Source organism: Heterodontus francisci, unplaced genomic scaffold (assembly GCF_036365525.1).
Source record: "Heterodontus francisci isolate sHetFra1 unplaced genomic scaffold, sHetFra1.hap1 HAP1_SCAFFOLD_86, whole genome shotgun sequence".
NCBI lineage: Eukaryota > Metazoa > Chordata > Chondrichthyes > Heterodontiformes > Heterodontidae > Heterodontus > Heterodontus francisci.
Genome location: NW_027141093.1, coordinates 3,283,949 through 3,356,037, shown reverse-complemented (window position 1 = coordinate 3,356,037; position 72,089 = coordinate 3,283,949). Strand labels below are relative to the sequence as shown.

The following is a 72,089-nucleotide window of genomic DNA, read 5'->3' as shown; positions in this document are numbered from 1 at the left end:
GCCTTCCTGCTCTTTCTCTGCCTTTTGGTCACCCATTCCCTTTCTCCCTCAGCAATCCGAATCTGCGGTGTGACCAATTCACTAAACGTGCTATCCACGACCTCCTCAGCATCGCGCATGCTCCAAAGTGAGTCCATCCGCAGCTCGAGAGCCGTCATGCGGTCTAACAAGAGGTGCAGCTGGACACACTTCCTGCACGTGAAGGACTCAGGGTCATCAGCCATGTCCCTGAGCTCCCACATTGAGCAAGAGGAGCATGATACGGGTCTGAGATCTCCTGCCATTTTTAATCTTAAGTTTAAACTTTGTTAAATGAAAAAGGAACGTAAAGTTTTTACCAATCACAATAAAACCAGAGAAATCGAAAAAGCCTTACCTTATAAACACCCCACCGAGTCCTTTTTTTTTGGTTGGAGCAGGAGGGCGGGTGGGAGACACTACAAGTGTGGTGTCTCGGGTTCAGAAACCGCCAAAATATATAGTGTTTTACTTACCCAGCAGCCCCCTGGCTTCCGCCGAAAAACAAAAGGAAATTAAATTTACTTTCAAACTGACTTTCCCAGCTGCTCACTCGCTCACACTCTGCTCCCGAAAAAGCTGCTGCACTGAAAGGCTCCTTCTCCGAGACCCTTCTCCTCCTTCTCACTAGACCCTATGTTCCCCAACATTTCTGGGAGATAATTTGTATCCTCCTTTGTGAAGACAGATCCAAAGTATGTATTTAATTGGTCTGCCATTTCTTTGTTCCCCATTATAAATTCCCCCGTTTCTGACTGTAAGGGGCCCACATTTGTCTTCAGTAATCTTTTTCTCTACACATATCTATAGAAGCTTTTACAGTCAGTTTTTATGTTCTCTGCTAGCTTACTGTCATACTCTATTTCCCCCTTCTTAATCAATCCTTTTGTCCTCCTCTGCTAAATTCCAAACTGCTCACAATCTTCAGGTTTGCTGCTTGTTCTGGCCATTTTATATTTCTCCTCCTTGGATCTAATACTTTCCTTAATTACTTTTGTAAGCCACAGTTGAGCCACCCTTCCTGTTTTACTTTTGCACAGACAGGAATGAACAATTGTTGTAATTCATCCATGCGCTCTTTAAATGCTAGCCATTGCCTATCCACTGTCAACCCTTTAAGTAACGTTCCCCAATCTATCATAGCCAACTCCCGCCTCATACCTTCATAGTTTCCTTTGTTTAGATTCAGGACCCGAGTCTCGGAATCAACTCCATCTTAATGAAGAATTTTATCATATTATGGGCGCACTTCCCCAAGAGAACAACAAGATTGTTAACTAATCCTTTCTCATTACACAATACCCAGTCCAGGATGGCCTGTTCTCTGGAGGTGTTATACACCTCTATCAATTCTCCACTCAATCTCCTTTGAGAAAGGCAGAATAATCCTAGCTTTTCCAACCTAACCTTGTAACTAAAATCCCCCATCCCTGGATCCATTCTGGTAAATCGCCTCTGCGTCCTCTCAAGGACCCTCACATTCTTTCTAAAGTCTGCTGAGCAGAACTGGAAGCAACACTCCAATTGGGGCCTAACGAGAGTTTTATAATGGTTCAGCATAACTTCCCTGCTTTTGTACTCAATGCCTCTACTTATAAAGCCCAAGATCCCATATGCTTTGCGAACCACTCTCGCAATATGTCTTGCCTCCTTCAAAGATTGATGCACATGAACCCCAAGTCCCTCTATTCCAGTACACTCTTTAGAACTGTGCCATTAAGTATATATTGCCTCTCCCTATTCCTTATGCCAAAATACATCACCTCACACTTGTCACTATTAAATTCCATCTGCCACCTGTCTGCCCATTCTGCTAGCCTATCACTGTCCTGTTGCAGGCAGTTCATATCATCTTCACTGTTTGCCGCTCCTCCAGGTTTGGTGTCATCGGCATATTTTGAGATTCTACTCTGTATCCCAAGATCCAAGTCACTTACCTTGAGCAAAAAAAGCAGTGGTTCTAGCAGTGACCCTTGGGGAACACCACTGTTGACTGTCCTCCAGTCTGACAAAGAACCATTTAATAAGACTCGCTGTTTTCTGTCCTTAAACCAATTTTCTATCAAATTGGACACTGACCCTCCTATACCATGAACCTCAATTTTGTTAACCGCCCTTTTATGTGGTACCTTGTCAAACGCTTCCTTAAAGTCCATATAAACAACATCCACTGCATTCCCTTCATCAACCTGCTCTGTTAGTTCATCAAAAAATGCAGTTAGATTAGTCAAGCATGAACTCCCATTTATAAATCCATGCTCACTCTCCTTAATTAACTCGAACCTCTCCAAGTGACTGTTGATTTTTTACCCTGATTATTCTTTCTAAAACCTTACCCACCGCTGCTGTTAATCTAACTGGCCTGTAGTTACCCGGACTGTCCTTACACCCTTTCTTGAATAAGGGTGTCGCATTTGCCACTGTTTAATCCTCTGGCACCTCCCCCGTATCCAGGGAAGATTGGAAGATTATGGCAAACTCTTCCATTATCTGCATCCGCATTTCCTTTCGCAACCTGGGATGCCAGCCATCCAGACCAGGTGATTTATCTTCCCTAAGCACAGCCAGCCTTTTTAGTACCTCCCTCTCTCAATTTGTACCCTCTCCATTGACTCTACTCTCTTCACTTCGACTGATATTTTGCCAAATTCCACTTCCTTAGTGATCACTGATACAAAGTACTCATTAAGTAGAATAACATTGCCCTGCACCTCTAAGCTTATATTATCCTTTTTGTCCCTAATAGGCCCGACTCAACCTCTTACTACCCACTTATCATTTACATGCTGCTCGAAGATTTTTGGGTTTCCTTTCATGTTGACTGCCAGTCTATTCTCATAGAAATAGAGAATAAGCAAATATAGAAGATGTAAGTATTTCCCATCCTTGATGAGGTGGAATTTTTTATGTTGTGGGTGGTAATGTCTTGGCCCACGAGTGTGGTGGAAGCAGAGACAATCAATGATTTGAAAAGGCAATTAGATGGATACTTGAAGGAAAGAAACTTGCAGGAGGAAAGGGATCGAGCTGGTGAGTGGAACTGACTAGATTGCTCCGGGGAAAGCCAGCATGGACGTGATAGGCCAAATGACCACCTTATATGTTGCATATGACTCTGTGTTGTTTCTCAAATTCAATCCACTGGTGCTTGGGAAATAATCCCAAAGTAAATTGTGCAACTGGAAAATCAGAACCAAGGCAAGGGACGCATAAGGAAGCAAAATTGCTGAAACCCGGGATTGAACCAGGGACCTATAGATCTTCAGTCTAACGCTCTCCCAACTGAGCTATTTCAGCCCTATATTAACAGCGGCTTGCTGTCCTTGTTTTGGAAGAAAATACATACATTCAAGTTTTCCAAAAAATTAAAGAACACAACATGTGAGTAATATTCCCCATTGCTTTCTCAGTACTGATGGATTGTGAAGCGGGAGACAGCCAGAAGTGCCACTGAGCCGCACAGACCCCGAGCTGAGAATGAAATGAGATCAAATTCAATCTTTCATAGTGAGATGCTGCTGAGAGGTAAGAGTCCTGAATCAAAGCGAGACTTGCTCATTTCAAACACTCCCTGTACTCTCTGCTCATGAAGCCTTACAAAAGGGAAAAACAGAATGGCACTCAAACTCACAACCCTGCCATTAAAAGTCTCATATTCGACTGACAGAACTGTCACTTCTACTCGGTCTCTTATTGGATGGATGCAACTCCAACGCAGGGATGGCATTCAAATCCTCCCATGGGTCCACATGTCAGACTGAGTTCCATGTTGTAGACTCAAGCAAAGGAAATCTGCTCACTTCCAAAACTATCAGCGAATTGAAGCTGATTACAATCAACATCATCAGAAGTCAGAACTACCTGGTGAATGAAGACACCCTGAAGAAGGATCCACAATTATTCAAAGGCATCGACAAAGTGAAAAACAAGAAAATCGATGAGTCAATGCAAGCCAAACAACAGAAACACTGAAGAATTCCATTCCATTCCAGTCCAGAACCCAGTCCTTTTGTTTTTGGAGTCAGGTCACAATTCCAGCAACAACTTTATATTCCAACTTGGCTTTCTGTACATTTAGTTAATTGCAATTTAGTCGACAAGCTCTTTGAATCCAGTTGTCTGGTCCTCATGCCAGCTCTGTTTGGAAGTCAATTCCACCTTCTGCAAAGCTGAAACCAATAGATAACCTTAATCTGAAAATGCCAGCAGGCCAGGGCTCATCTGGGATTAGAACCCTGGATTTCTTACATGTTAATCAACCACATTTCCTAAGCAAGAATCATACCCCTAGACCAACGAGCCACTGATCAGTCAGGTTTCTTTCGCTGCTGTGGAATTTCACTGGAACCCCCCAGCCAATCATCCATTTTTTTTTCAGATCAAAGCAACATCCTGCAAATGCTGAAATAAAAACAGAAAGTGCTGGAAATGTTCAGCAGCTCTGGCAGCATCTGTGCTGTGAGAAACACAGTTAACGTTTCTGGGCACTCACCTTTTGTTTCAGCCATCCTTTCAGACTGCTTCTGTCCATCCAATCTCACTTTCTATTCTATCCACATTCTAACCATTCACTACGTTACTACATTTTTCATGAATTCCTCATTTCTTTTATTAATGACAATTTTGTATTTCTGGCCTTTGCTTCAGACACCACCACAAGTGGAATCATGTCTCCATCTACCCAATCAAACCACTTCGCTGTATCCTCACATTGCAATGTTTCTTTAACCCTGACAGACTGTGGAGTTTCTGCTGCTTGATTGCAGTTCTTGCTTCCCGCCAGTAGATGTCACCTCACTCCAATACAGTGAAGTTTACAAATCTGAGAGAGACACAACAGGAAATAATTGTTCACATTATAGTGAATGTGTGGGATTTAGAAATACTAGGAGTGGAGACGAGTTATAATTGCACTCTGCTATTACATCTTTTATAATGGACTCCAGCATTTTCCCCACGACTGATGTCAGGCTAACCGGTATATATTTCGCTGTTTTCTTTCTGCCTCTTTTTTTAAATAGTGGAGTTACATTAACTACCGTCCAATCCATTGGAACTGTTCCAGAGTCGATAGAATTTTGAAAAAAGACCAGAAATCCATCTGCTATTTCAAGGGCCACCTCCTTAAGTACTCTGGGATGCAGATTATCAGGCCTTGGGGATTTATCGGCCTTCAATCCCATCAATTTCCCAAACATTCCCTACGAATACAGATTTCTTACAGTTCCTCCTTCTCATTAGACCCTATGTTCCCCAACATTTCTGGGAGGTAATTTGTATCGTCCTTTGTGAAGACAGAACCAAAGTATGTATTTAATTGGTCTGCCATTTCTTTGTTCCCCATTATAAATTCCCCCATTTCTGACTGTAAGGGACCCACATTTGTCTTCACTAATCTTTTTCTCGACACATATCTAGAGAAGCTTTTACAGTCAGTTTTTATGTTCTCTGCTAGCTTACTCTCAGACTCTATTTCCCCCTTCTTAATCAATCCTTTTGTCCTCCTCTGCTAAATTCCAAACTGCTCACAATCTTCAGGTTTGCTGCTTGTTCTGGCCATTTTATATTTCTCCTCCTTGGATCTAATACTTTCCTTAATTTCTTTTGTAAGCCACAGTTGAGCCACCCTTCCTGTTTTACTTTTGCACAGACAGGAATGAACAATTGTTGTAATTCATCCATGCGCTCTTTAAATGCTAGCCATTGCCTATCCACTGTCAACCATTTAAGTAACGTTCCCCAATCTATCATAGCCAACTCCCTCCTCATACCTTCATAGTTTCCTCTGTTTAGAATCAGGACCCTAGTCTCGGAATCAACTCTCTCACTCTCCATATTAATGAAGAATATTATCATATTATGGGCGCACTTCCCCAAGGGACCCCACACAACAAGATTGTTAACTAATCCTTTCTCATTACACAATACCCAGTCCAGGATGGCCTGTTCTCTGGAGGTGTTATACACCTCTATCAATTGTCCACTCAATCTCCTTTGAGAAAGGCAGAATAATCCTAGCTTTTCCAACCTAACCTTGTAACTAAAATCCCCCATCCCTGGATCCATTCTGGTAAATCGCCTCTGCGTCCTCTCAAGGACCCTCACATTCTTTCTAAAGTCTGCTGAGCAGAACTGGAAGCAACACTCCAATTGGGGCCTAACCAGAGTTTTATAATGGTTCAGCATAACTTCCCTGCTTTTGTACTCAATGCCTCTATCTATAAAGCCCAAGATCCCATATGCTTTGCTAACCACTCTCGCAATATGTCTTGCCACCTTCAAAGATCGGTGCACATGAACCCCAAGTCCCTCTATTCCGGCACACTCTTTATAACTGTGCCATTAAGTATATATTGCCTCTCCCTATTCCTTATGCCAAAATACATCACCTCACACTTGTCACTATTAAATTCCATCTGCCACCTGTCTGCCCATTCTGCTAGCCTATCACTGTCCTGTTGCAGGCAGTTCATATCATCCTCACTGTTTGCCACTCCTCCAAGTTTGGTGTCATCGGCTTATTTTGAGATTCTACTCTGTATTCCAAGATCCAAGTCACTTACCTTTAGCAAAAAAGCAGTGGTTCTGGCACTGACCCTTGGGGAACACCACTGTCGACTGTCCTCCGGTCTGACCAAGAACCATTTAATATGACTCGCTGTTTTCAGTCTTTAAAACAATTTACTATCCAAATGGACACTGACCCTCCGAATCCATGAACCCCAATTTTGTTAACCACCCTTTTATGTGGTACTTTATAAAATGCTTTCGTAATATCCATATAAACAACATCCACTGCATTCCCTTCATCAGTATTCTCAGATAGTTTATCAACAAATGCAGTTAGATTCGTCAAGCATGAACTCCCATTGATAAATCCATGCCCACTCTCCTGAATTAACTCAAACCTCTCCAAAGGACTTGATTTTTTTCCCTGACCTGTTGATCTCATGCTGATAGCAAGCTCACCATAGAGCATGTTTTTGGCAATGTGACCGTCATCCATTTGGCCCAGTCAACAGAGTCACCGCTGACTCAAGAGGGCAAACATGCTGCGGATCCCTGCACGCTGGTGTACTTCCGCATTCGGCACTCTGTCCTGCCAGGAGATGCCCAGTATCCATCTGAGGCAGTGGAGGTGGAAGCTGTTCAGCCGCTTTTTTTGGCTTGTATAAGTTGTTGATGCTTCTCTACTATAAAGGAGGGTGCTGAGAACACAAGCCTGGTACACGTGGAGCTTTGTATTTTCGGTCAGTTTGCTGTCGGTTCACACTTGTCTTCTCAACTTTGACATGACAGCTGCAGCATTGACAATCCTGGTGCTGATTTCAGCATCAAGGAACAGATTGCTGGTGATTGTTGATTGAAGGTATGTGAAGCTGTTGACAACCTCCAAAGTGAGGTTGTCGATGTTGATGGAAAGTGGAGTCTCTACGTCCTGGCCCGTAACTTTCATCTTCCTGATGCTGATTGTCAGTCCAAACTCTTTGCAGGCCAGGGAGAACCGATCTACAAGCTGCTGTGACTGAACTTAATTATGGGACGTCAGCACAGCATCATCAGCAAATGGCAACTCACAGACTAGGAATTTACCCACTTTGGTCTTGGCGCACAGTCTTGCCAAGTTGAACAGCTTGTCGTCAGCTCTGATGTGCAGGTGAACACCTATATCTGAGTAATTGAAAGTGTACAATAGCAGCATGGAGAAGAATATGCCAATTATAAAGGATGTGATAACTAGACAGTTCGAAAATGATGACATGATTGGGCAGAGTCAACATAGATTTATGAAAAGGAAAACAGGTTTGAAAAACCTGTTGAGATTTTTGAGGATGTTACCTATAGAACAGATAAAGGAGAACCAGTGGATGTGTGGTATTTGTATTTTCCTTTGGTAAGGTCCCACACAGGAGGTGAGTAAACAAAATTAGAGCACATAGGCTTGGGGATAATATACTGATATGGATTGAGAATTGTTAACAGACCGAAAACAGAGAGCAGGAATAACGGGTCCTTCTCAGGATGGCAGGCTGTTACTATTGGGGTACTGCAAGGATCAGTGTTGGAGCCACAGCTGTTAACAACCTCTATAAATGATTTGGATGTGGGGATTAAATGTAATATTTCCAAGTTTGCAGATGACACAAAGCTCGGTGAAGTGTGAGTTGTGAGGAGGATGCAGAGAGGCTTCCAGGGGACCTGGAGAGGCTAAGTGAATGGGCAAGAACATGGAATATAATGTGAATAAGTGTGAAGTTATTCACTTTGGTAGAATAAACAGAAAGACAGAGTATTTCTTAAATGGTGAGAGGTTGGGAAGTGTCGATGTCCAAAGGGACCTGGGTGTCCTTGTTCCTGAGACACTAAAAGCTCTTGTGCAGGTGCAGCAATCAATTAGGAAGGCAAATGGTATGTTGTACCCACACGAGGGGTCATGAGTACAGGAGTAAAGATGTCTTGCTGCAATTGTCTAGAGCCTTGGTGAATCCGCACTGGAGTATTGTGTACAGTTTAGTCTCCTCATCTTTTGAAGGATACACTTGCCATAGAGGGGGTGAAACAGAGGGTCAACAGACTAATCTTTTTTTTGCATTTATTTCATTTCATCTCAGTTTGTTCAGTTTGCTTACCTACTGGTTTTTTTTCAGGTTTGTACTTCCTGCTGTTCAATATTCAGTCCATTAACACCTAATCTGTACTAATGCTTTGTCTTTCAACACACCATTAACATATTGTTTGCCTTTGCTGCATGAACTTTTGGTCAGCTATGTGGCCTTGTCCAATCTACACCTTCTCCTTTGTTATCTCTTGCCCCACCCCCACCCCACTTGCTTATAACCTGTGACTTTTCTAATATATGTCAGTTCCGAAGATGGGTCACTGACCTGAAACGTTAACTCTGCTTCTCTTTTCACAGATGCTGCCAGACCTCCTGAGTGGTTCCAGCATTTCTTGTTTTTATGTCACCAGACGAATCCCTGGGATGGTGGGATTGTCTTATGAGGAAACTGGGCCTGTATTCCTTAAAGTTTCGAAGAATGAGAGGTGATCTGATTGAAACTGACAAAATTCTTACAGGGCGTGACAGTGTGGATGTAGACAGGATGTTTGCCCTGGTTGGTGAGTCTAAAACCAAAGGACATCGTCTCAGAATAAGGAGTAGGCCATTTAAAACTGAGATGGGTGGAATTTCTTCACTCAGACGGTGGTGAATCATTGGAATACTGTGCCCCAGAGGGCTGTGGCAGCTCAATCATTGAGCATGTTCAAGACAGAAATTGATAGAAATCTTGATACTCATGACATCAAGGGATATGGGGATAGCATGGGAAAGGGGCTTTGAGGTAGGTGATCAGCCATGATCGAATTGAATGACAGAGCAGGCTCGACGGGCTGAATAGCTTACTCCTATGTTCCTCTGTTCCTAAGAGAGTTGGCGCCAGAGCGCAGCCCTGCTTTACCCCACTGCTGATCTTGAAAGCGTCTGATGTTGCTCCATTGTAACTGATGGAACTGTGCATGTTCTCGTGGAAAGAAGAGATGATGCCCAAGAGGTCAGGAGGGCAGCCGATGTTCCATTGCCGGTTGAAGAGGCCGTCTCTGCTGACAAGATCAAAGGCCTTAGTGATGTTAATAAAAATGTGTGAGGCTCTGTGGCGCAATGGATAGCGTGTTGGACTTCTAAATAATGATTAAGACGATATTCAAAGGTTGTGGGTTCAAGTCCCACCAGAGTCAGATTTTTGGACCAGAAACAGAGGAGCACAACGGAACAACAAATGAAGAAATGCGCCAAAAGCACAGACTCGGAGACAGAGCGAGAGAGAGGAGCAGAGCAGGGGAAAAAAAAAATCGAGGAGTGACGTCATAATGGAGAGTGAGAGCAGGGAAACAGAGAGCCGCTGGGGTGAGGACACAGGATTTGGTTCTTTCTTCGGTGCAGTGGAAGGAGCTGTTTGGTGAGGATCTGGTAAGCTGTGACATCACAGGCAAGCAGGTAGTTGATTGGTTTGGAAGAACCGACCTGCTTGATGCGCATCTGGTAAGTGATTAAGATCCATTTTAGTCCTAACGTTTAAAATAGTAAACAAACTAGTGGTAAGTTTAATAAAATATGCAATAAAATGAATAATTGAATAAAATATTTAAGTAGTTAATTGAAACACGTTAAGGATGACAGGACAGGTGATGTGTCACAGTTGCAGCATGTGGGAGTTCCTGGATGCCAGTGTGATCCAGGGCAAACACGTCTGCAGTAAGTGTTTGCGGCTCAAAGAGGGAGAAAAAAGGAATGTAGTGGTAGTAGGGGACAGTATAGTAAGGTGGATTGACTCTGTTCTCTGCAGCAAAAGCAAGAGTCCAGACGGCTGTGTTGCCTGCCGGTGCCAGTATTCAGGACATCTGCTCAGGGCTGGAGCGAAACATACAATGGGAGGGGGAGGATCCAGTCGTTGTGGTCCATGTCGGTACCAGCGACATAGGCAGGACAAGGATAGAGGTTCTGCAAAGTCAGTATGAGCAACTAGGCACCAAATTAAGAAGCAGAACCTCAAAGTTAATCATCTCTGGATTATTACCTGAGCCATGTGCAAATTGGCATAGGACAAATAAGATTAGAGAAAGTAATCTGCGGCTGAAAGACTGGTGTGGTAGTAGTGGGTTCTGGTTCATGGGGCATTGGCACCAGTACTGTGGAAAGAGGTGGCTGTACCGTTGGGACGGTCTACACCTGAACCGTGCTGGTGCCGGTGTTCTAGCGAGCCACATAACGAGGGAAGTGGAGACGGTTTTAAACCGAATAGTGGGGGCAAGGGATCAAATTTGGGAAGATATGGTGAATCAAGGAGGAGAGACAAGGCAAGAGAGAAAGGTATAAATATGGGAAATGATAAACAGACTGTGACAGGAAGGGACAGAATGTACAAATCTGAGAGTAAATCGACAGATAAGGCTAGAGGTGACAAAAATAATAAAAGGACAAAACTAAATGCTCTGTATCTGAATGCATGGAGCATTTGAAACAAAACAGATGAACTGGGAGCACAAATAGAATAAATACGTACGATCTGATAGTCATTACAGAGACATGGCTGCAGGGCGACATAGATTGGGATGTGAATATTGGAGGTGACATGGCATTTTGGAAGGACAGGAAGCTAGGAAAAGGTGGCGGGGTAGCTCTGTTAATTAATGATGGTATTAGCGTAATAGAGAGGGATGACCTGAGTTCTGGAGATCAGGATGCAGAAGCAGTTTGGGTACAAATGAGAAATCATAAAGGCAAGAAGTCACTTGTGGGAGTGGTGTACAGGCCACCTAACATTAACCACACTGTCGGATGGGATATAAAGGAAGAATAATGGCAGCTTGTCAGAAAGGCACTGTGATAATTATGGGGGATTTTAATCTACATATAGATTGGAAAATTCAGATGGGCAGAGGTAGCCTAGATGAGGAGTACATAGAATGTTTTGGGGATAATGTCTTGGAACAATACATTCTGGAGCCAACCAGAGAGCAGGCTATACTAGACCTGGCATTGTGCAACGAGATAGGATTAATTAATGACCTCATAGTTAAGGTGCCCCTAGGTAGTAGCGATTATAATATGATTGAATTTTACATTCAGTTTGAGGGAGAGGAGAGTGGGTCCCAGACTAGTATTTTAAATTTAAATAAGGGCAATTATAAGGTCATGAAAGCAGAGCTAGCTAAAGTGAACTGGCAAATTAGGTTAAGGGATAAGTCAATAGAGATGCAGTGGCAGACATTTAAGGGGATATTTCAGAATACACAGAATAGATACATTTCAACGAGAAAGAAAAGTTCCAAAGGTGGGACTCACCATCCATGGTTCACGAAAACAGTTAAAGATACTATCAAACTTAAAGAAAAAGCCTATAATTGTGCAAAGGTGGGAGGCAGGTCAGAAGATTGGACAGAATATAAAAAAAACAGCAAAGAATTACTAAAATATTGATAAGGAAGGTAAAATTAGAGTATGAGAGAAAGCTCGCAAGGAATTTCAAGACAACTAGTAAGAGTTTCGATAGATATTTTAAAAAGAAAAGAGTTAACAAAGCGACTGTTGGTCCAATAGAAAGTGTGTCTGGGGAATTAATAATGGATAATTAAGAGATGGCAGATGAATTGAACAGATACTTTGCATCGGTCTTCACTATTGAGTATACAAATAACATCCCAGTATTAGCCGGCGATCAGGAAATTGAAGGGATGGAGGAACTCAAGAAAATTACAATCACCAGGGAAGTGGTACTAAACAAATTGTTGGAGCTGCGGGTTGACAAGTCGCCAGGTCCTGAATTGGCTAGTGAGATAATTGATGCGCTGGTTTTAATATTCCAAAATTCCCTAGATTCGAGAAGGTTCCGTTAGATTGGAAAAGAGTGAATGTAACTCATTAATTCAAAAAGGGAGGGAGACAGAAAGCAGGAAACGACAGGCCAGTTAGCTTAACATTTGTCTTAGGGAAAATGTTTGGAGCTATTACAGAGGATGTTATAGCAGGGCATTTAGAAAAAATTAAGGTAATCAGGCACAGTCAACATGGTTTTTTGAAAGGGAAATCATGTTCAACCAATTTATTGGAGTTCTTTGAGGGAGTTACATGTGCTGTGGATAAAGGGGAACCAGTGGATGTATTGTATTTCGATTTCCAGAAGGATAAGGTGCCATATCAAAGGTTATTGCAGAAAATAAAAGCTCATGGTGTCGGGGGTAACATATTGGCATGGATAGAAGATTGGCTAGCTGACAGGAAACAGAGAGTAAGCATAAATGGGTCATTTTCTGGTTGGCAAGAAGTAACGAGTGGTGTGCCACAGGGATCTGTGCTGGGGCCTCAACTTTTTACAATTTATATAAATGACTTAGATGAAGGGACCGAAGGTATTGTTGCTAAATTTGCTGATCACAAAGATAGGTAGGAAAGTAGGTTGTGAAGAGGACATAAGGGGGCTACAAAGGGATATAGATAGGTTAAGTGATTGGGCAAAGACCTGGCAAATGGAGTATAATGTGGGAAAGTCGGAAATTGTCCACTATGGCAGGAAGAATAAAAAATCATATTATCTAAATGGTGAGAGATTGCAGAGCTCTGAGATGCAGAGGGATCTGGGTGACCGAGGGCATGAATTGCAAAAGGTTAGTATGCAGGTCCAGCACGTAATTAGGAAAGCTAATAGAATGTTATCATTTATCACCATGGGAATTGAATACAATAGTAGGGAGGTTATGCTTCAGCATTACAGGACATTGGTGAGACCTCTTCTGCAGTACTGAGTACTGTACTGGTCTCCTTATTTGCGGAAGGATGTAAATGCATTGGAGGTAGTACAGAGAAAGTTTACGAGACTAATACATGGAATGGGTGGGCTGTCTTACGAGGAAAGATTGGACAAGCTAGGCTTGTCTCCGCCAGAGTTTAGAAGAGAAAGAGGCGACATGATTTGTTATTTAATTCATTAATTAACAAATTAGCTATCCTCCAGTCTTCCGGTACCTCACCCGTGGCTAACGATGATACAAAAATCTCTGCCAGCGCCCCAGCAATCTCCTCCCTTGCTTCCCATAGCATCCTAGGATACATCTGATCAGGCCCTGGGGATTTATCCACCTTAATGCGCTTCAAAACCTCCAACTCCTCCTCCTTTGTAATGTTGATATGCTGCAGGATATCGCTGTTCCCTCCCTTGAACTCACTAGCTTCCATGACCTTCTCCACGGTAAATACAGACGAGAAATATTCATTTAAGACCTCGCCCATTTCGCGTGGCTTCACACATAGATTGCCACACTGATCCTTAAGGGGACCTACTCTCTCCCTAGCTACCCTTTTACTCTTAATACACTTATAGAATCTTTTAGGATTCTCCTTTATCTTATCTGCCAGGGAAATCTCATGGCCCTTTTCGCCCTCCTAATTTTCTTCTTAAGTATACTCCTATATCCCCTATACTTCTCGAGGGACTCGCTCGATCCTAGCTGCCTATACCTGACGTATGCCTCCTTCTTTCTCCTGACCAGACCCTCAATATCCCTCGTCAACCAAGGTTCCCTAAACTTGCCAGCCTTGCCCTTCCATCTATCAGGAACATGCTGGCCCTGAACTCTTCCTATCTCACTTTTAAAAGCCTCCCACTTGCCAGACGTCCCTTGACCTGTAAACAGCCTCTCCCATTCAACTTTTGAGAGTTCCTGTCTGATGCCATGGAAATTAGCCTTCCCCCAATTTAGGACTTCAACCTGAGGACCAGTCCTATTCTTTTTCATAACTATCTTGAAGCTAATAGAGTTATGGTCACTGGTCCCAAAGTGCTCCCCCACTGCCATATCAACTACCCGCCCATCCTCATTTCCTAAGAGGAGATCGAGTGTAGCCCCTTCTCGAGTCGGGCCATCCACGTACTGCTTCAGAAAACTATCCTGGACTCACTTAACAAATTCTTCCCCATCTGATCCCTCAGCACTAAGGCAGTCCCAGTCAATATTAGAGAAGTTAAAATCACCTACTATTACAACCCTATAATTCGTATACCTATCTGTGATTTCCCTCCATATATGCTCCTCCACTTCCCTCTGACTTTTGGGGGGCCTATAGTATAATCCCATCAAAGGGATCACCCTTTTATTATTTCTAAGTTCTACCAGTATGGCCTCACTGGACATTCACCCCGGGATATCCTCTCTAAGTACTGCCGTGATGTCCTCCCTAATCAATAGTGCAACTCCCCCTCCTCTCTTACCTCCACCTCTGTCACGCCGGAAGGATCGGTACCGCGGAACATTGAGCTGCCAGTCCTGCCCATCCCTCAACCACGTTTCCGTAATAGCTACAATACCACAATCCCATGTACCGATCCATGCTCTGAGTTCATCTGCCTTACCTGTAAGGAGACTTGCATTAAAGTAAATGCTGTTTAGCCCACCAGACCTTCCACGCTCCCTGTCCTGCCCCTTCCTGGCCTGCCTACTGGACTTGCTTGCTTTAACCTCTCCATTTGCCTCAACTATCTCATCGGAGAGACTACTACTTTGGGTCCCACCCCCGCTGCAAGACTAGTTTAAACCCTCCAGTGTATTACTATAAAATCTCCCTACAAGGATATTGGTCCCCTTCCAGTTCAGATGCAACCCGTCCCTCTTGTACAGGTCACCTCTGCACCAGAAGAGATCCCAATGATCCAAGTACCTGAAGCCCTCCCGCCTTCGCCAGTCTTCAGCAAAGCATTCATTTGACTAATCCTCCTATTCCTACCCGCACTAGCACGTGTCACAGGGAGTAATCCTGAGATTACAACCCTAGAGGTCCTGCTCTTTAACCTTCTGCCTAACTCCCTATATTCACTTTGCAGAACCTCATCTCTCTTCCTGCCTATGTCGTTCGTACCAATATGGACCACGATCTCTGGCTGCACACCCTCCCCTTTCAAAATTTCCGGCAGCTGCTCCGAAACATCCTTGACACTAGTATTAGGGAGGCAACATACCATCCTGGAGTCTCGTTTGCGGCCACAGAAACGCCTATCTGCACCCCTTATGATAGAATCCCCTATCACAATAGCTCTTCCACCCCTTTTCCTCCCCTGCTGTGCAGCAGAGCCCTCCGTGGTGGCACGGACCGCGCTGTTGCTCTTTTCCCCTGGGAGGTCATCCCCCCAACAGTAACCAAAGCAGTATCTCTGTTTGAGAGGGGGCACTACCTGCCTGCTCCTACTATTCCATCTGGTGGTCACCCATCCATTTTCTGCCTGTGCATCCATTACCTGCGGTGCGACCACCTCACTAAACATGCTATCCATGATGCCCTCAGCTTCGTGGACGCTCCACAGTGAAACCACCCGCAGGTCCAGCTCCATAATGCGAGTAGCCAGTAGCTGCAGCTGGATACACTTCCTGCACACATGGTCGTCATGGAGACTGGGAGCGTTCCTGAATCCCCACATAGCGCAGGAGGAGCATGTCACGGGGCTGAGCTCTCCTGCCATGACTTACCCTTAGATTAATTAGTTACTCCCTTAATTAAAAAATACTAATGTCACTAGGGGCCTTGTTCTACCCACTACAATCTCAAGTCCTTCATAAGCGACACTGAATGAAAAAAACACTTTAGTAGTACTCATCTTATCAGCAGAGGTTTTTTTTTCAAGTAAAAAAACTTTGCCCTTTTCTTTAAGATATTTAAATACACTAACAGCAGTGACTCACCAACCAATCACCTTGCAGCTCTCCTCTGACATCACAGTTGGCTTCTTTTTTTTCAAAACTCCAGCACACTGGAAGAGCTCCACTCCACTCCTGGAAGGGAAGAGACTGGGCCTCGATCCTCGGATTGGATTTATAGGCTCCTCTCTCAACGTTCTCCTCATGTCGGTCCATATAGGTCTCCTCCGCTCCGCTCCTCTCCGCTCCCGGAAGGTAATTCACCAGCTTTTGCAGAAAAGTAGGTCTTAAGCTGTTGCAGTACCTGTTAGAAAGATAGTCTAAGCTATTCTGAAATCATCTTCCAATGTCATCTACATGGAAGCAGGATTTTAAAGGATAAGATGTAGTTTTTAAAAGTCACTTCAATCTTGCTCAAGAGTCTTGACAAAGAAGCCAAGTAAATCTTGATAAAAAGTCATATACATTTAGAGATCTTTTAAAAGCACTTCAATCTTGTTAATAAAAAGTCAGATGTAAATTTAAGAACTCTGATCAGGCCATGCTAAAAAGTTACATACAATTAAGAAATAAAATACAACATTTAAAATGTCTGAATTCCCTCTGAAAGTTGACCACTGCTGCTGCCGGTGTCTTCCTGGAATAGTGGAGCTGTTGTGTCAACAGAAAAGTCTTTCCCGAGCAGCCTGTTGGTACCGGCTTTAATCCAACCCAGGTAAAAGTCAGGGTACATTGTGGTCAATGAGCCCAAATTGCTGAACTACAGGTCCCTGTCACTTTAAAGAGTGGGCTGGTGCGATTATGATCAGAGGCTCCTTCTAAGCACATTTCTCACCACCACAACTTCCAGATGCTGGTGTTAGTGTGTGCATGTACCAGCAGTTGCAGTGCTGTTCAGACCCTCAATAGCAGTGAAAGTCTCAGAATTCACCGCTATTGGGGCTGTAAAATCCAGGCCAATATCTCACAGTCCTGTTAGATTTGCTCTCCCTCTGTACAAAATCAAACTCCACACATTGTCTTTCACTCACTCCTGTTTCCAGCCCTGATGGTGCAGAAATCCCCTCTCAAAGGTACACAATCCAGTTGATTTCTGATCAAATACCTCCTTCCTCATTCAATCGAGGAAACAGAGACATGAACAGGAGTCAGGTGCAAGAAAGTTTCACCAACAGAGCAAAGAAAACACCAACAAAAGTCACACCGACTTTCCAAATCATTTCATTGGAATATTCTTTCACTTGTTTCTCGGATGACTGCAATAAATCTGAAAATGAGCACCATGAGGTTTGTGTTCACTGGTCACTTGTTCTCCTGTGTTTGTCTGTCAGGTTTGTAATTCAGTTTGTATTGGATATTGAAGAGAATCTCTTTTCAAGATGATTGCACATCGTACTGTGTTTAAAGCAACCAACTTGTAAAATGGCAGAAAATGAATGTTTCAATACCTGTGTGACCAGATTCTTCCAATACTTTTCAACAGCTAGATTGATGATGCTTGCAATCTGTATCCTGAGGAGAATGGGAGAGGAGAACAAAAACATGGTGCATGAACAGGACAGACTGTGTAAAATGGGAGCACAGAAATACTGCCACCTCATTGAAAGTTAATGAGATTTATTCTAAGTCAGACACCTGTCCACAATGAACAAGTGAATACATTAATTGTCCACTTTCAATCTAAATGGGACTGAGGTTCCAACAGAGAAGTTTTCTGGAAAATACCTGCTGCAGTTTTAAAATTGATGAACTGGAACATCTTATACTAACTTTCAAATAACTGTAGTGATTGTATAGTTCTCATAGTGGAGAGAAGGAGTTGTTTATAAATATAAGCAGAAAGACACATTTGTGGATTGGTGAATGAGCTTTATCTTTCTGAAATGTATTTGTCCATTGGTTGCAGGTCACTGGAAATTCTTTTTTACATTTCAATTGTAGCAGCAGCAGTTAGCAGCAAAATGTCTGATTAATCAGAGTAGTGGGTCTGGGAAACACTTAAACAGCCGAGACCCTGTAAAACAGAACTCCAAGTAATAGTTTAAATAAGGCACTGAACTGTCAGGAAAAAAAACCCGACACGAACCTGACAGAACCACATTGGACCCGAGCCCGACCCGGCCCGAGTATCTCCATTTATTCCCGCGCCCTAACCGACCCGAGCCTTACCCGACCACCGGAATGTTCACTTTCCCTCCCTCCCGATTCCGAATCGACAGGAAGCTGCAGCATGAGCGCAATGACGTCATCGAGATGCTCACTTGCTCACTGAGCAGACTCAGAGTTTCCCTCCTTGATGACCCGGACTCCCAGCTTAGGTTGGCTTTTCAACTTTTGACACTTATTAAACTCAACTTCCCAGCAGATTTAAATGTAATACTTCCTGTGTGTGTCCGACACGGACTCAGCCCGACCTGGACCCAGCCCGACCCGAACCTGGCCCGACCTGACCCGAGCCCGAAAGCCAGACCCGGAAGAGCGAACCAACACGACCCGGACCCGACACAGGTCGTCGGGTCCCGCTGGGTTCAGGTCGGGTGGCAGGCCTTTTCAGAGCGGAGGTCAGTTGAGGATTGAATTAATTTCAATCACTGAATCTAAACAAGAAGTAAATCTGCCAGGAATGGAAAACTTTGCTTCATCTGTGAGCTTGTGGCGCAACGGTAGCGCGTCTGACACCAGATCAGAAGGTTGTGTGTTCAAATCATGTCAGGCTCACTTATATTTTACAGCAGCTCAAGTTCCTGGATTTTATATCAGAAGAGAGTTCGTTCTCTTGGAATGTTCGTGCATGGTAGAATTTCAAGATCAACTTTAATAGATTAAAGTCCTGATTTCTGGTTCCGTTCCATTTCCATGCTCAATTCTTATTTCACACTGTTTTATATCAGAACAATGTTTCAGGGATGTGATGTGTCCATTGTTTGTACAATTGCTCTGTCACCCAGTGTGAGAAATAAAACACAAACCGCACAGCGTGCGGCTCAAACCCATACCTGGCTCTGTCTATCGGCCGCTTAGTTCATTTGGTTAGGACGCAGTGTTGATAACAACAAGGCTGTGGATTTGATCCCCATGTGCGCTGTCACATGGTCAGTCATTAATTTGACACATTTTTGTAACACTTAAAATCCAACTTTTAGATGCAAACACGTTTACATCAAATGTCAAAGGGAATTTATTTTGAATAACATCCATTGCATCTTTGTCACTGGTCTGGAGTAACACAGAATTCTTTCCAATTATCTTCCGTTTGCTGATAAACATTGAACTCGTGGCCTGTTCTCGTTAATGGTCACGAGCAGCAAAAACAGACAGAGCAAGTCTGACCGCCCAGAGATGTGGAAAAGGCTTCCGTTTGGGACATGTGCAGCAAATCAAATGTTCACCCGGCCCCGAAAGATTCAAAAACTGGGGAAAAGGACACAAGGAGATAGAGAATAAGCAAAAGCAGACAATGTAAATATTTCCCATCCTTGATATCTCTCTCTTCCAATCCAACCTTCAGAGTTGGGTAAATAATTTCAGTGTAAATTGTGCAGCTCAAGAGTCAAAACCAAAGGGCGATGCAGAATAAAGGAGAACTGCCAAAACCCCAGATTGAACCAGGGATCTTCAGTCTAACACACTCCCAACTGAGCTATTTCAGTCTCACAGGCTTGGGATGATAAGTGGCAAGTAACATTCGCACCACACAAGTGCCAGGCAATGACCATCTCCAACAAGAGAGAATCTAACTATCTCCCCTTGACATTCAATGGCATTTCAATCACTGAATCCCCCACCATCAACATCATGGAGGTTACCATGGGGAGCCATACAAATAACTTGACTAGACGAGCAGGTCAGAGGCTTGGAATCCTGAGATGAGTAATTACAGTGCAGCTGTTGGCTCCACCCCAGGGGCTGAATTTGTTCTGTAAACCATGAAGCAGCTTCCTCTCAAATCCCAGGTGTATCAATAAATCCTCTTACAAAAGCCCCAAAGTGTGATATATTCCTCTCACTCATCCATGACTCCTGACTCCCCAAAGCCTGTCCACCATCTGCAATTCCCAAGTCAAGAGTGTGATGGAATACTCTCCACTTGCCTGGATGGGTGCAATTCCAACTCAAGAATCTCAACACCATCCAGGACAAAGCAGCCCACTTGATTGGCACCCCATCTACAAACATTCACTCCCTCCACCATCGGCACACAGTGGCAGCAGTGTGTACCGTCTACAAGATGCACTGCAGCAATGCACCAAGACTCCTTCGACAGCACCTTCCAAACCAGCGACCTTTACCACCGAGAAGGGCAAGGGCAGCAAATGCACGGGATACCACCACCTGCAAGTTCCCCTCCAAGCCACACACCATCCTGACTTGGAACTATATCGCCGTTCCTTCACTGTCGCTGGGTCAAAATCCTGGAACTCCCTTTCTCACAGCACTGTGGGTGTACCTACCCCACATGGACTGCAGCGGTTCAAGAAGGCAGTTCACCACCACCTTCTCATGGGCAATTAGGGATGGGCAATAAATGCTGGCCTAGCCAGCGATGCCCACATCGCATGAATGAATGAATAAAAATGTGTAGTATCCCTTGTGTCATTCTTTTGGTAGAAAATATAACCCTGGTGGAATTGCCCCTCCCAATCACACCTCACTTCATAGAACATAGAAAATGGTGAAAATTTATGGCACAGAATGAGACCATTTAGCAATCGTGTCTGTGCCAGCTGAAAAAGAGTGATCCAGCCCAATCCCACTTTCCAGGTCTTGGGAATGGGATCTGAACAGATCTCAGAGCTCACATTATGTGAATGTTCTGTTGAAGTGTTGGTGAGCTGATATACCAGGGAAGATTCACACTGTTGGACACAGTGTGAAATACATTCAAGTATTTATAAAACATTACAACATGTGAGTAATATTCCCCATTGATTTCTCAGCACTGATGGATTGTGAAGTGGGAGACAGCCAGAAGTCCCAGTGATCCACACTGACCCTGAGCTGAGAATGAAATGAGAAAAAGTTCAATCTTCAGCAGCGAGATGCTGCAGAGAGGTAAGAGTCCTGAATCAAGGAGAGACTTTCTCATACTGCTGTTGAATCTCATTTCAAACACTCCTTGAACTCTCTGCCGAGGAATTCAGAGCTGGAGAATGCCTGTAAAATCAGCCTAATAAGGAAATAGAAAACACCCACCGTGGGCTCAAACTCAAAAACTTGAGATTCAGAGTTTCATGCTTTCATCGACTGAGCTCACCAGGCCTGAGACAGTGTCCCCGTCCTGTCTGTTATTGGACGGTGCAGCTGTTGGCTCCACCCCAGGGGCTGAATTTGTTCTGTAAACCATGAACCAGCTTCCTCTCAAATCCCAGGTTTATCAGTAAATCCTCTTACAAAAGCCCCAAAGTGTGATATATTCCTCTCACTCATCCAGAATAAAAGTTACATCTTTTGCTCTTTGACCTTCCAAACATTGACTTCTATTTTACTCAGCATTTATTTCTCTCTCCTTTTTATGTTGTGCATTTCCTAATAAACATTTCATTTCAATTATTTTTGAGGGATGAAATGAACAGAAAAGATTTTCTGCAATGATACCGTGGTGTGGGACAGAGTGAGTGGATCGGATCTGGAATACACTGCCTGAGAGTGTGCTGGAGGCAGATTCAATCGTGGTTTTCAAAAGGGAATTGGATAAACACCTGAATAGAGAAAATTTGCAGGGCTACAATGAAAGGGCAGAGGAGTGGAATTAGCTGATCTGCTCTTGCAAAGAGCTGTCATGGACATGATGGACTGAATGGTCTCCTTCTGTACTGTAACCATTTGATTCCTTGATTCTAACTCTGTCAAAGTTGTTCTGAACTTGCTCTGCTCCAAGGAGAACAACCCCAGCTTTTCCAGTCTCTGCACAGAACTGAGGTTATGAGGAACCATGGGGAACCCACTGTAAACCTTCCTCCAGACAGAAATACAACTGTTCACCACCACACTGTGACCCAGTTGTTCACATGATTTGGATGCGGGGACCAAATGTAGTATTTCCAAGTTTGCAGATGACACAAAACTAGGTGGGAATGTGTGTTGTGAGGAAGTTGCAAAGTGGCTTCAAGGGAATTTGGACAGACTTAGTGAGTGGACAAGAAAGTGGCACATGAAATATAATGTGTAAAAATGTGAGGTTATCCACTTTGGTAGGAGAAACAGATGTGCAGATTATTTGTTAAATGGTAAGAGTGTGAATGTACAAAGGGGCCTGGGTGTCCTTGTCAATAAGTGACTGAAAGCTAACATGCAGGTGCAGCAAGCAATTAGGAAGTCTAATGATATGTTAGCCTCTATCGCAAGAGGATTTGAGTACAGGAGTAGTGAAGTCTTGCTTCATTTGTATATAACCTTGGTTGGATTGCACTTTGGAATACTGTGTGAAGTTTTGTTCCCCTTACCTTCGGAAGGATATCATTGCCATAGAGGGAGTGCAACGAAGGTTCACCAGACTTGTTCCCGGGATGGCGGGACTGTCAAATGAAGAGAGATTGGGGAAACTGGGACTGTATTCTCTAGAGTTTTGAAGAATGAGAGGTGATCTCATTGAAACTTACAAAATATTTAAAGGGATAGACAGGTAGATGAAGCTAAGATGTTTCCCCCGGTTGAGGAGTCTAGAACCAGGGGACACAATTTCAACGTAAGGGGAAAGCCACTTAGGACAGAGATGAGGAGAAATTTCTTCACTCAGTGGGTTGTGAATCTTTGGAATTCTCTACCTCAGAGGGCTGTGGAAGCTCAGTCATTGAGTATGTTTAAAGCAGAGATTGACAGATTTCTAAATACAAATGACAGAGGGGATATGGAGATAGTGTGGGAAAAAGGCATTGAAGTGGACGATCAGTCATCATCATATTGAATGGCAGGGTGGTCTCGACGGGCTGAATGGCCTACTCCTGCTCCTATGTTCCTATCAGTCTGCAAACTTCATATGCATGCTGTCATTGTCCGTTTTATTCCATGGGCTTCAGTTTTACTGGCAGTCTAGTATGTGACATCATCTAGAAGGTTTTCAATAAGTGAAATAAGGAGAAATTGTTTCCAGTGGCAAAAGGGTCAGTAACCAGAGGATGTATTTATCAGGTGATTGAGAAAAGAACCAGAGGCGAAATGAGGAATGATTTTTTATACAGTGATGTGTTGTGATCTGGAATGCACTGTCTGATCAGGACTTGAAAGCAGATTCAGTCGTAACTTTGAAAAGCGATAGGGATAAATACTGGAAGGAAAAATGTACAGATTACAGGAGACAGCACTGACACAATGGACCAAATGGTCTCCTTCTTTGGGTATCATTCTATGGTTTTATGAACATAATGTTGAAACAATTCGCTGAGTTGGAAGGGAAGTGAACCCAGATTCCGGGTATTCTAAACACCAGACCCAAACCAAATGAACAAGCCCGTTGTTTAATCTCTGTTTTTCACACCAGCTTCTCCTCGCTCTTTCTGTGTTTCCAGCCTGGTCTGTTCCTCTGACCTTCATTCCTGACACTCTATTGAGAACGGCCAACTCACTGCACCTCTCACTCACACCGTCACTCCACCCCTTCACCCACTTCCAAACCTCTCTGTTCAACAGTACCTCACATCTGCTCCTCTGCTCCATTAATATAACAGGAAAACATTTTCAAACAGACATCACCAGACAGTGAACGTTCCAGTAAGACAAGGTAAAGATCAGATTCATTCACTTTAAACACAGAGAGAGCAGCTCTCCCTGTTCAGTCTAAGGAGCAGCTGTAGTTTCACTCCCATTCGTCTTAGAGACATGGGCCAGAATTTTAAGGGACCGTTGGAGACGGGAATGGAGGCCGGGGAGGGGGGGTGTATAAAATAGGGATGGAAGACGTTGGACAGGATTTTTCTGTCGGCGGCTGACATGGAGGGCAGACTTCGCACATCCACACGGCAAGAAGGCATTTAAAGTATTTATGAGTCCAATTGTCAGCAATTTTATTCACTGGATCCAATTGAACTAATAGCACACGGGAACCACGGGGTTTCAGAGACTCGCCTGGTTAAAGGAGGTGACTGGGAGGTGGGAGCTGAGTGTTGTCTTCACTGGGAAGCTATCGGGTGAGGCAGCAAAACTTGGCAGCAAGGGTGGAGGGGGAAAGGGCATCGGGAAACACTGTCAGGAGTGGGGGCCAATGTGCCAGCTCTGCAGGGTGAGCCACACCAGGGTGTCATTGGGGCAGTGCCACCTCATTGAGGATGACAAGTGAGGTAAATGTGGCTGGGTGTTGTTTACTGTGAAGGCCTTGCACTCAGGGACGGGCAACCTGTCATGGGCCTCATTCGAGGCTCTCATTGGATTCGAGGCTCCCATTGAGGAGGAGGAGGAGGAGTAGAGAGGAAGGGAGGGAGGCGCAGGCACCAGCAGGGGCACCACAGCAGCTTGGGGGCCCACAGGAAGGCCAGCCTCAAACATGAGGCTGGAGAAGGAGGCAGAGGAACACGTCAGCCGAGGTTCAACTACCTGCAGATGTCCGAGTGACAGTGTCTCCGCAGACTGCACCTCTCCACGGAGGTCGTCACTGATCTCTCTGCCATGATGCAGCTGTGCCCCCTGCGACTTGGTGGGCACCTGATGCCAGTGTCACTGAAGGTCACCGTGCCACTGAACTTCTTCACCACCAGATCATTGCGGGGATCCACTGGAGATATATGTGGAATCTCACAGTCTGTAGTGAATCAGTGCATCAAGGAGGTCACCAATGTCCTGTTCAGGAGGGCCGGTGACTATGTGCACATTGATCCAAACAGTCAAGCTGAGAGAGCTATAGGATTCGGGGCCATCGCTGGATTCCACCAGGTGTAGGGTGTCATTGACTGCACCCATGTGACCATCAAGGCTCCTGCAGACCAGCCAGCAGCCTTCAACAGGAAGGGCTTCCACTTGCTCAGTGTGCAATTGGTCTGCGACCACTGCAAATGGATCCCATAGGTGTTTGCACAAATCCCGGGAAGCAGCCACAACGCCTGCATACCAAGGCACTCCCAGGTGCCAGAACCTTTCCGCGGCCCCATCCGCTTTCAGAGATGGATCCTTGGAGACAAGGGCTACCCACTGAGGACATGACTACTGACGTCTGTGAGGAACCCACGCACGGATGCAGAGGAGAGGTACAACACCTGCTGCGGGTCAACCCGAGCGACCATCAAGGAGGCCATTGGTCTCCTGAAGATGAGATTCAGGTGCCTAGATCGATCCAGTGGAGCCCTTCAGTATGTCCCGGCGAGGGTCTCGCATATCGTGGTGGTTTGCTGTGCACAGCACAATCTGGCATTACAGAGGGGTGAGGTGTTGACTATTGAGGATATCGTGGAGTGTAGTGTCTCCTCTGATGATGAGGATGTGGAGGAGGATGCTGCCCAAGCAGTGCCAGATGAAGACCCTCAGGCACAGCAGGAAAGGGGCCATGAGATACACACAAGGGAGACATGAGACACCCTTATACATTCAAGTTTCCTTTGAGCCTAACCACCTTCTGGAACCACAGCAATAAAGTCTTAGCTTTAAGCAGCCCTGTTGTCACCTCCTTCCTTCTGTTCTGCAGCGTCCAGGTACACATCGCACAGTGACAAGGCCGAAGCTTTGTAAACTCAGGGCTTGGTCCCTCACTTCCAGCCCCTTGGGAGGAAGGGTTTAAATGAAGTCCCAAAGTGTATCAACAATAAGAAGGAGACATAGTGAGAGAACATCATTTCTATATTCCGTGTGACACCAAACACAACCCTATCCATCTGGAATGTACATTCACCCGTGAACCCCTCAGTGAATCTAGGTGCTCTTCTTAAATCTTTTCCGGGTGCTCCTACGTGGTGCTCCCCCTGCTCTGTCAACTGAGATGGAGACAGGCTGCTGACCTTGCTGCCCCATGGCTTGGGATGACATTGGTGGCCGTCCTCTTGCTGCCTGAGGCCTGGAGGGCCCCGGCACACTGAGGGCCTCCTGCACAGGTACAGGGACCCCACTCTGTCATCGAGGATGATGGAGGCAGGCACTGGCATCACTTGTGTCACTCGCAGAGGGGCTTTGGAGCTACTGTCCACACCAGGAACACCCTGAGAGGAGACCCCAGATGTAGCAGCCAGCTGCTCCTCCCCCTTATCAGACACACTTGTACCTCGCTGCTGACCTGAGAGGGACGTGGACCTGGTGAAGAGTTCAGGTGCCACGTCCCCCCTCTCACCTTGTCACCGCTGGATGGAGCTCATGGACAAAGCGATGGAGTGCAAGTCTGCGCACATCTCCGGCAGCCACTGATTGGTCGGCTGGATCTGGCTCTCCATCAGAGTCACCAATCTCTCAAGGAAGGAAGCCAGACACACCCCCATCAGAGACAGTACAGCATGCAAGGCCTGGATGGACTCCTCCATCATCCGAACTTGGGTACACATAACCTCTGGCAACTCTGCCAGATGTTGCCTGACCTCTTGCTGCAGCTGCAATATTTCCCGTGTTGCTGGTGACACCAGAGGCACGTCATCAGCCTGGGACTCAGCATGGGCCTGGCCTCCCACAGACTTCCAACTGCCAGTGGCCTCGGCTATCACAGCCTCCGTCAGCTGCCCGGGCCTGTCTGTGACGTGCTCACCAGCTTGTGTGCCCAAATCTAACAGCAAGTGGATACCCACCGAGTGAGGGTTTCTGTGCTGGTGGAGGGTGCAGGGGAATGAGGTGATGGTGCACCATCTGAGGCTCCCTCCTCCTCCTCAGAGGTGTCTGGTTGTCCCACAGTCTCTCCAGCTCTTCGCTCTTGTCGTTCATCCCAGCCTGCATGTGACAACAGGGACATTGAAGGGTTAGGGTCTGCCCATCGTGACATTCCAACCACCCCTACTGTGCAGCTCCATTGATGCAGTGGTGAACAGATGAGCAGTGTGGCTCCTTTGCAGCAGATGCTCCCTTGTGCCCCAGGAGATGTTCACTCACTCTCTTAGGTAGGTGTCCCTGTCTCTCCATCAGCTATGGAGCAGCTGCTTTGCTGCCCTGCCTGTTCCATGGCCTCCTCCTCCATCGGAATGAGGACATGGAGATAAGGCATCCACTGCCAGTCTTGACATGCTCTTTCCGATTGTGGGCTGTCTTCTCCTGCAGCCACTATGATCAACAAAGTTAGTCTCCCAGCGGGGACAAACCCAATATCTCTGATGGTGATAGTCCAGCAGTCCATGATGTGGACACACATATTCCTCCTGCATGTGGCCCCTCTCGAGGGACTGTGTGAGTTTATTCAATGACTGATGTGCACCTCCCACCGAGATGCAGCCAAACCTCAGGCAGCATGTCCTGCTGCCCTTCCCCAATACACATGACTGGGTGGTCACTCCCTTTCCACCAAACACTCCCTCTCACTCTGCCATGCGCAATGTCCAAAGGGTCCAAAGTGTTTTGAGTTTGCGCCTGAGCAGCCCGGATCCGGTCATTGACCCACTTCGTGCACTGGATCCATGTCTTGGGGGTGACCCCACGGCTGCTGACTTCACCTACTATCTCAAAGCAGCTTTGCTTGGTCAGGTGGACAGGTCTCCACCTCCCATCCCTGGGGAAGAGAATCTTCCACCTATCTGTTGTCACCTGGAGGCGAACCTGCAGGAAGGCATCGCCAAACCATTGGACCATGGTCACTGCAGGCTCGCATTCAGCTCCTTACCTATCAGGCAGCAGAGACAGCAGAACGGGTCCTGGGGCATCAGTGACAGCAGAACGGATCCTGGGCAGCAGAGGCAGCAGAACAGGTCCTGGGGCAGCAGATGCAGCAGAACAGGTCCTGGGGCAGCAGAGGCAGCAGAACAGGTCCTGGGGCAGCGGAGGCAGCAGAACAGGTCCTGGGGCAGCAGATGCAGCAGAACAGGTCCTGGGGCAGCAGAGGCAGCAGAACAGGTCCTGGGGCAGCGGAGGCAGCAGAACAGGTCCTGGGGCAGCAGATGCAGCAGAACAGGTCCTGGGGCAGCAGATGCAGCAGAACTGGTCCTGGGGCAGCAGAGGCAGCAGAACAGGTCCTGGGGCAGCGGAGGCAGCAGAACTGGTCCTGGGGCAGCAGATGCAGCAGAACTGGTCCTGGGGCAGCAGATGCAACAGAACAGGTCCTGGGGCAGCAGATGCAGCGAACTGGTCCTGGGGCAGCAGAGGCAGCAGAACTGGTCCTGGGACAGCAGAGGCAGCAGAACAGGTCCTGGGGCAGCAGATGCAGCAGAACTGGTCCTGGGGCAGCGGAGGCAGCAGAACAGGTCCTGGGGCAGCAGAGGCAGCAGAACAGGTCCTGGGGCAGCAGATGCAGCAGAACGGGTCCTGGAGCAGCAGAGGCAGCAGAACGGGTCCTGGGGCAGCAGAGGCAGCAGAATGGGTCCTGGGGCAGCAGAATGGGTCCTGGAGCAGCAGAGGCAGCAGAACGGGTCCTGGTGCAGCAGAACGGGTCCTGGGGCAGCAGAGGCAGCAGAACGGGTCCTGGGGCAGCAGAACGGGTCCTGGAGCAGCAGAGGCAGCAGAACGGGTCCAGGGGCAGCAGAACGGGTCCTGGGGCATCACAGGCAGCAGAACGGGTCCTGGGGCAGCAGAACGGGTCCTGGAGCAGCAGAGGCAGCAGAACGGGTCCTGGGGCAGCAGAACGGGTCCTGGGGCATCAGAGGCAGCAGAACGGGTCTTGGGGCAGCAGAACGGATCCTGGGGCAGCAGATGCAGCAGAACGGGTTCTGGGACAGCAGAGGCAGCAGAATGGGTCCTGGGGCAGCAGAGGCAGCAGAACGGGTTCTGGGGCAGCAGAGGGCTCTCAGGAAGACACTCCTTTAAACCAGGCAGCAGTGAATGCAGGTCTGGAAGCCCTTTCAATATGGTGCCAGCACCTGCCGTTGTGTCAGATGTCGGTGCCATCGGTGCCTCGTTCCCTACCTCTGGTCCTTGTTTACATGGGCCCCACGCCTCCCCTTCATTAATTGGTGGGCTGCTCCGTGATCGGGGTCGGTCGGCCACATTTCACTCGTGTGGTGACGGCACCCACTTCCGGTGCCTCTGCCGAGAGCCGCACCGTTAGTTTAAAATTCAGCCCATGGGGTCAAGAGTGGAAAATCTCGCCTCTGATTCTCTCTACTTAAAATGAAGGAGACACCAAATTAAAACTGATGAATCCAGGGATTGTATCCTGGTTCTTCAATCCAGTGTTCTCCCAACTGAGCTATTCCAGCCTCACTGTGAACTCATCTTCATTGGAGACAAATATAACTCCAGGCGGAATTTCCCCACCCGTTCATTCCTCACTTCAGGGGAATGGGACCCGACCAGATCGCGGAACTCAGATTATGTTAATGTTCTGCTCTTGATATCTTAATATTATCTTGCGTTTGAGCCACTTTTAATCAGGTTCACGGACAAATTCTTCCATCATCCCTTCTCCCACATTCTCTCTCTCTCATTCATTCTTTATTCCTCACAATCCAGAAAGGGTTAGGAATCAGAGCTCACCCCCAAACCCTCTGCACACAGACCTCTGTCTGTTACCCTGTTTGATCCAAGAGACCAGTCAATAAATTACACTCTTTATAAACACAGAAAGCTGCCTCAGAGTGTTGGACAGAGATAAATACACTGAAGTCTTTTGAAAAAAGTTCATCTTACGGGTTGTTACTGAACCCACAGAGCAGGGCGGGCCCAGGCTCCAGCCCCAGCCCCAGCCTGTGCTGTGTTAGCTGATGCCACCTGGTGTGATACTGAGCCACACGGAGCAGGAAAGGTCCTGGTTGTATTCATGGCCTGTGTTGTGTTAACTGATCCCACTCAGTGTGGTAGGAGCCACACAGAACAGAATGGGCCCAGGCTCCTTCCTCAGCCTGAGGGATGATAGTTCTTCTCACACGTTGTTGTCCAGAGCCCCACACAGAACAGGGAAATCTCAGGCTCCATCCCCGGCCTGTGGTATTTTACTTCATCGCACCTGGTATGGTACGGAGTCCCCAGAGCAGGAAAGATCCAGCTTCCATCTCCGGCCTGTGCTGAATTAGCTGATCTGACCTGGTTGGCACTGAACCGCAATCAGGGAAGGATGGGCCGAGGCTCCATGGCCTGTGGTGTGTTAGTTATTCTCATTTGGTGAGGTACTGAGCACCATATAGAGCAGGATGGGCCTGTGCTCAGTGAGCTGATCTCACCTTGTGTGGTCCTGAGACCCACACACAAAGCAGGACAGGCCTAGGCCTCATCCCCGGCCTGTGTTCAATTAGCAGATCTCAGTCAAAAGATTTTGATAAGGTTCCACACAAGAGGCTTCTCTATAAGATTAAAGTCCCTGGTATCAGTGGTAATATATTGATCTGGATTGGGAACTGACTGGCACGACGTAGGCAGAAAGTAGTTACAGATGGATCTGGATCTGTTTGGAGACCAGTTACCAGTGGTGTCCCACAGGGATCGGTGTTGGGACTGTTGCTCTTTACTATTTTTATTAATGATCTGGATGTAGGTGTAGGGGGCACCATCTGTAAATTTACAGATGATTTGAAGATCTGTGCGAGTGTTCAGACTGTAGACGATACTCGACTATTTCAGGCTGATCTTAATGTGTTGGAAGATTGGGTTCATGACTGGTAAATTATGTTTAATTTGGGTAAGTGCAGTGTTATTCATGTGGACAGGGCGAATGCTCAACATTCATACACCCTTCAGGGAAAAACATTAAAGTAGGTGGAAAAAAGAAAATAATTTTGAGCAGAGATCTGGATGTTCTAGTGCACAGATCTCTAAAGGTACAGCAGCAATGCTGTGAAGTGATAGTTGGAGCAAATAGAGGGTTGGGCTGCATTCAGAGGACAATTGAGTATAAAATGAGGCATATTCTTTCATGGGATGTGAGCGACACTGGCAAGGCCAGAATTTGTTACCCACCCCTAATTGTCCTTGACAAGGTGGCGGTGAGCTCCCTTCTTGAGTTGCTGCACTCCATGTGGTGTAGGTACACCCACAGTTCTGTTAGGAAGGGAGATCCAGGAATTTGACCCAGCATCAGTGCATGAACAGCGATATATTTGCAGATCAGATGGTGTGTGACTTGGAGGGGAGCTTGCACATCGTGGTGTTTCCATGCATCTGCAGTCCTTGTACTTCAAAGTGGTGGAGGTCTTCGGTTTGGAAGGTGCTGTCTGCGGAGCCTTGGTGAGTTGCAGCAGTGCATCTGGCAGATGGTACACACTACTGCCACTGTGCGTCAGTGATGAAGGGAGTGAATGTTTCAGGTGGTGAATGGGGTGACAATCAAGGCGGCTGCTTTGTCCTGGACAGTGTCGAGTTTCTAGAGTATTGTTGGTGCTGCACTCATCCTGGTTTGTGCCTGGTAGATGGTTGACAAGTTTTGGAGAGTCAAAAATCACAAAATTATTGCAGTGCAGAAGGAGGCCATTCGGCCAATTGTGTCTGCATAGAATCATAGAACATAGAAAGTTTACAGCACAGGCAGGCCAAAAAAACGAGCCACCCAGCTGAATCCCATTGCCCAGCATTTGGACCGTAGCCCTGCAGGTTCAGGTACTTGAGGTGCACATCCAGACACCTTTTAAATGAGTTGAGGGTTTCTGCCTCAGCTACCCTTACAGGCAGTGAGTTCCAGACTCCCACAGCCCTCTGGGTGAAAAAACCTTTCCTCATCTCCCCTCTAATTGTTCAACACATCACTTTAAATCTATGCCCCCTAGTCACTGACCTCCCTACTAAGGTAAATAGACCCTTCCCATCCATTCTATCCAGACCCCTCACAATTTTGTACATTTCAATCAAATCTCCCCTCAGCCTCCTCGATTCAACCCCAGCTGATCCAATCTTTCCTCATCGCTGCATTTTTCCAGAGCTGGCAACATCCTCGTAAATCTCCTCTGTAACCTCTCTAGTGCAATTATATCCTTTCTGGAATGAGGTGACCAGAACTGCACACAGAACTCAAGTTGTGGCCTAACTAATGATTGACACTGTTCCAGCATAACCTCCCTGCTCTTATATTCTATACATCGGCTAATAAAGGAAAGGATTCCATAAGCCTTCTCAACCAACTTATCAACCTGTCCTGCTACTTTCAGGGATTTGTGGACATTCACTTCAAGGTCCCTCACTTCCTCTACACCTCTCAGCATTCACCCATTAATTCTGTATTCCTTTGCTGTGTTTGACCTCACCAAAGGCATCACCTCACACTTCTCCAAGTTGAGTTCCATTTGCCACTTTTCTGCCCACCTGACCAGTCCATTTCTCCAGCTCTCCTAATGAGCATTTCACCACGTGCCTTGAGCTGAGTTACTCATCACAGAATTCCCACTATCTGATTTACTCTTGTAGCCAGAGTATGTATATGAATGGTCCAGTTCAGCTTTTGTCAATGGTAACCCCCAGGATGTTGATGGTGGGGGGATTCAGCGATGGCAATGCTGTTGATCGTCAAAGGGAGATGGTTACATTCTCTCTTGTTGGAGATGGTCATTGCCTGGTACTTATGTGGTGTGAATGTTACTTGCCACTTAGCAGCCCAAGTCTGAATGTTGTCCAGGTCTTGCTGCTTCTGGACACGGACTCCTTCAGTATCTGAGATGTCCTGAATTTGTCCTTTTATGAAACCTTGGTCAGGACTCACTTGGAATATTGTATCCAGTCTTGGTCTCCTCACATGATGGGTGATATTGAGGCTTTGGAAAGGGTACAGAGGAGAGACATTCGACGAATTCCCAGTATAAGACATCTTGGTTATCAAGTTAGACTAAAAGAGTTGGGACCCTACACCTTAGAGAAACCTAGACTGAGGGGTGATCCGATTGAGGTTCATAAATAATGAAGGGTCCAATTTAGCATGGGAGAGGAGTCATAACTTTATATTGGAAAAGGCCAGATGGCACCCGCATCACATTAAATTTCATTTTCAGTGGTGGGCTAACGTACCAGGATGGCCGAGTGGTTAAGGCGTTGGACTTACGATCCAATAGACATGTGTCTGCGTGGGTTCAAACCCCACTACTGGTATCTGTGCTTATAAAATGATATTTATTCTTTCCCTGACTTTTGCCTTGCATCATCATCTCTTCTGTCATTTAATCACTCTTGCCTTCCAACTGATCACAGCTTCCTATTATTTGATCTGCCCCAGCACCGTTCCTTGGCTCTGCGCTTGCTTATAAACTGGTAAATCTTTAACTTAACCTCCTCTGTACCCTGACAATGACCTTCTCATCCTTCCTGGATTGTGGTTCCTCACAGGATCCGCTGCCTCTCCGACTCCCCTCCAGGTAACTGAAGGCCCTAAGCCTTGGTCTCGCTTTATACGCTAGCTGGTAGTTGATTCCTTGCAGGTCTGCCACCGCTCAGGAGAAGCTCAAGACCCAGATCAAGCAAAGTATCAAGAGGAATGTGAGCAAAGGCTCCCTGGTGAAGAGCAAGGGACAGGGCGCCTCCGGCTCCTTGAAAATCAGCAAGAAGGAAAACCCAGGGAAAAGTGGGAAAGAAGGTGAAGAAACCAGCAGCCAAGAAATCTTTAGTGAAGAAACCAGCAGACAAGAAATCTTCAGTGAAGAAACCAGCAGACAAGAAATCTTTAGTGAAGAAACCAGAAGACAAGAAAGTGACAACAAAGAAAGTAACAGCCAAGAAAACGAGCAGCAAGGCGGCGGCAACGCCAAATAAGGCGGTGAAGAAAGCAGCGCTTCAGAAAAAGTCTCCTGCGAAGAAGGTCAAAAAAGGCAAGAGTGCGGTGGGCGGAAAGGCGCTGAAGAAAGTGCAGACATGGAAGAACAAGGTCAAGCCGAAAGCAGCGAAGTCTCAGAAAGCAGGGTCTGGAAAGAAGTGAAAGCGCGGGAAACCTGTAAACATCTGAACACAAAGGCTCTTCTCAGAGCTACCCACATCTCAAAGGAAAGAGCTGATCCCCTGATCAAATGATCCCTGTCCAGGCCCCGCCTGCAGATTCCACATGGAAATGATTTGGAGTAAATCCAGGATCCCTGGTGACTCCCCTCCACCCAGCCCTTTCCGCACTCTCTGTCATAAAACAGAGGGATGTCCGGCCCTCACTCTAACTGGGGATGTGTTCGGTGCAGTCTCAGTTCACAAATTCAGGGGGAGAGTTTGTAAGAAAGTAACACTGGCGGAGAAACCCCACCTCACAACGCAAATCCCAGCACATGAGTTTCTCCAATTCAGCTGGAGTCGGGTGACAACAGGAGCTGGGATAGGCTGTGATCGGGAATGTTAGGAATGGATTTGTTCAGGGAGGAATGTACCTGGAATCTCCGAAAATAATAGTTCCTTATTTCCCCAGATGACACATTCTGCAGTGAGAATGAAAAGTCTCTTCACTGCTTCACATTTATTAATTGTTTGGTTCGAGATGAATAATGACTCAGAGAGTAATGACAGGATCTGAAGCTTCTCTCACACCAGCCCTTGAATGACTCAGTGTGAAGTGTCCAATGTGTGAAGCTACTGCCAGGGTTTGTCAATCTGAACAGTTTCCGCTCAGTTACTGGGGGCCTGGAATCCCCGCAGTTTGACTCTGTCTCTGATTGGTCACCGCTTCTCAATCCAATTCTTAACCAATAGGAGAATCACATATAAGTAAATAGAAGTTCTCATTGGCTTAGATTTTCCAATTGGAAAAAGCCTGGCAATTCCAGAGCAGGAAGGAATTGAAGTGATGGAAAATTTCAATTTTCATGCAACAATTTTAAAACCTCTCATTTTATGTTCTGTTTTACTGTATGTACCGTCACAAAATCCTGACGCGATTTTAGGAATCGTTTTCATTTGTCAATCTGTTAACTGTAAGCGGCGGGAGGAAGGTCCGGTTCAGCAATTTAAAACGGGACAAATATCAGCTTCCACTCTGTAAAAGGAACAAATTAGCGACTAACCGCCTCTCACAGGCTTCTCGGGGACTGACAGAAACGAGCGGTTTCTGATCTTTTCTCCTGAAAGAGGCGGATAATGCTGCAGGGAGCAATGAACTGCCCTTCACTTTCTGGCTGCTAATACACCCCTGACTTTAAACAGTTCAAACAGCGACTGATGCTTCTGCCGGAAAATGAGCAGATTCACCAGAATGATCCCGGTCCATCATGGCCAAAGACATCCAGCTGGCCCGCCGCATCTGCGGGGAACGCACCTAAAACCCAGCTTCAGTAACAAGTGTAACAAGGGCTCTTTTCAGAGCCACCAAATCAGCAAATGAAAGAGCTGCCATCTCTGTTCATCATCAAACCCATTAGATTGGAGGGGCGGCCACATGGTTTCTGTTTTGTCACATCACTTTCCCAAAAGGCCTGTCGGACTGAGAGCTGATCTGGAATTTAAAAAACAGCATTACCGGAGACTCATTGCTGCTCAGCACAATCTCAACCCCGCTCCTGGGATCCGTTCGCTGGCATTTGGGGAAAAGAAATGGATCCCAGTTTTATTTGGAAGGCATTAATGGAGCCGGGTCCGTTCACATGAGGGTTATTTACTAACATTACCCAATGAGTTCACTAATATTTGAATCCATTGGAGATTAGTACACAGGATATGTAAGGCAGCTCGGTCACTCTGACTGAAACCGCCAGTTCCCCGGGGTTGCAGACCCTGACACTGCGGGGAGAGAATCCCCGACTCTATCCCGCCGCCGGGGGAAACAGACAGCTCTGTGTCCGGAGAATAGGGAGGGCCGGGGGGAAGGCACATATTAAAGCGCTGCAATGGACTCAGCTCCTGTGTGTGCACAACTCTCACTGATTCCGTCCTCTGGGAACAGTGCGGTCTAAACAGATCAGGTTAGGAGAGAAACACACAGCCCGAGAATGGCCTCTTCCTTCCTGCATTTACTCTGTTCCGGGAGCAGATTCTCATTGAGAAGCGGCGCTCAGATCACCAGAGAGAGAAAAAAAACACAATTCAAACTGTCCAAATGAAAAACAGAGAATTAACCCGGACACTTCCATTATTAAATTAATTCATCAGCTCCGAACCAGTTCCCGTTAATGTACCGGGATAATCTCGGGATTTATCAAATCGAAGGCAGCGGGATTTATTCAATTGTTGATTCTGACACCCTGTAGTTCAGTTCTTCACTTAACTAGAGGGGGAGATGTGTGAGCAGAGAAACAGAGCGAAATGCAGAGAGGGAACTGAAAACACACCTGGACAGATGTGAAACAGGTCAATCCACTGTTCCAATAACTCCATCTCTGACTCCCTCCTGACAGTAACCAGCCCTTTCACAGAGACTGTGAGTGGCTCTGAAAAGAGCCTTTGGTTTATGAGATGACATTTTGGCCGCTTTACTTTTTCTGGGAGCTCTTGAGTGCTGGTTTTCTTAGGCAGCAGCACGGCCTGGATATTAGGCAGCACCCCGCCCTGAGCGATGGTCTCCCCTCCCAGCAGCTTGTTGAGCTCCTCGTCGTTGCGGACGGCCAGCTGCAGTTGTCTGGGGATGATGCGGGTCTTCTTGTTGTCCCGGGCCGCGTTACCGGCCAGCTCGAGGATTTCAGCGGTCAGATACTCGAGCACAGCAGCCAGATCGACCGGGGCTCCGGCACCCACACGCTCAGCATAGTTACCCTTTCTCAGGAGCCTGTGAACACGGCCCACCGGGAACTGCAGTCCAGCCCGGGAGGAGTGAGAATTGGCCTTGGCCCGAGCTTTCCCGCCGGTCTTTCCTCTTCCAGACATTTCCACAATCTCACAAATACTTTCACAAAGAATGAATAATTTCCTTAGCATTGCTAATACATCGCAGGCAGTCAGGATGGCTGAGCGGTCTAAAGCGCTGCGTTCAAGTCGCAGTCTCCACTGGAGGCGTGGGTTCGAGTCCCACTTCGGACATGTTGCGTTTTGACTGAACTGGAGGCGTTTGGGAGCAGCGGCAAAAAGCATGAAAGAACATGGACAAACAAAATAACAATGGACCCAAAGATGTTGCATTAAAACATTAGAGCAAGAGGCAACTAAACAAACAGCAGGGCACATAAAAGATCAAAAATGTAACCTTTGTATCGGGGTGGAAGATGTTGCCAATATCCTTAATGAATACTTTACTGTTTTCCCGAATGAGAGGGTGATGCAGATATTGTTTAAAGGAGGAGGAGTGTGAAGTATTGGACGTGATAACTTAAGGAGAGAGGAAGTCTTAATGGGATGAGCATCCTTGAATGTGGATAAATCATCAGGACCAGATGAAATGTACCCCAGGCTGTTGAAAGAAGCCAGGGAAGAAATAGTGGAACAAAAACAAGAAATGCCGGATTCACTCAGCAGGTCTGGCAGCATCTGTGGAAAGAGAAGCAGAGTTAACGTTTCGGGTCAGTGACCCTTCTTCGGAACTCCGAAGTTCCGAAGAAGGGTCACTGACCCGAAACGTTAACTCTGCTTCTCTTTCCATAGATGCTGCCAGACCTGCTGAGTGAATCCGGCATTTCTTGTTTTTGTTTCAGATTTCAAGCATCCGCAGTATTTTGCTTTTAAGAAATAGTGGAAGGTCTGACCATCATTTTCCAATCCCTCACTGGATACAGGTGTGGTGCCAGAGGATTGGAGGTCTTGTAACGTTGCAATAAAAGCAAAATACGAGGCAGATCAAGCATGGCTGATCCTTTCGAGTAGAGAAACAGGGCTGAATTCCCTGAACCAGTGCTACAGCTTTCAGAATAGAAGGAGCCTATACAAACCTGATGGGTTCCACTTAAACAAAAGAGCTGGAGGTGTTGACAGTCAGAACAGATAAAATGAGGAGGAGTGTTTGAAGCAGATTCTGTGTGGTTACTGTAGTTGTACTATGGAGTTATTTCAAGGAGGTGATTCTGAATGTAATGGATCAACGTGGACCCATCCAAGGCAAAGGTTCTAAGCTTCCCTGTGGTCCAGCCTGGTTGAATGGAACAGAAGCAAACAAATCATCCAGAAGAGGAAAAGATATGTAAGGCCATGAAAGCACAGAATTCAGATGGATGCAATACCAGATGGTATGGCAAGAGTGTAAAACAGCAACAGACTGGTGAATAAAACTTTCCCATTGAATGAGACAAGAGAAAAGAAGGGTAATAATAGTGTCAGGTGAGTTGTGACACTATTCACATTCCACCTTGATCTGAATAGGACTGTTGAAGGGAGTGATTGAGAAGAATAGAGGAGAAATGAAAAGAAAGGAGAAATAAACAAAAGGTCTTTTGATTTTAGAATGCTTGTTTTTGGAAATGACAGACTGTAAAGTGTGTGTGTCAGTAGATATAGAGCGAAGTTCGGTATGACAAGATCACAGGAAAGTTGTGCCCTGAGACAAGGTGTGTGTTGACAGGAAAGCTGCTTTCTTTTGCACAATATGTATTTTATTCGTATAATTTGTGCAATTACATTGCAAAGCAGTTCAAATTTAATATTACATAAGGTACAATACAGATCAGTTTCCTTCAATAATGTACATGATGTATCTCACTATCCCTGCCTGCACAGGTTATATTTACAGTATTTACATTACACATCAAACATTCTCTGGTGCAAACAGCCCGAGGGGTTTTACACGGGTTCCAGCCCCTCACTGTACTATGGCCTACTAGGGCCTTAGACTGCAGCCTTTCCCCATTGAGTCTCCATGGTGGCTTCCCCAAGCTTTAATGCCGTCCCACAGCACATAGTCTTGGACGTTGCAATGTGCCAGTCTGCAACACTCGGTCATGGACAGCTCTTTGCACTGGAATACCTGTCCCACGGCCGGGCTCGTTCTCAATAGAGATCATTTCAAATGAACATTTCCTAAATCCGTGCTTTCTCTCTCGCATTAAAGAGAACAGGATGTCTAGCAGATTCAGTGTGAGACAATAACACTGCCGGGTAAAGGCCGCTTTCCAACTCCAATCTTAACACAGGAGATTCCCCAAGCAGCTGCAGTAAGGTGCTGTAAACTGCTGGAAGCGGATGTGTGTGGAAATGGTGATGTGACTGAGGAGGTTTCTTTGTATAGAATGGACTGTGTTTAGGTGGGAATATTACTGAGTGTTAATTGCATCGGGACCATATTTAAAAGCTCCGGCTTTCTGGAAACCCTTGACTATGAAGACCGAGTCTGGAAGGCTTTGTGTGGAGAGCTGGGTTTCGGTTCCACTGTTAATAAAGGGTTTGAAATTGGCAGCCCGGAGGAAACTGGAGGTGGAGCTGAAAGATGAGGGGCCGTTCTCTCTCCGTCTGTCACTCTGGGTGTCTCCTCCCCATCTGCTCTCTGTTCAATCTTCACTCTGTCTCCTCCCCTTCCTGCTCTCTCTCTGCCATTCTCAGCCAGGTCCGGGTGGCCTGTATAAAAAGGAGCCTGACGGAATCAGTCTCTTTTATTGTGCACTGATTTGAGGCAAGAATCAACTTGTCTGGCAGTAAACAAGAGTATGCTCCAGGCTGGCAGTATGTTAGAATCCATGAGGAAAGGCATCATCACCCTCATCGACAAGCGGAAGGGGGAGAGGACAGAAATAAGAAATTGGTGGCCCATTTCACTGCTTAATGCTGACAACAAGATTCTGTCAAAAGTCATAGCCAGTCGATTCAAGTCTGCTCTGGAGTTGGTGATTCACCCTGATCAGACCTATACTATACCAGGCAGGACAATCTCTGATAGCATTGCGCTACTCAGGGATATGATCACCTATGTACGGGACAGGAGGGTGGACACCTGCCTCATCAGCCTGGACCAGGAGAAGGCTTTTGACAGGATATCGCACACTTACATGATGGATGTGCATTCCAAAATGGGGTTTGGGGAGGGAATCTGCAATGGGGTCAAACTACTCTACACAAACATCAGTAGTGCAGTCTCAATCAATGGGTGGGAATCAGAAAGTTTCCCGATCCAATCTGGAGTCAGACAGGGCTGTCCTCTCTCCCCTGTCTTGTTTGTTTGCAGTATTGAACCCTTTGCTGAGTCTATTAGGAAGAATGCGAGCATCAGAGGGGTGACAATCCCAGGCAGCGGAGGCACTCAGGTGAAAACCTCCCTGTACATGGATGACATCGCCATTTTATGCTCGGATCCACTGTCTGTGCGCAGACTGATGAGCATCTGCGACCAGCTCGAACTGGCCTTGGGAGCCAATGTTAAACACGGCAAGAGCGAGGCCATGTTCTTTGGGAACTGGGCTGACCGATCCTTTGTCCCCTTCACCGTTAGGTCGGACGACCTGAAGGTGCTGGGGATATGGTTTGGAAGGGCTGGGACGTGCACCAAAACCTGGAAGGAGCGAGTAGCCAGGGTACAACATAAGCTGAGCATGTGGGAGCAGCGATCTCTCTCCATTATGGGTAAGAACCTGGTCATCAAGGGCGAGGTGCTCACATTGCTGTACGTGGTGCTGGTCTGGCCCATACCGCATTCCTGCGCTGTGGCGATCACCTGAGCCATTTTCCGCTTCATCTGGGGATCCAAAATGGTCCGAGTCCGGAGGGACACGATGTTCAAACCTCTGGATAAGGGCGGGAAAAATGTACCCAACGTCGCCCTCATCCTTATGGCTACCTATGTGTGCGGCTGCACCAAGCTGTGTGTAGATCCCCAGTTTGCAAACTTCAAGTGTCACTACGTACTGAGGTTCTATCTGTCCCCGGTGTTGCAAAGGATGGGCCTGGTCATATTGCCGCGGAATGCTCCATCCAGTTGGACTGTGCCGTACTGCCTATCCTTCATGGAAAAGTTTCTGTGGAAAAACACCTTTGACCACCAATCCATCAGGCAGTGGTCTGCACGGAATATCCTCAAGGCCCTACGGGAAAAGGAGATGGTGGATCCTGTCGGATGGTCCCCTGAGCAGAAGTCCAAAGTCATTTGGCAGAATGCCTCATCACCAGAACTTTCAAACAAGCACCAAAATGTAGCCTGGCTGATGATGAGAAGAGCCCTCCCTGTCAGATCCTTCCTGCACACCCGAAGTCTCACCCCATCCACACGCGGCCCTCGAGGTGGCTGTGGTGAAAAAGAGACGTTGCCCACCTCTTTCTGGAATGTGTCTTTGCAAAGCAGGTGTGGAAGAGATGCAGTGGTTTTTGTCGAGGTTCATCCCAAGCAGCTCTGTAGCACAGGAGTCTGTGCTCTGTGGGCTGTTCCCAGGGACGCACACCAAGATAAAAATCAACTGTTGCTGGAGGACTATCAATTCGGTGAAAGATGCCCTTTGGTCTGCCCGAAACTTGCTGGTCTTCCAGTGCAAAGAGTTGTCCACGACCGAATGTTGCAGACTGACACATTCCAAGGTCCAGGACTATGTGCTGAGGGACGCACTAAAACTTGGGGCAGCCGCAGCAAAGGCTCAATGTGGAAAGACCACTGTGTAAGGTCCCCTCACCAAGCTGAACTGAGGGGCCGGATCCATGGGAAACCACTCGAACTGTAGCCAGAAAATATTTGTTTGCTGTAAAATGTACATGGCATGACAATGAAATGGAAGGGTTGTGAGGCAACTCACTCCTGTATTGAAGGAAACTGATCTCCTTTGCACTCTTTGTATTGTTTGACTTGGTGCTTTTGGGAACTGTTTTGTAATGTATTTTATGTTACAGATTTTAATGAATAAAGTATATTTTGGAAATTAATAAAAGAAAGTCTGGCAGAGGTAAAGGAGGGAAAGGACTGGGCAAAGGCGGAGCAAAGCGGCACCGCAAAGTGCTACGTGATAATATCCAGGGCATCACCAAACCAGCAATCCGCCGCCTGGCTCGCCGTGGCGGGGTCAAGCGGATCTCGGGTTTGATCTATGAGGAGACTCGCGTGGTGTTGAAGGTTGTCCTGGAGAATGTGATCAGGGATGCGGTCACCTACACTGAACACGCCAAGCGCAAGACGGTCACTGCCATGGATGTGGTGTACACTCTGAAACGGCAGGGCCGCACTCTCTACGAATTCAGCGGCTTAACAACTCGACCCTTTCCAGCAAACACAACAAAGGCTCTTCTAAGAGCCACCCACCGCCTCACAGAGAGAGCAGTGACCTGGAAACGGGAGCTGGGATAGGCTGTTTAGAACTGCCTAAACTGTGCTGTGTTCGGGATACAAAACTAGAATCCCCAAATTTGACATTTGTAGCAAGGATATGCAGTGGATTTGATTTTCTGAACGGGCTGTGTAAACAGCACCTGAGGCTCTTCAGTTAGTTATTTCTCCAGTCGACACATGCCCTCAGTGAAAAGCCACATCACTCCTCCAGAATCACTCATTGTTTTCATAGAATTTCAAAATGATTTCGCTGCAATGAGGGAATCCGGGAGTTTTGCAGCAGCCGTTGAATCGGTCGCTGGAACCAGACCCACTTGTGATGTTATTTCCCCCGAGACGGTGTTTCCTGCACTGAAACTGACAGGGTTTGTGAAACTGATCAGTTTCAGCTCAGTCATTCAGGGACCTGGATTCCCGCAGTTTGAGCCCGCGCTGTCCAGAGCCCACTTCTGATTGGTCACCCTCTTCCCATTCGCATGTCTTAACCAATTGCCGAACCTCGAATTAGAAAATACAGCAAATCATTGGCTTAAATTGTTGTCCTGGCAGAAAGGTTGAATTCAAAAAAGCCGCCAATTTCAGTGTTGGGCAGAATCGAATTACTCAATGAATCTCAATAACGAAATTGGCGGCACATTTTATACTTTCCCCGATTTTCCTTTCCATCGATTGGGGTGCTAATTCACTCGGGTGCGTTTGATAATACTAACTGTAATCCTCAGATCCATTTAACATTTCAGTAATCCTATTAAATACAAAAGGAATTTTATGATTGAATTTCCATTGGAAGATAGTGAATTAGCACCCCGATCGATGGAAAGGAAAATCGGGCAGAGGATAAAATGTGCTGCCAATTCGTTATTGTGATTTGTTTATATAACTGACCAGGATTGACTTCACCCGAACGCAGCTACTAGCTCCCACCTCACTGACCGCTCTCCCCCCTCTGCAACTCGCTTTCTCCCCCTCCTCCCTACTGGCGAAATTCCGCACTCTGGCTGTTCGCTCTCCGCACCCCCACCCCCCACCCTGTCCCAGCCCAGCCCTCAGCTGCTAGCTCTGGCCGTGACACTCGCTCCCACATTTCTTCACCAGGCGCCACCTGTAGAAGCAGGAGGGCCGCAAGGAGTGACAGGGCGACGGAGGAGTGAGTAGCTGAGAGGAGGGAAGCGGCGCGGCCTGGAGCGAGTGGTCAGAGAGTGGGGTAGTGCGAAGCGAGGAACAACTGGCCAGGGGAGTGGGGGGGTGGGGGAGCAGCGAGGTCTGGAGCGAGCGGCTGAGGGGGGGAATCGTCGAGGCCTGGAGTGAGTTGCCGAGGGGGGAGAGCTACAGCTTCAAAATCTCCCATTCAGCCACTTCCACCAGCCAAGTGGTGAGGGGATGGGGTGGCTAGATACCCAATGACGCTTTATCACGCGTGCACGAAGATGGATTTGTTGCGGAAATGTGATGATGTTGGCGCTGCAAAATGACATCATCCCGTGCACGCGCCACTCAATTCTGGCACGATGTCAAAAATCACTGTGATTTTTTGGTCTTTTCAGTGCACTCCTCTTTCCTTAGTTGCCTCTCACCTTAATGTATTGAAGAAACATCTTTGGGTCCATTTTCATTTTCCTTGTCAATAATCTTCCATGCTTTCCCTTCACCGCTGCTCCCAAATCCCTCCAGTTCAGTCAAAACACAACTTGGTAGATTTGGGATTTGAACACACGCCTCCAGAAAACACTACGACCTGAACACAGCCCCTTAGACCACTCCGCCATCCTGACTGTTTCAAGCTTACGACAAAAGCTGAGAAATTATCCATTCTTTGTGAAAGTATTTGTGAGATTGTGGAAATGTCTGGAAGAGGAAAGACCGGCAGGAAAGCTCGGTCCAAGGCCAAGTCTCGCTCCTCCCGGGCTGGACTGCAGTTCCCGGTGGGCCGTGTTCGCAGGCTCCTGAGAAAGGGTAACTATGCTGAGCGTGTGGGTGCTGGAGCCCCGGTCTATCTTGCTGCTGTGCTCGAGTACCTGACCGCTGAAATCCTCGAGCTGGCCGGTAACGCGGCCCGGGACAACAAGAAGACCCGCATCATCCCCAGACACCTGCAGCTGGCCGTCCGCAACAACGAGGAGCTCAACAAGCTGCTGGGAGGGGTGACCATCGCTCAGGGCGGGGTGCTGCCTAATATCCAGGCCGTGCTGCTGCGCAAGAAAACCAGCGCTCAGAGCTCCCAGAAAAAGTAAAGCGGCCAAAATGACATCTAATAAACCAAAGGCTCTTTTCAGAGCCACCCACTTTATCTGTGAAAGGGCTGGTTACTGTCAGGAGGGAGTCAGAGATGGAGTTATTGTAACAGTGGATTGACCTGTTGCACATCTGTCCAGCTGTGTTTTCATTTCGCTCTGTTTTTCTGCTCACACATCTCCCCCTCGAGTTAATTGCAGAACTGAACTACAGGGTGCAGAATCAACAATTCCCAGGATCGGGGGTGAGATTGTGCTGAGCAGCAATGAGCCTCCAGTAATGCTGCTTTCTAAATTCCAGATCAGCTCTCAGTCCAACAGGCCTTTCGTATTTTAAATATCACAACAGAGCTGAGCGGGGGTGAGCGCAGCCTCAGCTGCACCGAGTCTCAGGGGCTCTCAAGACCCCAATCAGAGCCACCAGGCCTGGCGGACGTGCAGCGAGGACCCCGGGGGAGGGTGGGTGCACCATTAAAGTGATGGTGCAGCACCTCCCCCATCCTCGCCGCCACTTCCCGGTTTCTTCTCCCGTTTATCTCAACATTAAGAAGACGCTTTTGCTCTGGACTACACTGGTTATAAAGTAAGACCCAACTTTGTCTCTGAAAGTGATGAATAGCAGCAACAACAGCAGAATCCAACCCCTGCAGTTACATGTGAACTTGCTGATGTTGCAGCAGATTGAATGACTGAGTGAATCCCTTCCCACACACATGGCAGGGGAACGGCCTCTCCCCAGAGTGAATGTGTTGGTGTTTCAGCAGATCATTACTGCTTTTCAAGCTCTTCTCACAGTCAGGACATTGAAAAGGTCTCTGATCAGTGTGAACAAGTTGATGTTCAGTGAAGTTGGATGACTGAGTGAACCCCTTCCCACACACAGAGCAGGTGAATGATCTCTCCCCAGTGTGAACTCACTGGTGTTTCAGCAGGTTGACTCTGGCTGGGTTCAGTTCTACACTCACTGGTTCCTCTCTCTCTCCTCCCCTGAAGGTGCTGATTCTGACTGTATGTACATGCTCTCTCCCCCTCCGACCCTCCCTGTCCAATGTAGTATCTCCAGTTTTGGTGATGTGCTCTCCCTGACCTGTCTCCATTTCTCCTTCTTATACAGACTTGCCCTGAGTGTCACTATTTCATAGAATCAAACAGCACAGAAGGAGGCCAATCGGTCTTTTGTGCCTGTGCTGAATCTGTGAAAAAAATGATGCAATTAGTCCAACCCCCTGCCTATTTCCCCATAGTCCTGGAGAAATTCACTTTGAAATATTTGTCCAATTCCTTTATGAAAGTAATAATTGAATCTGTTTCCAGCACCCTGTCAGACAATTCATTCCAAATCCGAATAAGTTACTTCTTAAATGTTGTGAGGGTTCCGGCCTATACCACCTCTTCAGGGAGTGCGTTCCAGATTCCAACCGCCCTCTGGGTAATTTTTTTCCCTCAAATCCCATCTCAACCTCCTGTCCCTTACCTTAAATTTATGCCACCTGGTTATTGACCCCTCCGCTAAGGTAAAATGTTTCTTCCTATCTAACCCATCAATGCCCCTCATAATTTTGTAAACCTCAATCTTATCTCCCCTCAGCCTTCTCTGCTCTAAGGAAAACAACGCTAGCCTTTTCAGTCTCTCTTCATAGCTGAAATGCTCCAGCCCAGGCAACATCCTGGTGACTCTCTTCTGTACCCTCTCCAGTGCAATCACATCCTTCCTATAGTGTGGTGCCCAGAACAGTACACAGTACTCCAGCTGTGGCCTAACTAGCATTTTATACAGCTCCGTCATAACCTCCCTGCTCTTATATTCTCTGCCTCGGACGATCTATATTGGCCTGTAATCTAAGGCTTTCCTCCTCACTAATTACGACACCACCAATTTTCGTGTCATGTGTGAGAAAGGGTTTGATTCTGTCCCTATCAGCATCCGTTACATGCATGTGTTTTTAATCTGCACCCCCTCTATTTTATTCTCTGTACTTGTCAGCCTCTTGTAGGTGAGTCTGTGTTTTGCTCTTTATCTCTCAGTCTTCGAAGTATGAGCCTGGGTTTGTACCTAATTTTCTTTGTACCTTGCAGGATGGATATTGAAGAGAGGTTTTTACACATTAACTGCCAAATCCTGATAAGTGATTTTTGGGTTTCACACAGTATCTGTCAGTTTCTTGTCTTGGACTGTTGGTTTTACTCTGTCCCTGGCATTTGCTGGTTTGTTAGTGTGGGGTTTACACTGTACCTGTCAGTTTCTCATATGTGAGTGTTGGTTTCACTTTGTATAGAATCATAGATCACAGAATACTTACAGCACAAAAGGAGGGATTCAGCTCATCGTACTTGTGCTGCCTCTCTGCACAAGCAACTCAGCTCATGCCACATCCTCATGTATTCCATGAAAAGCTGATTTTTTTTCCCTTCAGATAATTATCATATATCCTTTTGAAAGCTATGGTTGAATCTTCCTCCGTCACACTCTCAGGCAGTACATATCAGATCTTAACCATTTGCTGCATAAAAAAGGTTTTTCCTCATGTTGCCTTTGGTTCTTTTCCCATTCACCTGAAATCGGTGTCCTCTGCTTACTCAGCCATGAGTAATATTTCCCATTGCTTTCTCAGCACTGATGAATTGTGAGGTGGGAGACAGCCAGAAGTCCCACTGAGCCGCACTGACTCCCAGCTGAAAAAGAAATGAGGTAAAGTCCAATCTTTCACAGCGAGATGCTGCAGAGAGTTAAGAGTCCCGAATGAAAGAGAGCGTTTCTCATACTGTTGTTGAATTTCATTTCAAACACTCCTTGTACTCTCTGCTAATGAAGCCTAAAAAGTGGAAAAACTAAATGGCGCTCAAACTCACAACCCTGAGATTAAAAGTCCCATGATCGACAGACTGAACTGAATATGTCACTTCTACTGTACCTCTGTTTGGATGGATGCAACTGTATGCTCCAATGCAAGGGCAGCTTTCAAATCCTCCCATGGGTCCACACGTCAGACTAAGTTCCTTGTTGTAAACTCAAGCATAGGAAATCTGCTCACTTCCAAAACTATCAACAAATTGAAGCTGATTACGATCAACATCATCAGAGGTCAGAACGACCTGGTGAAAGAAGACTCCCTGAAGAAGGATCCACAATTATTCAAAGGCATCGACAAAGTGAAAAACAAGAAAATCGATGAGTCAATCCAAGCTAAACAGAAACACTGAAGAATTCCATTCCAGACCAGAACACAATTAGAGGCATTTTTTGTATTCAAAGCTGGGCATTAGTATTTAATAGTTGATATATAATTTTGAATATATTTGAATTTCTTTATTCATTTGGCACTGCTGAACATGAAGCAGTCTTAAATCATTTAATTTTTTTTTGTAAAATCTGACTTACCAGATTAAAATATTAGATCAAGGGAGAAATTTCAAAGATTACTGGACCAGTAATCCAGAGGCCTGGACTCAAGATCCAGTGACAGCCAGGACGTCAAGGCGGGAAACACTCCGCACTAGTCTGCAGTGAGCGATTCCATCGAAGGTCGAGCACAATCTCTTTAATATAAGAATGTATATTTTATAATAATTAATTACTCAAGACCTTCCTGGTCTCTGCATCTCAGCTGCTCTCTGGATAAACTTGCAGAAAGTATTTCAACCTGTAAAGCAGGAGTCTAGGGAATGAATAATGATATTTTCTCGCCTTCGGGCAATATTTTAATCAATACAGTGTGGGACAACCTGTCTGGGCACAACTCCACGAGTTTCTCTTGAACTAGTGACCTCACAATCACTAACTTCTATGGTAACAATCTTCAGCTCATCACCTCCGGTACGTAGCTCTAATCTTAATGTACATTTAAACAACCTTTCAAGTCCAGTTACAGTTTTTGTTGCCTTACCTGCACAAGCTTAAAAAGTGAAAAACGGAAGCAAGTTTAACTGAACATTCTGGTGGTCAGTTCGGGCACGGGAAAAAAATGAAAGGACTCGGACCAGGTCGGATGCGGTGCTGTCAGGCTTGGGTCGGGTTTCATTTGCTGACCCGAGCAGGGCTTTAGTTACTGTTGCAACCTTATATTCCCACTTGACAATCTGTATATTTTGTTCATTTCAATTTTGTCGACAAGCTCTTTGAATCCAGTTTCCCGGTCCTCAAGCAGGCTCAGTATGGAAATCGATTCCGCTTTCTGGAAGGCTGAAAGCAATCGATGACCTTAAACTAAAAATGGCAACAGAGAAGGGCTCGTCTGGGATTTGAACCCAGGACCTCTCACATATCAATCATTTATATACCCAAAGCGAGAATCATACCCCTAGACCAACGAGCCACCGTTGGCATAGTTTTTATTCGCTCCTGTGGAATTTCACTGGCACCCACAGCCGATCATGCATTTTTTTCAGATCAAAACAATATCCTACAAAGCTGAAATAAAAACAGAAAGTGCTGGAAATACTCAGCACCTCTGACAGCATCTGTGGAGAGAGAAACAGAGTTAACATTTCAGGGTTTTCACCTTTTGTTTGAGCCATCTTTTCAGACTGCTTCTGTCCATCCAATCTCACTTTTTACTCTATCCACATTCTAAGGGTGGTGCAGTGGTGAGCACTGTAGCTTCACAACTTCAGTGACCCTGATTCAGTTCTGTATACTGCCTGTGTGGAGTTTGCAAGTTGTTTATGTGGGCTTCCACAAGGTACTCTGGTTTCCTCCCACAACGAAAGACTTGTGGGTTGATAGATAAATTGACTGTTGCAAATTGGCCCTAGGGTAGGTGATAGGAGAAATGTGGGGATGTGGTAGGGAATTCTGGGTTAACATAGGATTAGTATAAATGGGTGGTTGATGGTCAGTGCAGACTCAGTGGGCCAAAGGGCCTATATCAGTGCTGTATATCTCTATAACCATTCTCTAAGCAAATGCATTTTTCATGAATTCCTCATTTCATTTATTAACGACAATTTTATATTTCCGGCCCTTGCTTCATACGATACCACAAGTGGAATCATGTTTCCATCAACCCGATCAAACCCCTTCACTATTTCCTCATATTGCAATGTTTCTTTCACCCTGACAGACTGTGGAGTTTCTGCTGCTTGATTGCAGTTCTTGCTTCCCGCCAGTAGATGTCACCTCACTCCAATATAGTGAAGTTAACAAATGTGAGAGAGACACAACAGGAAATAATTGTTCACATTATAGTGAATGTGTGGGATTTAGAAATACTAGGAGTGGAGACGAGTTATTATTGAATTTGTCAAACCAAACATATGTTATAATGTTGTGTTAAATCTGTCACTCTGTTGTCTTGATTCTGAGAGTGACATAGACTCATCGAGTCATTGGGTCATTTGTGGTATAGAAGGAGGTCATTCGCCCCATCGAGTACAGGCCAGCTCTCCATGGAGCGATCCAGTCAGTCCCACTCTTCTGCTCGATCCCCCTAGCCCTGTAAATTTATTTCCTTCAAATGCCCATCGAAATTCCTTTTGTAACCAACGATTGTCTCCACTTCCTCCGCCCACAGGGGCAGCGAGTTACAGATCATTACCAATCACTGTGTAAAAAAGTTCTTCCGCACATTCCCCCTGCATCTCTTGTCCAAAACCTTCAATCTGAATCCCCTAGTCCTTGTACCAATAGTTAATGGGAACAATTTTTCCTTGCCAACTTATCTAAAACTGTCATAGCCTTCGACACCTCTATCAATTCTCCCCTCAATCTCCTTTGATACAGGCAGAAAAAACCCTGTTTTTCTTACCTAACCTTGAAACTAAAACCCTCCATCCCTGGAACTATTCTGGTAAATCTCCTTTGCATCCTCTCAAGAATCCGCACATCCTTTCTAAAGATTGGTGAGCAGATCTGGATGCAACACTCCAATTGGGGCCTAACCAGAGTTCAGCATAACAACCCTGCTTTTGTACTCAATGTCTCTATTTATAAAGCCCAAGATCCCACATGCTTTGCTAACCACTCTCGCAATATTTCTGAACAGTTGAGGTGACTGAGCGGTTTCAGCTTCTCTGTTCAGATTGCAGCTTTCACTGGAGGCATGTGTTTAAATCCCACTTCTGACAACTTGATTTTCAGTTACTTTGCAGAGCTTCCTTGAAGGTTTGAGGTAGAGTAAATACTGAGGAACTGTTTCTAACTGCTGAACCGTCAATAACCGAAGGTTACAGATTTAATGTGACTCACAAAACTGGAAAGAGCTTGAGGAAAAATTCCTTTCTGCAACGTATGGTTAGGATTTCAGTTATGTGGATAGATTGGAGAAGCTGGGGTTGTTCTCCTTAGAGAGGAGATTTGATAGAGGTGTTCACAATCATGAGGGGTCGTGACAGACCCGATAGAGAGAAACTGTTGGTAGAAGGATTGAGACTCAGGTAAAAGCTGTGGCTCAGTTGGTCACACTCACCTCGAAATCACAAGCTTCTGGGTTCAGAGTTCACAGCTGACACTCCAGTACAGCACTGAGGGTGTTGAAGGTGCTGCCTTTCAGGTGTGATGTTAAACCAAGACCTGGTCTGCATGTTTGGGTGAATGTGAAAGATCCCATGCTGCAATTTCAAACAAGTGAAGAGCAATTCTCCCTGGTGTTGTGATCAATATTTGCCCCTCAATCAGATCAGTTGGTCATTATCACATTGCTGTTTGTGGGTATTTGCTGCTGCATTTCTGACATTACATCAGTGATTACACTTCAAAAGTATTTCATTGTCTACAAAGTGCTTTGATATGTCCAGTGGTCTTGAAAGGTGCTATATAAATGCAAGTCTTTTCTTTCTTTATCACAACACATTACTGTGTAAAAAATGGTTCTTCATGTCACCTCTGGTTCTTCTGCCAATCACCTGATATCTGTGTCCTCTGCTTACTGACCCTTTTACCACTGGAAACAGTTTCTCCTTATTTAAACTATTGAAAACCTCCATGATTTTGAACAAATGTGTCAAATCTTTTCGGAACTTTCTCTGCTGCAAGGAGAACAACCCCAGCTTCTCCAATCTCTCCACATCACTGAAGTCCCTCACCCTGCTACCATTGTGGCAAATCTCTTTTTTATTCTTTCACGGAATGTGGGCATCGCTGGCAACGGCAGCATTTATTGCCCATTCCTAACTTCCCTTGAGAAGGTGGTGGTGAGCCGCCTTTTTGAGCTGTTGCAGTCCATGTGGTGTAGGTAAATCCACAGTGCTGTTCGGAAGGGAGTTCCAGGATTTTGATCCAGTGACAGTGAAGGAACGGTGATATAGTTCCCAGTCAGGATGGTGTGTAGCTTGGACGGGAACTGGCAGATGGTGGTGTTCCTATGCATCCAATGTCCTTCTAGGTGGTCGAGGTCATGGGTTTGTAAGGTGCTGTCGAAGGAGGCTTGGTGAGTTATTGCAGTGCATCTTGTAGATGGTACGCACTGCTACCACTGTTCACTGGTGGTGGAGGGAGTGAATATTTAAGGTGGTGGATGGGGTGCTGATCAAGCGAGCTGCTTTGTCCTGGATGATGTTGAGCTTCTTGAGTGTTGTTGGAGCTGCACTCATCCAGGCAAATGGGGAGTATTCCATCACGCTCCTGACTTGTGCTTGTAGATGGTGGACAGGAGGTGAGTGATTCACAGCAGAATTCCCAGCCTCTGACCTGCTCTTGTAGCTACGGTATTTATGTGGCTTATCCAATTCAGTTCCTGCTCGACGGTAACCCCCAGAATGTTGATAGTGAGGGATTCAGCAATGGTAATGCCATTGAATGTCAAGGGGAGATGGTTAGATTCTCTCTTGTTGGAGATGTTCATTGCCTGGCACTTTTGTGGGTTGAATGTTCCTTGTCACTTATCAGCCCAAGCCCAATGTTGTCCAGGTCTCTCTACATGTGGACACGGACTGCTTCAGTAGCTGAGGAGTTGCTAATGCTACTGAACATTTTGCAATCATCAGCGAACATCCCCACTTCTGACCTTATGATAGAGGGAAGGTCATTGATGAAGCAACGGAAGATGGTTGGGGCCTCGGACACTACCCTGAGGAACTCCTGAGTGCTCTTCTGGGACTGAGATGATTGGCCACCCACAACTATCACCATATTCCTTTGCGCTAGGTATGACTCCAACTAAAGAACAAAGAACAAGGAAAATTACAGCACAGGAACAGGCCCTTCGGCCCTCCAAGCCTGCGCCGATCCAGATCCTCTACCTAAACATGTCGCCTATTTTCTAAGGGTCTGTATCTCTTTGCTTCCTGCCCATTCCTGTCTCTGTCTAGATACATCTTAAAAGACGCTATCGTGCCCGCGTCTACCACCTCCGCTGGCAACGCGTTCCAGGCACCCACCACCCTCTGCGTAAAGAACTTTCCACGCATATCCCCCCTAAACTTTTCCCCTCTCACTTTGAACTCGTGACCCCTAGTATTTGAATCCCCCACTCTGGGAAAAAGCTTCTTGCTATCCACCCTGTCTATACCTCTCATGATTTTGTACACCTCAATCAGGTCCCCCCTCAACCGTCGGCTTTCTAATGAAAATAATCCTAATCTACTCAACCTCTCTTCATAGCTAGCACCCTCCATACCAGGCAACATCCTGGTGAACCTCCTCTGCACCCTCTCCAAAGCATCCACATCCTTTTGGTAATGTGGCGACCAGAACTGTATGCAGTATTTCAAATGTGGCCGAACCAAAGTCCCATACAACTGTAACATGACCTGCCAACTCTTGTACTCAATACCCCGTCCGATGAAGGAAAGCATGCCGTATGCCTTCTTGACCACTCTATTGACCTGCGTTGCCACCTTCAGGGAACAATGGACCTGAACACCCAAATCTCTCTGTACATCAATTTTCCCCAGGACTTTTCCATTTACTGTATAGTTCACTCTTGAATTGGATCTTCCAAAATGCATCACCTCGCATTTACCCTGATTGAACTCCATCTGCCATTTCTCTGCCCAACTCTCCAATCTATTTATATTCTGCTGTATTCTCTGACAGTCCCCTTCACTATCTGCTACTCCACCAATCTTAGTGTCGTCTGCAAACTTGCTAATCAGACCACCTATACTTTCCTCCAAATCATTTATGTATATCACAAACAACAGTGGTCCCAGCACGGATCCCTGTGGAACACGTCTCCATTTTGAGAACCTCCCTTCCACTGCTACTCTCTGTCTCCTGTTGCCCAGCCAGTTCTTTATCCATCTAGCTAGTACACCCTGGACCCAATGCGACTTCACTTTCTCCATCAGCCTACCATGGGGAACCTTATCAAACGCCTTACTGAAGTCCATGTATTTGACATCTACAGCCCTTCCCTCATCAATCAACTTTGTCACTTCCTCAAAGAATTCTAGTGGAGAGTTTTCTCCCTGGTGGCCATTGACTTCAATTTTGCAAGGGCTCCTTGATGCCCTTGGCAAGAGCAGTCACTGTCTCCTCACCTCACCTCTTGAGTTCAGCTCTTTTGTCCAAATTTGGGTCAAGGCTGCAACGAGGTCAGGAACCAAGTGGCTCTGGCAGAACCCAAAATGAGCATTGATGAGCAGGTTATTGCTGTGTAAGTGCTGCTTGATAGCACTGTCAATGACACCTTCCATCACTTTACTGATGATCAAGAGGAGGCTGATGGGGAAGTAATTGGCAGGGTTGGATTTGTCCTGCTTTTTGTTTGCAGGACATACCTGGGCAATTTTCCATGTTGCTGGGTAGATGCCAGTGTTGGAGCTGTACTGGAACAGCGTGGTTAGTGGCGCGGCTAGTTCTGGAGCATCAGTCATCAGCACTACAGCCGGGATGTTGTCAGTATCCAGTGCCTTCAGCCATTTCTTGATATCATGTGGAGTGAAGTGGATTTGCTGAAGATTGGCATCTGCGATGCTGGGGACATCAGGAGGAGGTCGAGATGCATCATTTAGTTGATACTTGTGGCTGAAGATGGTTGCAAATTATTCAACCTTGTATTTTGCACTGATATGCTGGTCTCCCCTATCATTAAGGATGGGGATATTTGTGGAACCTCCTGTTGATTGTTTAATTATCCACCACCATTCAGGACTGGATGTGGCAGGACTGCAGAGCTTTGATCTGATCTGTTGGTTGTGAGATCACTCAGCTCTGTCTATTGCATGCTGCTTCCACTGTTTGACATGCAAGTAATCCTGTGTTGTAGCTTCACTCATTTTTAGGTCTGCTTGGTGCTGCTCCTGACATGCCCTCCTGCACACTTCATTGAACCACTATTGCTCCCTTGGCTTGATGGTAATGGTAGAGTGAGGGATATGTCAGGCTATGAGGTAACATATTGTGTTTAAATACAATTCTGCTGCTGCAGATGGCCCACAGTGCCTCATGGATGCCCAGTTTTGAGTTGCCAGATCTGTTCATTTCTTCCCTCAGATATAATTGGAAAAAAATTCCAAAGGAATGCATGTACTAAACAAAAAGGAGAGAGAAATAAATACTGACAAAATAGATGGCAGCATTTGCAAGGTAAAAAGATTTATAAGTTTTATTATCGATGAGTGAGAGGAATATATCACACTTTGGGGCTTCTGTAAGTGGATTTACTGATAATTTTGGGAATTGATAGGAAGCTGCTTCATGGTTGGTGGAACAAACTCCCGCCCTTGGGGTGGAGCCAACAGCTGCATCCGTCCAATAACAGACAGAGTAGAAGTACTGTATCAGGCCTTGTTAGCTCAGAGCATGAGACTTTTAATCTCAGGGTCTTCGATTTGAGACCCATGTTGTGTGGTTGTTCTTCCCTTTTTCAGACTTCATCGGCAGAGAGTTCAAGGGGTGTTTGAAATTAAATTCAACAACATCACCAGATTTCAACTCCCCCCTCCCAGTGTAGTTGAATGGACCTTCAACCTCTGCCTTCCCCCTTCCCCTCCCTCCCAGAACTGCAACAGGGATCCCCTTGTCCTCACTTTCCACCCCACCTGCCTCCACAGCAGCACAGTGGCGCAGTGGTTAGCATTGCAGCCTCACAGTTCCAGCAACCCGGGTTCAATTCTGGGTACTGTCTGTGTGAAGTTTGCAAGTTCTCCCTGTGTCTGTGTGGGTTTCCTCCGGGTGCTCCAGTTTCCTCTCACAAGCCAAATGACTTGCAGGTTGGTAGGTAAATTGGCCATTATATATTGCCCCTAGTATAGGTAGGTCGTAGGGAAATATAGGGACAGGTGGGGATGTGGTAGGAGTATAGAATTAGTATAAATGGGTGGTTGATCGTCGGCACAGACCATGTGGGCCGAAGGGCCTGTTTCAGTGCTGTATCTCTAAACATAAACACATCCAAAGGATCATCCTCCACCATTTCCGCCACCTCCAGTGTGATGCCACCACCAAACGCAACTTCCCCTCCCTTGTCAGCATTCCGAAGGGATTGTTCCTTCCACAACACCCTGGACCACTCCTGCATTACCCCATCACCTCTTCCCCTTCCCAAGGCACCTTCCCATGCAATCGCAGGAGATATAATACCTGCCCTTTTCCCTCTTCTCTGCTCATTATCTAAAGCCCCAAACACTCCTTTTAGGTGAAGCAGCGATTTACTTGTACTTCTTTCAATTATGTATACTGTATTCACTACTCACAATGCGGGCTCCTCTAAACTGGGGAGACCAAAAGCAGGTTAGGTGGAACACCTCTGCTCAGGCCGAAAGCATGATCCTGAGCTTCTGGTTGCTTGCCATTTCAACACTCCCCCCTGCTCTCATGTCAACATTTCTGTCTTTGGCCTGCTCCAGTGTTCCAGTGAAAATCGACCCAAGCTCGAGGTGCAGCACCCGACCTTTTGATTCGGCACTCTGCAGCCTTGTGGATTGAACATTGTGTTCAATAACATCAGAGCATGACTGGTGTCAGGCAACCAAAAGCATTAACACACTTTGTCCCAGGACAGCTTTGTTATTTAATCTCTCCTGCCCTCTGCCCTATCAAACACCTTCCCCTTTGTTCTCTCCCACATGCCCCTCCCCTTCACTTGTTTAAAACCTAATTCTTTTCTAACCTGTGTCAGTTCTGATGAAATGTCACAGACCAGAAATGTTAACTCTGTTTCTCTCACCACAGATGCTGCCAGAGCTATTGAGTATTTCCAGCACTTTTTGTTTTTATTTCAGATTTCCAGCATCTGCAGTATTTTGCTTTTATTGTGTCAGAAAGTCTTTCCTTGATTCAGGACTCTTACCTCTCTCCAGAATCTCTCTGCTAAAGATTGAACTTTATCTCATTTCACTCACAGCTCAGGGTCAGTGTGGCACAGTGGGACTTCTGGCTGTCTCCCACTTCACAGTCCATCAGTACTGAGAAAACAATGGGGAATATTACTCACATGTTGTGTTCTGTAACTTTTTACAAACACTTTAATGTATATATTGTCTTCCAAAGCAGTGACAGAATGGTGGCTTTAGTGTGTTGTTGAAATCGCTTTGTTGAGTTCGTGCTGTACTAACAGTTAAACAGTTCTTGGTTCAATGCCTGGTTTTGGCACTTTCAACCTCTCCTGTGTCTTTTTCTTTGGCTCCAATTGTCAAGCTGCATGATTTACTCTGAAATTAGCACCAGAGAACCAAGGCACCAGCGAGCATGAGGAGCTGAAATTAGCACAGATCAAATCCACTTAATACTTCTGACTGAAGATGGTTGCAAATGCTTCAGTTTTGCCTTTTGCACTGACTTGCTCAGCACCACCATCATTGAGGATGTGAATGTTTTTGGAGCCTCCTCATCTTGTTAGTTATTTAATTATCCACCACCATTCACGACTGGATGTGGCAGGACTGTGGAGCTGTGATCTGATCCTGAGGGAGATATCCGTGCGTGGAGTGGCGGGATGTATGGAGAGTGATCCTGGAGAGGGTGTCTGATCCTGGAGTGGAAGCTTTCTGTGGAGGTACAGGAGTAGGCCATTCAGCCCCAGTGTTTTATAAAGGTTTAGCATAACTTATTTGCTTTTACTCTATGCCTCTATTAATAAAGCCAAGTGTCCTGTTTGCTCTTAGCAACCTTTTCAAACCTTGATCAAAAAAGATTGGTGTACATTGTCTCATTCTTCCTCCCAAACTGTATCACTTCACAATTCTCTGTGTAAAATTTTATCTGTTGTGTGAAAGCCCATTTTACCAGTGTGTTTAAGTTCCTCTGAAGTGTGTTACTGTCACTGGCATAGGACGAAATTCACGAGCATTCTTTGATGCTATCTCCTTTGAAAGAGCAATCTTACACACTAGCTCAAATTGGGATTTTGTGTGTTTAGTATCTTTCCTCATCCACCAATATAAGCACAAATCTGTCTCATAATGTACGGTCTAAGAATGTGCCAATGTTGCAATGTGGTGATAAATTCTTCAGTGTCACAATGTACTCACCAACTGTTTCACTACTTTTCTGATTTCTGGATCCAAGTTTGTAGCTTTCCGCGATCTCTAGTGGCTTAGGGTTGAGCCTCACTTCAACGAAGAAACGGAAAATTATGATTTAAAGATTACACTGTCAATCATTCACATCTCTGTCTTCTCCTGAACTTCGAGTTCAAATTTGTTTGTGAAGTTGAATCACACGTTAAGACAGCACAGTCTTTTTCTTTGTGAAGGAAGTGATTTGGGAATGACAGTTTGAAACTGTCCCTTCTTGCACAGAAATTCAGTGCAAATACTTGATCACTCACAATTTCCTTAAGAGAAATTTGTTCACAATCGCATTCGACACGGAAACTGCCTCAGCATTAATCTCACTGAAGCAGAATGTGACCGTGTTGTTTGTTTCAGAATGTTGTTGCCGTTATTTGTCGCTTTTCACCGAGACTGGGAGACAGGGCAAGTTTGATCCGAGGTTGGAATATATTATCATTCAGGAGCAAGAAAAATCAAAAGGAACAAAATAAGAAAACCCAGTCTCCAGATTTGAGAATCTGTAGATCCGCTTTGGGAAAGTGAATCAGAGCAGAATGAAGGGTGAACTGTCCAGAAGAGATGAAGACACAGCTCAGTCAACACGTTCCCCTGGTTTATGATGCTGGAACATTCATCACACAGAAATGATTCAACCCAATGACAAACATTCTTACAGCTGATAATTTATGCTACTGATTTAAGGACTGTTTCATGTGGTTACCGAGTGACGACGAGAAGATATTAAACTTTGTTCTATTCAATCTAGCTGTGATGAAGTTTGAATTTTTCTACCTTTTATAAACAGTATTTGAAGGGTCTCGGTAACAATGTTCAGTTTTGATGAGAGTGGGGTCTGGGTGAGAAGCTGCTGAGTGTGACAGGGTCAGGACTGGATGCAGGAAGTTCTCTGACAGTCTCCCTCTATCTCTCTAATGGGTTTGAGTTGATTTACGACTGGTAGCATTTATTTTACTTTTCTTATTTAGAGATACAGCACTGAAACAGGCCCTTCGGCCAACCGAGTCTGTGCCAACCAGCAACCACCCATTTATACTAATCCTACATTAATCCCATATTCTCTACCACATCCCCACCATTCTCCAACCACGTACCTACATTTTGGACAATTTACAATGGCCAATTTACCTATCAACCTGCAAGTCTTTTGGAGGTGGGAGGAAACCAGAGCACCCGGCGGAAACCCACACAGACACAGGGAAAACTTGCAAACCCCACACAGGCAGTACCCAGAACTGAATCCTGGTCACTGGAGCTGTGAGGCTGTGGTGCTAACCATTGCGCCACTGTGCTGCTGTTGGTGCTTTGATAAATGAAGGAAGTTCCCTCCACCCATTTTTTTTGGACAGACAGTGTGGTATAAGGATGTAAAGGGTTAATGTTGAAGATGGTGGGATCAACCCCTCCCACTGTCAGAGTGATAATGTAACAGTCACATGAGATGAAGTTTGGGAGAAGAGAGAGCAGCACCAAGGATGCTAGCTTAGCAGGCTTGATGAGTGTGTATTTTGTATTGTGTAAATTAGAAAAGAGTTCTTAGTTCTTTCAGCAGGAAATGTGTCCAGAAAATATCGAGAAACTCACAATTTTATTATTCAGGAGTCAGAACACTGATATTAATTCCAAGTGACAGTTCTGGGACCAATTAACAAAAAAAGTAGAGAATAATATTGCTCACTGATTGAAATCCCCCAGTGAGGAGACAGTTAAACAGGTGATCTATTGGGGCATCCTTCGATCCAAGGTTTCAGCAACATTTAATCTCCCTTTTTGGTGAAATTCTCTGTTATTTGCAACTTTTTTTATCAGCTTTGATGGGTGAGTGAAAAAACTGAAAAAATGGAACAGTTCCATCCTTTCTTTTCTTCCTTCTTCTCTTCTTTCCATCAGTTTCTCTTTTCTGTCCCAGATCAATATAATGATGAGAATCCCAATTTAATCTGCTGTTTCTGGTGTTTTATCCATTCCAATCAAAATTTCAACATTCCAATCAAATCTATTTGTTATTCCACAGTGTCTCTCCATGTGTTTTATTCTGTTGTATTCTCTCACAGTCTGTTTGATGATCAATGTCACATCTCACTCTCTGTTCTGGTGAAGATCAGAAGCAATGATATCTGTTTACACCACCCGACAAGTTGGTCTGAGGCTGTGTCTCTCTGATCATGTGGAGTTAAAGCAATTCTTCCAGTCAGTTAGTTCAGTTGTCATTTCATGAGAAATTCGGTCATCATGACTTCGTCAGTGACCTAATGGTTCAGGTGTCTGAGTGATGTTAATCATGATGTGATGAAATGATTGTATGTTCCAGTCTTTCCGTGGTGGGTTTTCACACTGAGTAGAAATGTGTTGGACATGGTCTGAAAATGTTTCACACCGCTCCATTCCCAACTTCATTGACTTGCAGAAGATATATTTCCATCATGACACAGCTCGCTGCACAGCTAGAAGCTGTGCTGAAGGTGACAGCCATGCTTATGCAACTGACAAGGTGGCCGAGAGGTTAAGGTGATGGACTGCTAATCCATTGTGCTCTGCATGCGTGGGTTCGAATCCCATCATTGTCGCTTGTTTATGAACTATTTATGTTGGGGAAGTTTATGTGTAAAGTCAGCCTCAAAACCAGTTTTTGTCTGTGTCCAGATAGTGATTCCAGAATTGGTTATACTTTATTAAAATTGAGACAGACATTTGGAATTCTTCACCCAAACTGCACTGGAATGAAGATCAAATAGGGATCACGAAACGGAGCAGGATTTTTCTTCCCCTCCTTCCTTCCATCTTTACTTTCTCTGGCTTTGCACCAAGTGAAAGACAAATGTGAAAAGCAAATGGCGAGGGAGCAGATGCAGAAAATTATCCTTTGGCAAGAAATTTATTTTCAAATCTTCTTGATAGATTAAGTGAGTGAGCAATGCTTTGGCAGATGGAGTTTAAAATGAGGGGTCATCTACTACCTACGATAGATCAGAGCGTTTTTTTGTAAGAGGTGAGATGTTAGAAACGGCGGAGGAGCAGAGACCCGAATACTGAATTAATAAAAGCTCGTGGACTGGTCGAAAATAATGTGAAAAGTGAACAGTATATGAAGATTGGAACTCATGTTGCAGTGATATAAAGCTCTGTGCTCCTGAAGTAAATGTCCAAGCCCAGATTGTGGGGAATCTGTGGAGAGTGATTTGGTTTTTATTCATTCTTGGGTGTGAGTATCGCTGATAAGGCGAGCATTTATTCCCCATTCCTATTGCCGTTGAGAAGGTGGTGGAGAGCTGCCTTCTTGAACTGATGCAGTCCATATGGTGCAGGAACATCCACAGTGCTATTGGGGAGGGAGTTCCAGGATTGTGACCCAACAACAGTGAAGAAATGGCAATATCGTTCCAAGTCAGGATGGTGAGTGACTTGGAGGGGAACCTGCAGGTAGTGAGTTCCCATGCATCTGCTGCCCTTGTCCTTCGAGGTGATAGTGGTCACGAGTTTCGAAGGTGCTGTTGAAGGATACTTGGCGAGTTGCTGCAGTGCATATGGAGATGGTACACACTGCAGCCGCTGTTTACTGGTTGTGGAGGGATTGAATGTTTAAGGTGGCGGGTTAGGTGCCGATCAAGTGTGCTGCTTTGTCCTGGATGGTGTTGAGCTTCTTGAGTGTTGTTGAGTGGGATGTATTCCATCCCACTCCTGACTTGTGCCTTGTAGATGGTGGACAGGATTTGGGGTGTCAGGAGGTGAGATACTTGCTGCAGAATTCGTAATCTCTGACCTGCGCTTCTAGCCACAGCATTGATGTGACTGGTCCAGTTACGTTTCTGGTCAAGATGTTGATGGTGGGGGATTTAACGATGATAATGCTTCTGAATATCAAAAGGTAGATTTTTTCTCTCTCTCATTGGAGATGTTCACTGCTTGGCACTTGTGTGGCCAGAAGGTTGCTTGTCACTTATCAGCTCAAGCCTGAATGTTGTTCAGGTCTTGCTGCTTGCAGGCACAGACTGCTTCAGTATCTGAAGAGTCATCATCTAACATTCCCACTTCTGACTGATGTTGAAGAGAAAGTCGTCAATGAAACAGCTGGGATGTTTGGGTCTGCGACACTACCCTGAGAAACTCCTGAGGCAATGTCCTGGGCTGAGATGATTGGCCTCCACTAACCACAACATCTTGTTTTGTGCGAGGTATGACTTCAACAAGTGGAGAGTTTTCCCCCTGATTCCCATTGACTTCAATTTTGCTGGGGATCCTTGATGCCACACTCACTCAAGGGCAATCACTCTCACCTCTCCTCTGGAATTCCAGTCTTTCATCTCTGTTTGGACCAAGCTGCAATGAGGTCATACGAACATAAGATCAGAAGGACTAGTAGCAGGAGTAGGCCATTTGGCCCCTCGAGCTTGCTCCGCCATTCAATAGGATCATGGCTGACCTGATCATGACCTCAACCCCACTTTCTTGCCTGCCCACATAACCCTTGGCTCCCTTGTAGATACAAATCTTGAATCCATTCAATGACCCAGCCTCCACTGCTCTCTGCGGTAAAGAATTCCAAAGATTAATGACCCTCTGAGAGAAGAAATTCCTTCTTAAATGAAAAACCCCTAAATCTGAAACTGTGTCCCCGAGTTCTAGATTCCACCACGAGAGAAAACATCCTCTCAGCATCTACCCTGTCAAGCTCCCACAGAATCATATATGTCTCAATACGTTCTCCTTTCATTTTTCTCAACTCCAATGAGTATCGGTCCAACCTGCTCAACTTTCCTCATGAGACAACACCTTCATCACAGAAATTAATCCAATGAACCTTCTCTGAACTGCCTCCAATGCAATTATATCCCTCCTTAAATAAGGTGACCAAAACTGTACACAGTACTCTCGGTGTGGTTTCACCAGCACCATGTACATTTGTCGCAAGACTTCTCTACTTTTATACTCCATCCCCCTTGCAATAAAGGGTAACATTCCATTTGTCTTCCTAATTATTTGCTGTACCTGCATGGTAACTTTTTGTGATTCATGTACGAGGACACCCAGATCCTTCTGCACCGCAGCATTCTGTAATCTCTCACAATTTAAATAATATTTTCCTTTTCTATTCTTCCTACCAAAGTGGATAACCTCACATTTTCCCACATGCTACTCTATCTGCCAAATTATTTCCTGGAGCTGAGAGACCCTGGCAGAACCTAAATTGAGCATCGATGAGCAGATTATTGCTTAGTGTGTGGTGCTTGATAGCACTGTTGGTGACATCTTCCATCACTTTGCTGATGATTGATAGTAGACTGATGGGGCGGCAATTGGTCAGATTGGATTTGTCCTGCATTTTTTTTATGGAGAGGGCACACTTGGGTAATTTTCCACATTGTCAAGTAGATGCCTGTGCTGCAGCTCTACTGGAACAGCTTGGCTGAGAGCGCAGCTAGTTCTGGAGCACAAGTCTTCAGTACGAGTGTGGAAGTGAGCAGAAAGGCATGGCACTATGCTTAATGGGAAATCTAGCCAAGTTAGGAATAGTAGCTTTGCTGAGCTTTGATTTTAAGTGGCAGAAACCACAATGAAATAGTTAAAAGTAAAGGCAGAGCGTGTGAGACTGTAAAGACTAGCCGACACTGGTAATTGCAAAGACATCTGTTCTTTATGGCCTGATTGTGTGACTCCCTGTGGTTTGGAACAAATGGACTCCTGTGAATCAAAAGATGTCCATCCCTGTGTGAGTGATAAGGAGTGCTAGGCCCCTCTTATCTTCGTGAACTGCCGCTACTTGATGTAGCTGCAGACTGCACGAAACAGTCAGGAATGTACACCTAATAGAGATAGCAGGATGCGCCGCAATTACTTGTCACAAGGTAGAGACAGACTCATGATCCATGTAGGGAGTGAGACTCGAATGATTATAAATGATTCCTATGCTCTTGCTAATTAGCTTGCTTGTCTGCTTTGTTTTATCTTGCTGGTACAAAACAATATTTTATTAGTAACAAGTATGTATTGAGAATGGAGTGTATTGTAACCTCAGTAACAGATGCACTGCATGTCACCACGTGGGTGAAGTCGAATTGTATCTCACTGATTGGTTAAACAAGGGGGTGTAGCATGAATCTTAATGTATAAACAGTAGTACCCGTATCAAAAAACTTCACTTACTCTAGTGGACCAGACAGACTCTGGGTGGAGTCAGTGTCGTTGCATTAGAGTAAGTCAGCCGGCTAAATGCGCAAATAAAGTAATTGATTTTACCTACACGTCCGACTCAGTGTATTCACTGAACCAGACTGAAGGCAAAAATAACTCAGAATTACACTAGAGCCGGAATGTTGTTAGGGCCCATAGTCTTTGCTGTATCGAGTGCCTTCAGCTGTTTCTTGCCATTATGGGGAGTGAAGCAAATTGGCTGAAAACTGGAAGCTGTGATGCTGGGGACCTCAAGAGGCCGGGATGAATCATCCACTGAGCAATTTCTGACTGAAGATGGTTTCAAATGCTCCAGCTTCATCTTTTGCACTGACGTGCTCGGCTCCACCAAAATTGAGGATAGGGATGTTTTTAGACCCTCCTCATCTGGTTCGTTATTTAATTGTCCATCACCATTCATGACTGGATACCTAGTTTCTCAGGGCAGTGCCCTAGGCCCAACCATCCTCAGCTGTTTCATTGATGGCTTTCTCTTCAACATAAGTCAGAAGTGGGAATGTTCGCTGATGATTCACAACTCCTCAGATACTGAAGCAGTCTGTGCCTGCAAGCAGCAAGACCTGAACAACATTCAGGCTTGAGCTGATAAGTGACAAGCAACATTCTTTGATCTGATCCTGAGGGAGATATCCGTGCGTGGAGTGGCGGGATGTATGGAGAATGATTCTGAAGAGGGTGTCTGAGCCTGGAGGGAAGAATCTGTGGTGAGTGGTCCTCAAAGGATGTCCGTGTCTGGAGATTTAGGATCTCTGAAGAGGGTCTCCGAGCCCATAGTGCTGGGATGTATGGAAAGTGATCCTGAAGTAGGTGTCCGAACCTGGAATGGTGGGATCTGTGGAGAGTGATCCTGAAGTGGGTGTCCAAGCCTGGAGGGCAGAATCTGTGGAGAGTGATCCTGACGAGTGTGTGTAAACCTGGAATGGAAGCTTTCTGTGGAGGTACAGGAAGAGGCCATTCATTCCCAGTATTTTAAAGAGGTTTAGCATAACTTATATGTTTTTACTCTATGCCTCTATTAGTAAAGCCAAGTGTCCTGTTTGCTCTTAGCTACCTTTTCAATCCTTCTCACATTGGTGTACATTGTCTCTCTGCTCCTGCACCCAGTTTAGAACTGTAACGTTTCATTTATATGGCATTCTTCCTTCCAAATTGTATCACTTCACACTTATCTGTGTAAAATTTCATCTGTTATGTGAAAGCCCATTTTACCATTTTTTTTTTAAGTTCCCCTGAAGTGCGTTACTATCACTGGCATTGGACATTGTGTGTGTGTGTGTGTGTGTGTGTGTGTGTGTGTGTGTGTGTGTGTGTGTGTGTGTGTGTGTGTGTGTGTGTGTGTGTGTGTGTGTGTGTGTGTGTGTGTGTGTGTGTGTGTGTGTGTGTGTGTGTGTGCGCGCGTGTGGCTCGAAGACAAAAAAAAGGACTTTAAAAGTTGTTCAAGGTGAAAAAGGAACTTTTAAAATTTCCACCTGTGTGTTTATGCTTCACTTCATGACTAGTTAAAACTTATTCGACAATAAGTGGATAATTTTGTTGTTCATTAAAGAAACCTGGTCAGTGTCTTCTCTTCTGGGAAAAATAGAGTACATGACTGAATGTATCAGTAAGTGGGAAAAGTTAAAATAGATGTTGTGACCTGTGGAGAAGTGGGATGAGAATAAAGAGTGCCCTCCTCTGCCCTTAGTTGTCACAGCATTTGTGATCTGGCTCAGTAGCTTAATTGGTTCGAGTGTTTGTCTAATAATCAGAAAATCGTGGATTCATATCCTTGCTTCAAAAGTTTAGCTGTCAATCGTTTACATATGTTTTCTTGTGAACTTTAACTTTTCTTATGAATTTTATTCACAAAAGAAAACAGCTCAGTGGTTGCCTTTGTGAAGGATGTGAGTTTGAAATGGCTGTTCCTGCTCATACAGATGTTCAGTGCTAATATTTCAACGGCAACTCAATCCGCTACAATTTCTTTGAGAGCAATGTGTTTGCAGTTGCATTTAACCTGGAAAACAGCTCAACATTAATCTCACTGAAGGAAAGTGTGACCGTGTTGTATGTTTCAGAGTGTTTGTGTCGTTTTGTGTCTCTTTTAACCAAGACTATAACACGACTCAAAGGGGAGGGTTGATCCGAGGTTTAGAATATATTATCATTCAGGAGCAAGAAAAATCAAAAGGAACAAAATAAGAAAACCCAGTCTCCAGATTTGAGAATCTGTCGATCCACTTTGGGAAAGTGAATCAGAGCAGAATGAAGGGTGAACTGTCCGACTGCCCAGAAGAGATGAAGACACAGCTCAGTCAGCACGTTCCCCTGGTTTATGATGCTGGAACATTCCTCACACTGAAATTATTCAATCAATATTCATCTGCCAAGTCGGTCTGAGGCTGTGCCTCTCTGATCACGTGGAGTTAAAGCAATTCTTCCAGTCAGTTAGTTCAGTTGTCATTTCATGAGAAATTAGAAGTTATCATGACTTCGTCAGTGACCTCATGGTTCAGGTGTCTGAGTGATGTTAATAATGATGTGATGATATGATTGTATGTTCCAGTCTTTCAGTGGTGGGTTTTCACACTGAGTTGAAACGTGTTGGACATGGTCTGGAAATGTTTCACACCACTCCATTCCCAACAGGCCATCACCTGATGTGATGGAAATTCCATTTACTTACAGAAGCTGCATTTCCATCATTGCACATCTGGCTGCACAGTCAGGGTCTGAGCTGTAGGTGACCGTCCTGCCCAAATTTCCGTAGAGGCAAAAAAGACATGTGATGGGTTACTGGCACAAAGCTGGGTGATGAGGTGTTTGAGAGGTTAAGATGATGGATTATTAATTCCTTCTGTTTTACATGTGTGAGTTTGAATCCCATCTGCATCAACAGTTTATAAAATGTTCAATCCATTGTTACTTCGTAATTCACCAGCTTTTGCAGAAAGTAGGACTTAAGCTGTTGCAGTACCTGTTAGAAAGATAGTCGAAGTTATTCTGAAGCCATCTTCCAATGTCATCTACATGGAAGCGGGATTTTAAAGGATAAGATGTAGTTTTTAAAAGTCACTTCAATCTTACTCGAGTCTTTACAAAGAAGCCAGGTAAATCTTTGATGAAAATGCATATACATTTAGAGATCTTTTAAAAGCACTTCAATCTTGTTAATAAAAAGTCAGATATAAATTTAAGAACTCTGATAAGGCTATGCTAAAAAGTTACATACAACTAAGAAACAAAATACAACATTTAAAATGTCTGAACTCCCTCTGAAAGTTGACCCCTGCTGCTGCCGGTGTCTTCCTGGAATAGTGGAGCTGTTGTGTCAACAGAAAAGTCCTTCCCGAGCAGGCCCTGAGCCTGTTGGTACCGGCTCCAATCCAACCAAGGTAAAAATCAGGATACATTGTGGGCAATGAGCCCAAATTGCTGAACTACAGGTCCCTGTCACTTTAAAGAGTGGGCTGGTGCGATTATGATCAGAGGCTCCTTCTGAGCACATTTCGCACCACCACAACTTCCAGATGCTGGTGTTAGTGTGTGCATGTACCGGCAGTTGCAGTGCTGTTCAGACCCTCAATAGCAGTGAAAGTCTCAGTGTTCGCCGCCAATGGGGCTGTAAAATCCAGGCCAATATCTCACAGCCCTGTTAGATTTGCTCTCCCTCTGTACAAAATCAAACTCCACACAGTGTCTTTCACTCACTCCTGTTTCCAGCCCTGATGGTGCAGAAATCCCCTCTCAAAGGTACACAATCCAGTTGATTTCTGATCAAATATCTCCTTCCTCATTCAATAGAGGAAACAGAGACATGAACAGGAGTCAGGTGCAAGAAAGTTTCACCAACAGAGCAAAGAAAGGCACCAACAAAAGTCACACCGACGTTCCAAATCATTTCACAGGAATATTCTTTCACTTGTTTTGTAAGATGACTGCAATAAATCTGAAAATGAGCACCATGAGGTTTGTGTTCACTCGTCACTTGTTCTCCTGTGTTTCTCTGTCAGGTTTGTAATTCAATTTGTATTGGATATTGAAGAGAATCTCTTTTCAAGATGATTGCACATTGTATTGTGTTTAAAGCAACCAACTTGTAAAATGGCAGATAATGAATGTTTCAATACCTGTGTGACCAGATTCTTCCAATGCTTTTCAACAGCTAGATTGATGATGCTTGTAATCTGTATCCTGTGGCGAATGGGAGAGGAGAATAAAAACATGGTGCATGAACAGGACAGACTGTGTAAAATGGGAGCACAGAAATACTGCCACCTCATTGAAAGTTAATGAGATTTATTCGAAGTCAGACACCTGTCCACAATGAACAAGTGAATACATTAATTGTCCACTTTCAATCTAAATGGGACTGAGGTTCCAACAGAGAAGTTTTCTGGAAAATACCTGCTGCAGTTTTAAAATTGATGAACTGGAACATCTTATACTAACTTTCAAATAACTGTAGTGATTGTATTGTTCTCATAGTGGAGAGAAGGAGTTGTTTATAAATAGAAGCAGAAATACACATTTGTGGATTGGTGAATGAGCTTTATCTTTCTGAAATGTATTTGTCCATTGGTTGCAGGTCACTGGAAATTCTTTTTTACATTTCAATTGTAGCAGCAGCATTTAGCAGCAAAATGTCTGATTAATCAGAGTAGTGGGTCTGGGAAACACTTAAACAGCCGAGACCCTGTAAAACAGAACTCCAAGGAATAGTTTAAATAAGGCACTGAACTGACAGAGCGGTAAAGGCCTGCTCAGGTCAGGAAAAAAACCCGACACGAACCTGACAGAACCACATTGGACCCGAGCCCGACCCGGCCCGAGTATCTCCATTTATTCCCACGCCCAAACTAACCCGAGCCTTACCCGACCACCGGAATGTTCACTTTACCTACCTCCCGATTCCGAATCTACAGGAAGCTGCAGCATGAGCGCAATGATATCATAGAGATGCTCACTTGCTCACTGAGCAGACTCAGAGTTTCCCTCCTTGACGTCCCAGACTCCCAGCTGAGGTTGGCTTTTCAACTTTTGACACTTATTAAACTCAACTTCCCAGCAGAGCAAAATTTAATACATACTGTGAGTGTCACACCCGGACCTAGCCTAACCTGGACCCAGCCTGACCTGAACCTGACCCAACCTGATCCGAACCTGAAAGCCCGGAAGAGCGACCCGACACGACCCGAACCCGACACAGGTCGTCGGGTCCCGTCGGGTTCAGGTCGGGTAGCAGGCCTTTCCAGAGCGGAGGTCAGATGAGGATTGAATTAATTTCAATCACTGAATCTAAACAAGAAGTAAATCTGTCAGGAATGGAAGACTTTGCTTTATCTGTGAGCTTGTGATGCAACGGTAGCGTGTCTGACTGTAGATCAGAAGATTGTGTGTTCAAATCACATCAGGCTCAGTTATGTTTTAAAGCAGCTCAAGTTCCTGGATTTTATCTCAGAAGAAAGTTCGTTCTATTGGAATGTTCAGTGAATGTTTGAATTTCAAGATCAACTTTAATAGATTAAAGTCCTGATTTCTGGTTCCGTTCCATTTCCATGCTCAGTTCTTATTTCACACTGTTTTATATCAGAACAATGTTTCAGGGATGTGATGTGTCCATTGTTTGTACAATCGCTCTGTCACCCAGCGTGAGAAATAAAACACAAACCGCCCAGCGTGCGGCTCAAACCCATACCTGGCTCTGTCTATAGGCCGCTTAGTTCAGTTGGTTAGGACGCAGTGTTGATAACAACAAGGCTGTGGATTTGATCCCCATGTGCGCTGTCACATGGTCAGTCATTAATTTGACACATTTTTGTAACACTTAAAATCCAACTTTTAGATGCAAACAAGTTTACATAAAATGTCAGAGGAAACTTATTTTGAATAACATCCATTGTATCTTTGTCACTGGTCTGGAGTAACACAGAATTCATTCCAATTATCTTCCGTTTGCTGATAAACGTTGAACTCGTGGCCTGTTCTCGTTAATGGTCACGAGCAGCAAAAACAGACAGAGTGAGTCTGACCCCCCAGAGATGTGGAAAAGGCTTCAGTTTGGGACAAATGCAGCAAATCAAATGTTCACCCGGCCCCGAGAGAGTCAGAAACTGGGGAAAAGGACACAAGGAGATAGAGAATAAGCTAAAGCAGACAATGTAAATATCTCCCATCCTTGATATCTCTCTATTCCAATCCAACCTTCAGAGTTGGGTAAATAATTTCAGTGTAAATTGTGCAATTCGAGAGTCAAAACTAAATGGCGATGCAGAATAAAGGAGAACTGCCAAAACCCCAGATTGAACCAGGGATCTTCAGTCGAACACTCTCCCAACTGAGCTATTTCAGTCTCACAGGCTTGGGATGATAAGTGGCAAGTAACATTCGCACCACACAAGTGCCAGGCAATGACCATCTCCAACAAGAGAGAATCTAACCATCTCCCCTTGACATTCAATAACATTACAATCACTGAATCCCCCACTATCAACATCATGGGGGTTACAATGGGAAGCCATACAAATAACGTGACTGGAAGAGCAGGTCAGAGGCTTGGAATCCTGAGGTGAGTAATTACAGTGCAGCTGTTGGCTCCACCCCAGGGGCTGAATTTGTTCTGTAAACTATGAAGCAGCTTCTCTCAAATCCCAGGTTTATGATTAAATCCTCTTACAAAAGCCCCAAAGTGTGATATATTCCTCTCACTCATCCATGACTCCTGACTCCCCAAAGGCTGTCCACCATCTGCAATTCACAAGTCAAGAGTCAGATGGAATACTCTCCACTTGCCTGGATGGGTGCAATTCCAACTCAAGAATCTCAACATGATCTAGGACAAAGCAGCCCGCATGATTGGCACCCCATCTACAAACATTCACTCCCTCCACCATCGACGCACAGTGGCAGTAGTGTGTACCGTCTCCAAGATGCACTGCAGCAATGCACCAAGACTCCTTCGACAGCACCTTCCAAACCAGCGACCTTTACCACCTGGAAGGGCAAAGGCAGAAAATGCAGGGGATACCACCACCTGCAAGTACCCCTCCAAGCCACACATCATCCTGACTTGGAACTATATCGCCGTTCCTTCACTGTCGCTGGGTCAAAATCCTGGAACTCCCTTCCTCACAGCACTGTGGGTGTACCTACCCCACATGGACCGCAGTGGTTCAAGAAGGCAGCTCACCACCACCTTTTCAAGGGCAATTAAGGATGGGCGGTCAATGCTGGCCTAGCCAGCAACGCCCACATCGCATGAATGAATGAATAAAAAAGTGAAGTATCCCTTGTGTCATTGTTTTGGTAGAAAATATAACCCTTGTGGAATTGCCCCTCCCAATCACACCTCACTTCACAGAACAAAGAAAATGGTGAAAATTTATGGCACAGACTGAGACCATTTAGCAATCGTGTATGTGCCAGCTGAAAAAGAGCGATACAGCCCAATCCCACTTTCCAGGTCTTGGGAATGGGATCCGAACAGATCTCAGAGCTCACATTATGTGAATGTTCTGTTGAAGTATTGGTGAGCTGATATACCAGGGGAGATTCACACTGTTAGACACGGTGTGAAATACATTCAAGTATTTATAAAACATTACAACATGTGAGTAATATTCCCCATTGCTTTCTCAGCACTGATGGATTGTGAAGTGGGAGACAGCCAGAAGTCCCATTGGTCCACACTGACCCTGAGCTGAGAATGAAATGAGACCAAGTTCAGACTTCAGCAGCGAGATGCTGCAGAGAGGTAAGAGTCCTGAATCAAGGAGAGACTTTCTCATCCTGCTGTTGAATCTCATTTCAAACACTCCTTGAACTCTCTGCCGAGGAATTCAGAGATGGAGAATGCCTGTAAAATCAGCCTACAAAGGAGATAAAAGACACCCACCGTGGGGCTCAAACCCAAAAACTTGAGATTCAGAGTTTCATGCTTTCAATGACTGAGCTCACCATGCCTGAGACAGTGTCCCCGTCCTGTCTGTTATTGGACAGTGCAGCTGTTGGCTCCATCCCAGGGGCTGAATTTGTTCTGTAAACCATGAACCAGCTTCCTCTCAAATCCCAGGTTTATCAATAAATCCTCT

At 45.6% G+C, this 72,089-nt stretch overlaps 7 non-coding genes across 7 annotated transcripts; 5 read left to right on the top strand and 2 right to left on the bottom strand.

Annotated features, from left to right (window-relative positions):
• Positions 1–3,242: 3,242 nt before the first annotated feature.
• On the bottom strand, positions 3,243–3,315 carry trnaf-gaa (transfer RNA phenylalanine (anticodon GAA)). Its single transcript has one exon. It is a non-coding gene; the product is annotated as a tRNA-Phe (tRNA).
• Positions 3,316–9,665: 6,350 nt separating this feature from the next.
• Positions 9,666–9,756, top strand: trnar-ucu (transfer RNA arginine (anticodon UCU)). Its single transcript is given in 2 exon segments — positions 9,666–9,702; positions 9,721–9,756. It is a non-coding gene; the product is annotated as a tRNA-Arg (tRNA).
• Positions 9,757–33,157: 23,401 nt separating this feature from the next.
• On the top strand, positions 33,158–33,240 carry trnav-uac (transfer RNA valine (anticodon UAC)). Its single transcript has one exon. It is a non-coding gene; the product is annotated as a tRNA-Val (tRNA).
• Positions 33,241–36,985: 3,745 nt separating this feature from the next.
• Positions 36,986–37,068, top strand: trnal-caa (transfer RNA leucine (anticodon CAA)). The gene has a single exon. It is a non-coding gene; the product is annotated as a tRNA-Leu (tRNA).
• An 11,595-nt stretch (positions 37,069–48,663) lies between these two features.
• On the bottom strand, positions 48,664–48,752 carry trnap-ugg (transfer RNA proline (anticodon UGG)). The gene is given in 2 exon segments: positions 48,664–48,699; positions 48,717–48,752. It is a non-coding gene; the product is annotated as a tRNA-Pro (tRNA).
• Positions 48,753–60,316: 11,564 nt separating this feature from the next.
• trnas-gcu (transfer RNA serine (anticodon GCU)) lies at positions 60,317–60,398 on the top strand. Its single transcript has one exon. It is a non-coding gene; the product is annotated as a tRNA-Ser (tRNA).
• An 8,948-nt stretch (positions 60,399–69,346) lies between these two features.
• On the top strand, positions 69,347–69,418 carry trnay-gua (transfer RNA tyrosine (anticodon GUA)). The gene has a single exon. It is a non-coding gene; the product is annotated as a tRNA-Tyr (tRNA).
• Positions 69,419–72,089: the final 2,671 nt, after the last annotated feature.